The sequence below is a fragment of the Passer domesticus genome, chromosome 5 (assembly GCF_036417665.1).
Source record: "Passer domesticus isolate bPasDom1 chromosome 5, bPasDom1.hap1, whole genome shotgun sequence".
Taxonomy (NCBI): Eukaryota; Metazoa; Chordata; class Aves; order Passeriformes; family Passeridae; genus Passer; species Passer domesticus.
The window spans coordinates 39,415,220-39,487,308 of record NC_087478.1 but is presented as its reverse complement, the minus strand read 5'-3'; the positions used below and the strand labels follow the sequence as shown (position 1 = coordinate 39,487,308).

Here is a 72,089-nt window from a genome sequence, read left to right as displayed (position 1 = left end):
CTTTGAGTTTAGCCATACTTTGACATTCTATATCTGTCGCCCTCAATAAAGACCTTTACAATTAATGAAATTCTGTTAAGTAGCAGCAATAATTGATTGTCCTTCAGTGCTTGAAATAGCTTGAAGTAGATGTCTAAACAACACTTTTCTTGATCACAAAATTCTGTTACTAATGGAAAACTCTAGTTTTCTAGGAGTACTCTGTACCTGTGTGTATGTAGTAACTGTTTAGCCAGTTGGTATCTTTGGTATTTATGTGTGTTTTTAAAAGTGAAATTTAAAAAGTAGAATTTCTATACTGTTAAACCAGTGTCTAAAATTCAGGGTTACATGGTTTGGTTTTATTTCTAGACCTCAGATCTCTCCCTCTCCATAAACCCACTGAACTTGCAAAATTTTATTCTAGCAACATTTTGGGCATCATTTCTCAATACCCAATTAGTATAAAGCAGTTTGCAGAAAGTGTTGTAACTACTCATTTTGATTTTGAACATCAGAGGTTGAACATCAAGATAGGTCTTCGAAAAACAAATTGTGTAATAAGCAGAGAAAAAAGAATGAAAGAGAGGAGGATGAGACAGGAGGAACACACATCCATCTGGTATTGTACTAATAATGGAGATGTAAAAGAAACCAGTTTACTCTTGCTGACAAAATGCACAGCACCAGCCAAACATAAACAAACTTTCAGTTATGGAAAAGAGGAGCCAGGGCAATTTCCCTTAGCTGGGAGGGGAAAAAATGTAGACAAAAAGCTCTTTCAGCCAAGCTAAGACATGCAGAGTAACATGTGATGCTGCCCAGAGCTTTGAACATGATGAAATACTTCTAACAACATGTTAAAGCAGAAAAAACCCCCAACTAACTAAAACACTAAGCACTGGTGAATTTGCCACTCTTAAGTGATCTCTAAGGACGAGTTATGAGCCAGTGGTGGATGAGTAAACAGGTGAGGAAGGTGACTACCTTCTTTAGTACCACAGAGGGAACCTTGTCCTTGCTATCACTGCACAAGGGGTGCACCCTGCCAGAGTCCTTGCTCAGGATCGTGAACCTGGCAGCTGAAATTTAAACTCTGATTATCCCTTTTCTGGTCATCACATGTCTAAAAGATGATGTATCCGTTTTGTTGATGCTTTCCCATTTCCCGAATATTGTCACTCACAGAAGAGAATAAAACTGGGCTCTGAGTAATAACTGTTTTATTGTAGAGTACATGGAAATCATCAGGGAGACAGACTGCTTTGACCAGTCTATGCTTCCAAGGTTACCCAGCCTATTGTGGATTGCTTTTTTCAGCTCATGGAGTTGTAACCCTAAGACAGTCCCACACTGCCCATTTTTTCAGCATGTATTTGCAGTATATTTTTCCATTTCATAGCCCAGTGGTCAACTTAAAAATAAGAGAGAAGAAAAATAAATTGAATGATATAAAAATAAAATATCGTATATTCAAGCTGACTTATAAAATGTTTCCTATTCCCCATGCCCTGAATGCTGAATTAATTTTGAAATTGATTGTTATAATAAAAGAAAGTTCAGAAGTTTCTGTGGTTAGAAACCTGTGCTTGTTTTAAATCATATATGCAACCTTCTTTTAGGTAATTGGACAATTCAGTCATTTAAATAAGGGGTTGAGTAATATTTTCATTTTACTATTATCACTGTTTTATCTGAGGTGTGACAAAAAGTATATTTTGACCTATGGGTTAGTTGGAATATTCCCTACACTATCATCGAAATGAAATATCACCCAAAACAAACAAACAAACAAACAAACAAACAAACAGGATATTCTTTCTCAGAAAGGTAAAAGGATAAAAAGTGGTCTGTGTCCATATATTAGGGAATCTGAGTACATGTCACTAATATGAAAGAAAACAAATTTTAAAGTATATCTATAATTCAGAAGCATACCTCCATTTCAGACTGATAAAAATCATACTTTGAAGTAACTTACTAATGATTTTAGAAATAATAGCCAGAAGCAAATACCTATTGTCAGGAGAACAGGGTTATATCCTAAGGGAAAAGATTATTATCTGTTTACCAAAATATGGCAGAGGAATGTACAGCTTTGCTGGTTGTTCCAGATGATTTTATTTCAGATTTAATTTGACACTGATCTTCACCCCCAATAGCTTTCAGAATTACTTTCTTCTACTCCTCAGGAAAAGAAATAACTGGATAATGAACAATAAATGTTACAGATTATATTTAGTCTAACAAGATGCAAAAAATTAAATAATTTCTGCATATTTTCAAGTTAGGGCAACATTTTAAATTTGAGATTTGTGTAGCCAGAAGACAAATTTTGTGGCTTACAACTGGGAAGCTGGCAGGATATCATTCTTTTGATTATATGCAACAGACATAATGTCATCCAATATATGGTCTAGAATCTGGCATTAGCTGCTGAATTATGTCAATCAAATAAAATAAGCAAATATATCAATTAAGCAGATTTTCCACATGCTGTTTTACCATCACCCTCCTTTGACCCATTTTTAAATAATTCCTACAAGAATTCACTCACACAGATATGGAAAGCAAATAGCATTTCTAGCATGCACTTCTTTATCCTGATGCCCTTTTTTGGAGGCACAGTCTCTCCCTGTAGTCATGGATGGAAATGTGTTCATCTCGGAGACACAAAGTTCCAGATCTGATGCCACCCCTGGACTAACTCTCTCCACTGATCACACTTTCATGCCTGGCTGCTCTCCTGTCTCCACTGAGTGTCAGCACATAATTCCTGAAGCAAATCCATTCTGTGCTTAGAAACAGCAGCTTGTCAGCCCCACTCTTCACAAGCAAACAGTGCTGAGTTGTGGGAGTTGGTGGACCTGACAGATGGATATGCATCTGTCTCTGCCTCCCCCCTACCCCCTTTCTCTCATTCTCTCCCTAATATATGGTTTATCCATAAGTTAGTGTATGTATGTATTCACAGCCAGAGATACCCATGTATATATACCTGAAAATGCATATGTACAGGTGTATATATGTGTGAACAGTTTATGTATGCATTCTTACAGAAATAGAATACATGTCAGCTCCAGTAGAAATATGTATAATTCTGTAAGTACTATCTGATAAGAAAACCCCTTGGTCAAAAAGAGTCAAATTTTGAAGCTGTTTTCATGTTAGTCCATCATTTGTAGGATGATTGATCTTATTTTTGCCAGACTTGCAATAAAAAAGCAAATGGTACAATGATGAGTAATATAAGCACTAGCCCTCTAAGTACCACAAATGTAGAGTTATACTTTTTCTTCCCCTATGGTAAAACAAAATCCTTTTGCTAAATTAAAACACTGCATGTTTACTAGCTCATTTGTTTTCCATGAACTTGAATAGGAGCCACAGGTGTTTTATTTTCTAGGGAAGCATTTAGTAGCAATGCTTTCCTTCTATTTTCCCCATTACCTGCTAATCTGTATAAAAACTATGGCTAACTCTTTCCCACCAAGCATTCTGCACAAAATAGCTATCTTCCTTTGGCTGATGTGAGGTAGTGAGAGCTATATCTTTTTCTTCCTACAACAAAAGCTGTTTCAGTTTGGATTTCACAGTGCATCTGAATTAATTTACACAATTTTTTCAAGAGACTTAGTAGATTCTGTTCGCAGGGATTTTGTGATTTATAATCCTTCTATTTCTCACATCAAAGGAGATGACATAGAAGAGATTTCTGTGTTTCGGTTCAGATATAATAGAGAAAATTTTAAAGAAACCAAACGTAAAATCTGCTAAATCACTGCAAAGGGAAAACAAGAATATCTGTTTGTTTGTCTTTATTTTTTAAAATAAACTTTCTAAATATGCAAAGCTAAAATGTCTGAAACCATCTTTCCCTCCTCTGACCCCATTTCAGTTTCTAATGCCAATCCCTCACGTATGTACTGTACTGTAACCCTAGCCAAATTCAAACCACATGAACAAGAGAGCTGGCTTAATGAAGTTTAACAACAGAAGATAATTTGCTCTTTTCAGTACAAAGTCAAATTGTCAAATATATAAATATTCTACTGGTTCAGAAAATATTTAGGCTAAAATATTAATAGTTTTTAGTTACCTAAGATTTTTAAAACTTTGTCTTTAAATTTTTGTTGTTAACAATTCTCTGTTTTCAAAAAATGAGCATGCAATTTCAATTGAACAAAACCTGAACATTTTCCCACTCCTCTCTGATTATTAAACACATGTTATGAGCCAGTGGTGAGAAAACAGGCGAGGAAGGTGACTATCTTCTTTGGGAACCTTCTACTTGCTATCATGGCACTGCAAAATGGGTGTACCCTGCCAGAGTCCTTGTTCAGGACCCTGTACCTGGCAGCTGAAAATGAAATTCTGGACCTCATTTCTGGTCTAGAGGATGATGTATTCACTTTATTCATGCATTTCTATTCCCCCAATATTGTCACAGAAGAGAACAAAACTGGGTTCTGTGTAGTGACCTTATACTTACACAAAATATGTAAAGATATATTTGAGGAACTTTACTTGCTACACTAAATCACCTTTTTCAACATAGTCCACTCTTGACTCTTTCACGACATGCTCAACTGAACTCTTGGTGCTGCTGCTTCTCCAAACCCATGATTTGTGCTAATCCTCCAGCAAGCACCAGAGTTCTTAACGCATTTGTGAATCTGGCTGCCAAAATTACACAACACTCAAGTTGCCACCATGAAGTATGTACCCAACCTCATCCTTCCAACTTTTGCCATATCAATGAGCTTATTTATTTAGCAAGACACTCTGTCCTCTATTAACCTTTTACCAGACTTTGACAGATTTATGAAAAACTTTTGAAAACATAATCCTCTGTAAAACAGCTGGAAAAATACTCAGTTGAATTCAGTAGCATTTATCAGTTCTATTGGGTAAACATGACTGTAACTCTCCCCCCAGTATGAATAAGCATTTCCCATAATTATGAACTAAAGTTTAATTGTTTGTATTCAGTCTACTTTTACACGTTAAATAATATTACATGCATGCTTTTTCACAGGGATCCCTTAGGAAATCCATTATATATTTCCACTTTTTAAAATAAAATCCATCCTTTTCATTGATTAAACAATGATATCAGCACTACAAACTACACAAGACTTGTTTTACAGGGTTTTGTCCTCATTTGTCATGTTTAAATAGGGCCACTGTATTTTAAAGATAAGACACCAGGAAAATCAGCTTTCTAACTGGTGCTTGCATGTAAGGCATCCAGTATTAATTGTGTCCTTGTACATATTTGCAAGAGATTCATTAATTCAAACGTACTATTTTTGTGAACAAAACATGTAAATATGAGGAACATTTCTGTCTTTTTAATCATATCCTTCACCTGAAGTATATGATTCACCTGTATATGATTATACAGACATGAACCTGGACAAACTTTCATGATGAGTTACCACTTGAAATGCTGGTTACATGTGCTGACTTCCTGAGATCTTCTGGCTTAGAGCAAGTCTGGTGCACAAAGCAGCAGAACTTACAAGTACCGTGTCTGTCTGCCCTGAGGCACTCATTCCTGCCTACTTCTCTTACTCTGGGGAGTTATTTCTTGCTAGTTCATACCTGCAGCAGAGTAACGCTTTTGTTCATGTGTATTTTAACATTGTCAAGGATTGGGAAACTCTAATTGTTACTTACTGTGGAAATGTTGCCATTGACTTTAGCAAAAACAGGATCAATCCCAGCTGTCATAGGCCTGAACACTGTAAACCAAATAGTATCCTAAGAGAAGCACATGTACAGAGAATTAAGCTAACAGTCTACTCATTAGTTTGTGATTTCAATTCCACAGTAGAACACCTCACTCTGCTCTCAGGTGCAGAGTAATGTCCAAGCTAAAGCAACAGCTCTGAAAAAAGAAGTAACTTAACACAGACACCAAACCTTGATCTGGCATCCCAGTCCCTACAAATTTCACTATCACCTCTGAAAATTGTATTTAAGGTTTGCTTTTGAGTCACAAGCCCTGTATAGCTGAATGTCTCTCATTTTGAAAGTTTAAACTGCATTGCTAAAATGACTCTTCAAGGTCTAGGTCAAAAAAAGTTCTCATCATAACAACATAAATTCCTTGATACATCATTTGTCTAGCAGTAAAGGGAAACTAAATTAGAGTATTCTGTAAAGAAAGCATTCTACGATATCATCAGTGTAAATATTGCTTATGTTGATTTCCGTGTAAAGAAAATAGTGCTTATTTTCAGACAAATAAGAGTTAAAAATTTCCAGCATATTCAGAAAAATATAATTTGACAAAGTTTTATGCCCAAATTGAATCATAATAGTCTTTTTCTAATATTTGTATAGCACTTGGGATGCAAAATAATATCTAATATCCAAAGTCAATTTTTCTACAGTCTGTTATTTTTAAACTAGCATTTTTACATAGCCTAGCAGTAAATTGTCATTCAAACACTGTCATTTTCAAACATTTCTTCATCACAGATTCTAATAATATGGATTTAGTCAAAGCGTACAACTAGTTAGCTTGAATCTCAAACTCATGTCAAAATATTTCTGTCATAATGAGACCAATTTAACGACTTGGGATCTCATATCTCTACCTACGTAAAACGCCTGGGCGAGAAATGTAATTTTTTCAGCTGCCACAAAATTAGGAGTCTGGACTAAACTAAACAACCAAACTTATCACATCCCCCCACAAGAATCTAAATAACAATTATGTTGGGCTGGATGACTCTGTGATAGGTAAATCATGTCTTGAAGTAATTGTAACTGTGATACACTAATATGTATTTTTGCATTTAGTATAGCAAAACCAACCAAAAACCAAACCCCCCTAAACCAAACCTAACCAAAAAAAGCTGAATTTCATGTGTGAGCTAGTTTGATATTTGAAGGAATTATTAATTTTTCTCGTCCAAACTAAAGACACCACTGCAAATTTGAACTTGGTCTACATAAACACAGAGATTAAGTAATTCTGTACCTAACATTTTAGTTTCAGAGGAGCCAAGAGTAAGAAGTTAGGAAACTTATTACAGAAGTTTGTGGACTTATGCAATCAGTAAGTACAGAGTGTCCTTAATTAAAATATGCAAAAATTTAGATATCTCGCTAGTCTTCAAGCAGAATTGGTGGTGTAACTCTTGGTGGCAAAGGCAGCTTCACTAATAAGAATGATTAAAATTGAGCACATCTCAATAATAAAACTTCAATTTCTGGAAGTGTAGCTAGAAACAGCCAAAGGAGGAAAAAGCCAAATTATTTCCAACCCAGAATACCAAGAAGTACTATGAATGATAGATTCTAATACAAGTTTCTAAGACTTACCTTAGTAATTTTTGACAATGAATAAATTAAAAATAGTAAATATGTCTGAAAATAAATATATTTAAGATAAACAGCAAGACTACTCATTTGACTTCAACCATATGCTGATTTTTCAATCAAAGTGAAAAAAAAGTAGTCAAAGAGAAATAAAAATTGGTAAGCTCTGTATGGATTTGCTAAAGAATAATTCATTCATACTAGCTTCATATTTTTGTTGAATAAACTAATATTTTACTTTAATTATAGGAAATATCATTGGAAATTTATTAAACATTTGCTATAATATCAGAAGTCCTACTTGCACTGTTCCTCATGCTTTTCTGTAAACATCTAGCATATAGCACTGCTGAAGGCAGATACTGTCCAGGTGGACCTTTGTTCGGGTCCAGTATTCATATGGGCACTGTACTGTGCTACATGGGAGCTACTTGTTTCACACAGATGTAATAGATACTCAGGAATAACACTTCTCTTTCACAATATTGGAGTAAACTATCCCATTCCTGCTCCTTTTAAGACTCAAGCTAATAATTTTTCATGATGTGCATGACTAATATGCTATGAGGTTAGTTTTGTATCTTTCACTGCTCTAAAAACTTAAGTTTTATATCTTACTAATACAAATGGAGGGAACAATGAAGTGACTCTCCAAAAATACATAATGATACATAAAATAGAAAGGCAGAAAGCAATTTAAGAACCTTTTGGCACTAGAAAAAATAATGATGAATAAGCTGTGACTGCTCAAAGAACGTTTCAAACCATCACAGACAGAAGTTCTAGAGAAACTTCAGCAAGACACAGTGGTGAAACCTAAGTAGTTTTAAGAATGAACTTGATAAATATAGGGGCAGTCTATACAGGCAGGTTAACTAGGATATCACAGAACTAGATTTGCTAATGCCAGTTGTCCTCTCCTGTCTCTTAGTCCTGTGAATGAAACACATATCCTGATCCTCACTCCCTAGCCCTAACTGATGGTCAACAATTAAATTCTAATTCTATTAATGAACTATAGGCTTACATATCCTCCTTGCTTTACGACTGAATTGTATTAAAATAAAATTATTTCACATGAATTGCTTGTGTCTTTTGACACAAGGGTCAAGTTGTGGTTGATTCATAAGGGCTTCAGCTTGAAGCATATGGAATACACCAGTCCCTTGTACACAGATTTTAAACAAAATTCCATGCAAGAGAAAAAACAGCAATTTCCACCCTTGCCCCTCATAACTAAAAATGACATAGAGTGTGTAAGACATGGGCAAAATCTTACATGGACTTTATATTATTATAGAATAAATAATTTATTAGGCTGCAAGTAGAGAATGATAATTTCTGCGGGCAGTGATGACTCACAGGATTGCACACATTAGTGGAGCCTTACATTTGCCCTTGGGATTAAAAAATTTGCTTGGGTTTTCTAAGGCCAGAGCCTGTCATCACAGGCCATATATTAAAATATACTGGCAAACTGGATTGCTCTGAAATCTCATGAGACAAGAGACATTTTGCAACTTTTCTTTAAACCACTCTTGTTCATGCAATATACAGATTAACGGAGCACACATTATCCTAGATCTGTGAATTTTAGAATTCATTTTGAGGACACTAGGATTCCATTCTGGCTCACCTCCTTATGCAATGATAAAAAACCCCAATGCATAGCAAAACTTTATATTTTCAAAAAAATTACCTAGCTCAAACATAAGTATGATGTACACTTTTAGGCAGGAATTTAACATGAAGGCCATTCTGAACTGAGTCCTCAATATAATATTTAAAATGTGACATATTGTTCTATAAGCAAAAATAATTTTTAAATTACTACTATCCAAGCTTTAAAAAAGAGATCAAACTTCCTAACTTCATTTTACCTTCTTTCAGGACATAGTACATCCATGAACAGATCACTGTGCTCAGCTGTATGTTGAACTATTATGTGATGCCTATGTGTGTGTATATATAATGGGTTATATTAATTTAAAATGTGCAAAAGCGGAGTATACGACAATTTGAAAATATTAGACTTCCATGTTCACATTTTATTTTTTGAATGCTATGTTGCAATACAGATCTATTTTTGATGCAAAAACAACTCAGTAAACTGCTGGCTTAATTTTCAAAGTAAGTATTTTTTTAGCACAGCTGTAGCAGTGACACCCATGGCTGAGATTTTTTTTCTTCAATTTTCTGGAGCAGAGCACTTGTTATTCTCTCTATGTCCTGGAGGCCACATAGGACAGCCTTCCTTATGTTGGGGACTGCAGATCTGGATGCAGCACTCCAGGTGGGGTATCATGAGAACTGAGGAGTGGGTCAGAGCCACCTCTCTCACCCTGCTGACCACACTGCTTTTGATACATTTGGGGATGCAGTTGGCCTTTGGGCTGCAAACCCACATTGCCAATTTATGTCACTCTCCTCGTCCACAAACACCCCTAAGTCCTTTCTCTGGGGCTCATCTTGATCCATTCTCCACCCAGCCTGTATTTGTGCTTTGGATTGCCCTGACCCTGGTGCAAGACCCTGCACCTGGCCTTGCTGAACTTCACGAGGTTTGCATTGGCCCACTTGTCACACCTGTCCAAGTCCCTCTGGAGGCATCCCTTCCCTCCAGCATGTCCATCACACCACACAGCTTGCTGTCATCTGCAAACTTGCTGAGGGTGCACTTGATCCCACTGTCCACGCCATCAGCAAAGATGTTAAGCAGCACCAGTCCCAATGCCAACCCCTGAGGAACGCCACTCACCACTGGTCTCCACTTGGACATCGAGATGTTGACTGCAGCTCTGGGCAGCCAATTCCTTATCCACTGAGTGTTCCATCACCAAATCTTTCTCTCCGGTTTGGAGAGTAGAATTCGTGCAGGACAGTGTCAAATGCTTTGTACAGTTCTAGAAGGAGTACTAACTCCAGGCAGGTAATATCAGGCACAATTTGCCCTTAGTGAAGTCATGTTGGCTTTTACCAATAATGTCCTTATTTTCCACGTGCCTTAGCACAGTTTCAGAGGTTCCTTTGATGGTCTCAAATGCACTATAGAAACATCCATTTACATGCCTAAATGCATTTAAGCATCTCTCATGGACAGCTTGCAATTGAACATCCTATGCTTTTTATTCCTTACTGCCACAGAAATTATTTTATCATTTATTAAATCTGTAAAAGTGTTTTGGGGGCTTCTGAAAATAAATGCTCTTCTTTTGTCATAGTATTAGTTTCTGTTATTTATATAGTATTCAGATTTGTAGTAATTGAAATAATAGTTCCTACTTGTTTCATTCTATCATAGAAGTATTAATTTATTTAAAAAATACATCCCTAACAATTTTCTGGAAAATGGATCATCTCAGATAGAACACATCTCAGATAGAACACATTAACTCATGCAGAGCTTTGAGTTGCTATAATATTTTCTTCTAGTCTCAGTGAATTTTGGGGGTCAGAAAGAACTTCCCCTGGGTATGATTTTATTGCTGTGACTTTATGGCAAGCACTGGATTTCAGGGGAGAATATAGCTTCTGAGGTTCTTATAATGTGTTATAGAGATAAACATAACACATGGGAGCATTCCTTAGTAAGCAGTAGGTTCTGTATTACTTTCAAAACCAAAACTCATTTGTTTCTGTCTACACTTATACTTTACATGATACTTTCTATCTTTCTAAATATTTTGAATGCTAATTCTTTATTCTCTGAGTAAAATAAGGTAGTTACATAATTTATTCTGCTAAAGAAATGATGGTCACTATACCACTCCATTATATATCTAAACTTTCAATTTAGTGAAAATTAAACTTCAAACACGTATCTCAAACTCCAGCTAGCCATACCCTCAACTGAAGTGTTCCTGGAACTATTTTAATCTCTGTACTGGCCCAATGCTTCCAATATACTCAATTTGCCCCAATCTGGGAAGAATCAAGTTCCTTTCTCTGTATCTCAAAACACAAAAACAGATGCTGCAGTCAGGAAAGCCATGCTTACTATGCTTGCTATGTCCAAAGGGATAATTTGTATCTTAAGCAATAAGGCAAAATCTCCTTCAGAATCTTGACCAGATGCCATCTCCTAGAGAACTAAGAGCAGCCAGAATGATGCAGCAATAAGAAGTCACAGTGACTTGTCAGTGGTTCTGTTCTGTTCAGCTGAAGTTCCTTAACATATTAATTATCATAAAATCAGTAATAATAGGCAACTTATATAAAACATCTTTACTCTCTGTCTTTTTAATTAATCCTACTGCTACTGTTGGAAACAAAGCAAAGCATATTTTTGTTTTCTTGAATAGATTACTACAGTTCTTAACCAAAGAGACTACATTTAATAAAATGAAAAAAAAAATGTTGAAAATGATCATAAGTGATTTAGAATTACTAGATCATGAAACCTTTTGAAAAATATGGAAAAAATAGGAATGGCTGGTTATTACACAAATTAGTATAGCTGTTAATTACTGAAATCACTGAGTTTATAATGTACAATATTCTGGAGTGCAATATTTTAAGGTAAAATTCAGTGCTGAGTTAACATTAAGACAAAGAGAGAATATTAACAAAAATGACAGATTCAAAAGGTGTAAAATGCAATACTAATTCCACATTAATCCAGAATGTGAAAAAGTGTCATTTATACGCACTGAAAATATTAATGATACTTGCATGCAAAAGGCCCAAGTGTCAGATTCTGTACCTGGGATGGGGCAGCCTTGAATGTATGGAGAGACTGGCCCAATGCTTGCAATGTACTCGATTTGCCCCAGTCTGGGAATAATCAGGTGCCTTTCTCAGCGCCTCCAGAATACATAAACAGGTGCTGCAGTCAGGAAATCCATGCTGGAATGAGAATCCATCCAGAATGAGATACTGGAAAGCAGCACCACAGAAAACGACCTGCATGTCCTGGTTGATGGCAAGTTAAACATGAGTCAGCAGTGCCCTGGCAGCCAGGAGGGCCAGGGAACATCAGGCACAGCATCACAGCTGGGCAAGGGAGGGGATTGTCCCACTCTGCTCTGCACTGAGGTGGCCTCACCTTGTGAGCTGGGGCCAGTTTTGGGTGCTACCATATAGGAAAGACATGAAGCTCTAAGAGAGCCTCCAGGGTAAGGACATGAGTCTGGTGAAGGGCTTTGAGGGGAAGCCACACGAGGAGTGGCTGAGGTCACTTGGTCTGTTCAGCCTGGAGGAGACTGAGGGGACACCTCACTGCAGTTACAACTTGCTCCTGAGGGGAAAAGGAGGGGCTGGCAGTGATCTCTTCTCTGTGGTGCCCAGTGACAGGACCTGAGGGAACGGCCTGAAGCTGTGTCAGGGAGGTTTAGTTTGGATATTATGGAAAGGTTCTTCACCCAGTGGGTGACTGGGCCCTGGAACAGGCCCCCCAGGGCAGTGGTCACAACATGAAGCCTGACAGAGCTGGAGAAGTGTTCAAACAATGCTCTCAGACACATGGTGTGTGAAGGGTTGTGCTGTGCAGAGCCAGGACTTTGGACTTTGATAATCCTTGTGAGTCTCTTCCGAATCACAGTATTTAAAGTCTCTATGCGAGTGATAAGAGAGCAGAACCTAGCAGAAAACTAAAACTGGCATAACTGCTTTTCTTCCAGTCATCTTCTCTCCTTCTGCATCTTTTTTTCTCTAAAGGTTTGATGGTGTAGAACTTCTGTACATCAGCATTTGGGCTTTGCTTTATATGATAATGATTTTTGTCTTGCTGCCATTTCTTGCTTTCCACTTAGATTTTTTTCTCTCTGTCCTCAAATCTCCTGAGTCACAAGCAGAGACACTTAGAGAGTCAGACCAGAAAATGAGGCTTTCTTTGTATCTGGGTGCATGTAGCCCTACCTCAGGTCTAAACTCACCATTCAGGGTACACAGAATTTAAAGGGATCAAGAAATGACCTCTTCCTGTTTCAATTAACTATGCAGTCATCTGATTAACATTACTAGTTAATTTACTAAGTTAAATTATCACTCATGATCTGGCAAATGAAAGCATAAATTCTTCCTTTTATTAGTACTTAGTGTAAAAAACTTAATTCACAGTTAGAAACTTACAGCAAGTTCATTTTTCCTGAGTTGCAAACAATATTCAGTGAGTACATATTCTTTTGTCTACAGGGCTGTTTTTATACATAATTGAAATACACTGTGGAAATTATTAGTTAAGTGAACTAGCACCAACAGCAAGAAACGTACAACGCTCTGATGAATTACTTTTAATAATGAAGCAGAAATGAAAATAAGTTTGTATTACAGGTTTCTCAGTAGAATATGAAGGAAATGCAAATCATACAGGCAGACTATCTTCCAAACTCTGGAGGAAAATGTCTCCTTGATTCACGAGGTATAATAAGGTTATGTATGTTAAACTGAAGCTGTTGCAATAATTGTTCACACCGCCAGCATTAAAACCAGTTAATTCTCTATTCAGTCGTGCCTATCCTCAGCAAAGCCAATGGGCCTCTCCCACCTGGCTGCCGCGCCTTTGAACAGCTCACTTCCTCATCTGTACTACATCTTCCTTGCTAGGCAGGATCGATCTGCCTTTTTCTTTTTTTTTTTTTCCTCCCCAAAGAGAAATGCAAGCAGAGAAAAAACTGACCGAAGGGCAGTGAACACTTAATGACAGAATTTTTAGGGAAGACAAACATCACCTTCCGGCGACTGAAGCAACTGTAGGAATCAGGGCTACAAGACCTGTACACCATCACCTCGGGGACGGTCGTTGCCTTCCACTTCTCTCCATCCCTTCAGCCCCCAGCCGCCTGCCGACCTCCAGCATGAAAGTGTAGTACTCGCTGCGGCCGCCCCCCTGCAGACCTCCCTTTCTGGGTCCCACACCCTCATTCCCACTAATCCCCTTCTTTTGGAAAACCTACGTGTTCCCCAAGGAAGCTCCCACCTGTGTGCCTACTTCCCGTCTGCAGGCCACCCCCGCCCGTATGCCGCTACCCCACCAACAGGAAGGCCAGGGCGGGCCGCTCGCAGCCCGCGTGAGCGGCACAGGGACCTGGGGACCGCCACGAGTCTGGGCGCAGAGAGGCGGAGGCGGCAGGGGATAAAGATGAGGGCAGAAATGAGGCACCCGCGGGGATTTTGGCGTGGCGGCCTCCTCATCCTCCCGCTGCTGCGTCTGCCTCCTGCCCGCCCGCCTCCGGCAGAGAGATGCTGCTGCAGGCGGGTGGGTGGGCGCTCCTCCCTGCGTCAGGAGGTGCGGCTCCCCCGGCCCGGCGCTGCCCTCCCCTTTCCTCTCCCCCCGCCGCTTTTATGTCTGTCTTTAAACGCCGCCGCAGTGAGGGTTGGGCACATGTGGCTGCCACTGCCTGCCCGCCGCTGAGCCCCGCGCCCGCACGGCCCCGCTCGCCATCCTCGCCCGCGGGAGCACCCGGCCCCCCCTGTTCGCAGCTGGCGCCCGGCGGGCGGAGGTAAGGCACGGCAGGGCACGGCACGGCACGGCACGGCACGGCAGGGCAGGGCACGGCGCGGCAGGGCACGGCACGGCACGGCGCGGCGCGGCGGTGAGCGTGGGTGCGCGGGGCGGCCCGCGCTCTCCCATCGCTGCCATGCGGCTGGGGCCGCGGGGGAGCGTGGCCGCCTCGCGTGTGTCGCCGGGCGGGAAGGGACAGGATGTGTGGGGGGTTCCTTTCCGCCCGATGTCCGCCTTCCTGCGGGTCGGGGGTCCCCCCAGCCCAGCCCTGGTGCCAGCCTCTTGCTGGCGGGGAGAGAGCCGGCCCCTCGGGAAACAATAGCGAGCGCCGGTTAGAAGCCGCCCATGTGTTTTAGCTCGGCGGTAGGTTAAAGGGATGTACGGGGCTGTTTTAATCAGCGTTATTATTGTTATTGCTATTGGCATGGGCGAGGAACTTATATTTTTTTCCGAGTGAAAGAAATTTCATTCATCTCCCATGTGTTGCGCAAAAAAATCTCAGATGCATGTGTAGCGCGTGTTCCGGGAGGAGCGGGGGCGCGGGCTGTTCCCCCCGGGAGCACCGCGGTGATGTGCCTCGCCGCACGGACGAGCCCGGGCTCGGGAGAGCCGGGCGAGCCGGCCGCGGAGGGAGCCGGGTACCATCGGGAGCGGCCCGCGGGCTCCATCCCCACATGTGCGGCGGGCGGACGCGCCCCGGAGCGAGGGCCGGGCCCGGGCGCTGCATTGTTGCTGCGGAGCGTGGGCGTCGCCCGGCAGGGCCGCACCGTGCCTCACGGCGCCGCGCCGCTCGCGGCTCTCGCCCCGCGAAGGGGGGGCAAACCCGCGGCCGGGGGCTGGTGCGCCCCGGTGTCAGCCATGTTTGGGTGGGTATGGTAATAAGGACCTTCTCCCAACCTTTGTGACTCTTCGATTTATTTTCCGTGCGGGATTTTGATGGTTGTAGCCCGCCGTGTACCGCGACATGTCCACAGGGTAGAGTCATACCTACAGTGTTCTCCGAGTGATTCTTTTTCTCTTTGATTTGCTTATTAATCCTTCTAATTTTCTATTCCCGTAGTGCCTGGTTTTGTTCTCGTTTTGCTAGTGTTAGAGCGAACTGGAATTTCTTCGCAAGGCTTTGCTTTTGTTGTGGAAGTAAATGAGACGATTGTAATATGTCTGCACAGTCACACTGACCTGGCACACATGAGAGTTCTGATGGGATTTCATTTATTTAAATAAATTGCACTGTGTTTTACTTGTTAAAAACCACATTATCATCAGCTACTTTATTTCCAGTGTGCTACTGCTTGCTACTGCAAGCTCACTGCTGTAAGATAAACCTAATAATTTCTAAATAGTATATTATCATCTGTGTGTCACTGTGGCATACCATAGGATATGGACCCAATTTCCCCCCTACGAAGAAAAAGTGTAAATGAGGTAAAGATTTGGTTATCTGATGTCATATAAATGTATGCTGGATGTATTGTGCAGCCAGCTTTCTCCATTTCATTAAAAAGTGATGACAACATAATCAATTTCTCTATTTAGCAGTATATTTCTGATTATCTGCCTCACATTAGAAAGGAAACTATGAAAAATACTTACGAAAGATTGCTTAATTTCATGTTGGCTAATACACAAGTGTTTTGTTTACCCATACCCCATATTAAGATAGTCATAGACTCACAGCCTGCATGCAGTGCATATTGGACACTCCCTTTGGGCTCAGCTTTTTACTTCAGACTCAAGAACAAAAAATCCCATTGGTTTTGATCTATGCATGAAAAACCAAACCATTCATAGCTGTTCAGATGTGTCATCAGTACAGAAAACTGAGTATGTGAAACTGCCAAGGCATCTTGAAACTAGTTTTAGAGCAAAACCTGATTCCTTTTGACCTTTCATGTCTTGTTCTTACAGTTGTCTTTTTTCCATATTGCAAAAACCCATATGCACAAAAATTTTTAAATGCTGAATTAGTCAGAAAAAAACCCCAAATTATTCAGAAACACATTGTACTCATTGCAGCTATTCCATTTGATTTAGATGACATTGTTAAGGAGTAGTCACTGCTCAGGTGGTGTGGAATTACCACTTGATGTATTTGTGGTAGAATCTTTTTGGGAATTTTTTTTTAAATTCTCTAGACTAGTGTACCAGAAGTGTACACAACATTAAATACATTTTTACCTGTTTTCCCAACTGTTTTCCATTGTTCTGACCATTTCACTCATCTCCATTAGTAATGTTCTTCATTAAAAGACAAAATACCTGTTGATTTTGGAAGAAGTTTTCAGTCCCAAATTTTAATAGATCAGCATACAATGGTAGCAGCTTTTACACATGACTTTAGAGATCTTTGAATTCTCAGTTGTGGAATAACTTCAACATATCAGCAGGTGGCTGCTTGGGCAACTCCCATTTGTTCTTGAGAATTGATTCAAAGTAGCCTTGCCATTAGTCAGGAAATGTATTGAAATAATTTAGGAAAAAAAAAGCATCATTGACAAATGACATCCATATGCTGTTCTACTGAAGAGCTGGAAGCACACATCCTGGTGAGATGGTACAAAATGGTGTGAAAATGCAGTGGTAACTGCCAGCACGGTTGCATTGGGCAACGGCAGTAACTGGACTGAGCTTCCCATAATCCTACCCCGAAACAGAGCTTTGCATTCTTATCATTCACTCCTAAGGTTAGGGATTCCTGGTTTTTATGGGAGAAAGCAAAGAAAAAGTTTGTGTAATGCTGTGGACAGCAGTGTCTCTAGTCATGGTGCCAGTAGTCTATTTCCCGCTTTGGGGAAAGAGTTTCTTGCTGCTGGCAAATGATAGTTTTGCATTTCAAGTGTCAGAAATATGTACTGCAATATTAATAATTCAGCTCTCCTTAAGCCAAAATGGAGAAGGATGAAAACTGTAATAGGACATTTACAGTGTTTGATTTTCTGTAGTGGAATTGGTATTAAAATTTTTCTTTCTAAAGATATAGACATTTATTGTAACATAACTTGAAAGCATGACTCATGTAATGAAATCAAATAATCACACGTGATGAGAAGTAAGATTTCCGCTAACCCATATGTTCAGTTTGGCTTTTTGCTTGTATATAAAAAAGAGGAAGAAGTAATAGCATAAATTGTTCCCAAGAACACCTTGATTTACTTATTGATCCATTCTAAAGCACAGAGGCCAGAGAATTAGGGTCTGGGGGCAACTGTGTATCTGGTAATATCTAATTTTCAATAATTGATTTTGCAACTTAAGTAACTTTATTGAAATATTAAATATACTTTTACAACCTCTCACTTCTGAGAATTGTGATAAAATTGTACAATAAATGGTTCTCTTGGTTCTCTTATCTCTTATTATGAGCTTAGAATATGGAGATTTTGTTTCAAGTTGCCAGTAGTTGCACCTTTTGAGTTTGACCAACCGGGGGTAGAGTTTCTTCATAATTGCTGAGATTGCTTCACTTGAAGGAGTGGTAACCACTGAATTTTTTCCTTCAATGAAGTACATATAAGAAAAGACTGCTGAATTACTGATATACTTCCTCCATTTGAATAGGAGGTTGCAGTTAGCTTGTCCTGTAAGTCTCTGAAGTATTTTAGTGAGGTTGATTTGTGAGAAGAAAATACTGAAAATACCTGTGCAGAAGTGAGAAACTACAGTAAGGCAGATTAATTCTTTAGAGATTTATGTGCAGTGAAAAGAAAACCTGATGCTTAAGAGCTCTATCTGGGTTGTAACGTTCTGTCTCTAGATGTTTCTGTTGGGCCAGGGATTTGGCAATAATCATACAAGCTGTTAAGATCAAGTCTACTGATAATGAACAATCCTGAAAAAGAAACTTTGTTGTTTTTGTCAATTTATTGTGTTTGTTCTATAATAGTAGGAAGAATTCTCCTGTAACTGAAATTTAAGGAGACTAATCTGGATCAGAATTTTTTTTGCATTTGAGTCTGTGCAGGGTTTTGTTGAGGATGAAACCATGAACAGAATTTTGTAGGAATGGAGAACAAATTTCCCAGCAGTATGAAACACGCAGAGTCACTGAGGACTGTATAACTACCTGGATCTGCAGCATGTAGGTGAATTCAGTCTGGCATTTTAAAATAGTTTTGCTGTAGTATAAATGATACTATTGTAGATACCAGAATAAAAACTTTTTTCTAATGCATTTAAGTCTCCCATAGCCCACAGAGCTCTTAATTTTTTACAGTGTCATGAATGTGTAACAGCTTTCTTTACATTCTTCAGTGATGTTTTCTGAGACATGCTAATACAAGTATAATTGTATAGAATATAATTATCTTTAATTGCAATTGAGTTAAACACCTGTTGAATCCATATCTTACTGACAGGCTGTATTAAACTAGGTAGGAAAAAATGCTAGATCATGTGTTTCATGCTGAAGAGCAGCATAATGGTTGCTACAGTTTATAAGATAGAGATGGGCTTGACTAGGCAAAAAGGTTATGGTGTGTATTCCCATTTCCGCCAAAGAACACAATGCTGCATTGCAGCAGTAATTCAGTCTGTGCAATGAGTACTGTAACACAGTGTAACTCTTCCTGAAATAATTATCTGTATTCCCCCAGCGATAGCCATTCTTCACAGTCACAGTAGTCCCATGGAACCTGGTTTGCTCCTGCAGTCTTCTTCCTCTCTTTTTCACTCAGATATGATGGTCACTAGGTATTCCCCACATCCTGTCTGCACAGATTTCTTTTTTGCAGAATTACAGCCGTCCATTGCTCCTAAAACTTCAGTTTTCATTTTCTGCCTTGCTTGTCATTGTATTTTCATCATGCTTTTTCTTCCCAGCTTGTCAACTCATATTTGAGATGCATTTTGCACATTTCCTTTTGGTGAAAAAGCCTCCTCTTCTCCACTTTTGCATATGATTCTTCTCCAGTGATTTCATACAGACTAAAACATTTGGCATGCATATCAATAAAAAATCTTTTATGAACATGTGTCATGGTGACAATCCTGACTTTTAGTTCCATGTCCTCTGCTTGACCATGCTCTTCATTGGGAGTCAAAGGGAAGACTTGGTGAACAGGAACATACGACAGAAGCTTGTGGGACTGAACTGGTACACCGCACTGGTATAATCTACTATCAAAACTGAGATTATAGTGATGTGAACTGGCTGCAGCTTTTTATTGCATTTTGCCACCCTCACAGCAGCATGTTGGTATGTAACTGCTTCCTCAGGGAAGAATGCAGTGCTCTGAAGAATAGAATGATGATCACTTTAATCCTTTCAGTGGCAAACATTGAACCAAAAAGGTATTGAGCATTATTTGTAAAACATTAAAAAGGAAATGTAAATAATTTTGTCAAATTGCTGTGTTTCCATCAGAAATAAAAAGATCATAAAATAAAAAATATGCACTGTTTTAGAAAATAATATTTTTGGCTTTCCTTTTCAGAGGGAAGTACTGGTTTTAAGAAGAAACGCGATGCAAGAATTATTGTGTTGTAATTTATGTTGGAAAAACACTGCTAGAAGTTCGTTAATACTTAGTTATATCAGTTGTTGCAATAGTATTGTGGGATGTTTTAAACATGAAATTGCCTTACAAATGGCTTTTTACAGAGGTTTGTGCTGAATTTCCAAGAACATGGGGCAGCTGTACTCATTATACTTTCAAATCCATGACTGAAGTGGGTTTTCTGTGCCTCTTTTTCTGTACATGTTGGGAAAATCTCCAGCCTTGTAACTTTAATTGTTTATTGGTATTACACAGCTGAGAGAACCAGAAGTACAGTGTTATTCTAGTAGGTATCTCTATGTTGATTGGCATGCAGACCTGTCTAATAGAGATGCGTCGGAAGGAGCCTGACATAAGATTCATTGCCAGTGTAGTGGTGAAGAGGAGCAGCAGTGCTGAACAGAACCAGGACAAGTCCCTTACTAGACATTCCTTGCAAAAAAGATTGTGAGAAAAGGATATGCAGCAATGTTTTTCAGTGTGTCTTTTGGTGCTTTGACTAATGAAGTTCCTTTGGGTCTTACTGCAAATGCTTGCACGTTTGGGCAGTGGAGGCATTGCAAATCTTATCTCCCTGTGCCAGCGTTTCTGAATACAGGCCTGAAGCTGAAGTAAAAGTTCTATAGCAAGCGTGGATCTCCCAGGGAGCTAATTTGGGTCTGAATTCCCTATTGCAAGGGATTATTTTTACTTCATCTGCTAGTGATGTGGAGGTCTAATCAGGTTACTTTACTTCTGCATGCTAGTTCATTGAGTTGATTCTTTTTCCATGGAAAAAAAAACAAAATTCCTGCTGTGTTCTGAGAAAGTTGGGGTCTGCAGTTTGCTCGGTATCAAAAAAGTCAGAAAAGACTCAACGTTTTATCTTTCAGTTTGTGAAAGAAATAGATACTAGCATATCAAGGACAATTCTAGTAAGACATAATTAAAATCTAGCCCATATGTTTGTTTTAGTAAGGTTTTTTGCAAAAGTGTGTTTATGCCAACTCAGATTATTGATTGCCTTTATTTCAATGGCAGAATAATTTTCTAAATGTTCCTTTAACTGAACCATGTACTGTGCATCAATTTTCACTCTGTTAAATTCCATCAAACAATACAGATGTTTGTCACGTCAGTTTAAGAGTAATTTTAGATTTCTTTATAAATGGAATTTTACATAAAAAAAGGAAAATTGTTCTTATTTGCTCATTTTAGTAATGGAAAAGTCCAGAAAAATATTATGTTCTCCAATAAATGTGGTAATAAAAATTTCCCTTCAGTGTTTTCGTCTGACAGGTTGTGTAATTTGAATCATGAAAAGGGTGAGACGCTGAGAACTTAATCAGTTGATCAAATTCTACGATTTAAATTCAAGACAGAAAAAAAAAATACAACTTACAAACAAGCAGCTTTCATAAGGCTAAATTATATTTTAGACATTTTACTTTTAATCCAAGGTACTGATAATATCATAGTAATGTTTTAAAATACCTGAAAAGATTTAGGACTTGGAGTCCTAATATAATGATCGTTTCTCCTAAGTATAATTTAAAAATCTACATAACAAATCCCCATTTTACTAAGCATTTATAAAACTACCTGTCTCATCACATAGTTCTGTATTTGTATACAAGTTAGTGTAGAATGTAACAAGTACTGGAACTAACTGAAGATATTTAACAGAATTTGGTGTGATATTTCCTAATTTAATGCTGATGAACTTCAATGCTGGACTATATCCAAATGATGTGGGAACATAGAATAGCATTTTATATGGTGAAGTGCTTAATTTCAATACTCTGATGAGAAAAAAGAAAGCCTGTTCAGTGGTTTGTGTTTAGCTAATCAGTGCTGGTGAGTAACTCTTTCTCCTGTTCAGACTTCACACAGGAGCATTCATATCTATACCTGCCTCAAGCTGAGTAGTTTATCAGTCTTCTGTGCAGGTTTGTTCTGGATCAAAGAGCAGCTTCTGTGCGTGTCACTGGCTGCGTTCTGGGAGTGCTGAGCACGGAGCAGTAGACTCCTTGCACAAACCTGCTGGCTTCACACTTCAAACATTTGTACCTGAGGGTAGTATCTCTTGAGAGAGGGCTTTTTATTTGCTTTAGTAGCAGCTCCTTTAATACAGAGGAAAGTTGTTAAATCTGAAAGTAGGAGAGTGCCTTTGGATTTGCATTGTGTCTGGGAGGACTGTCCCCCATCCTTGGTGCAGTCTGGCCAGCCATAATATATTGAGTTAGGAAAGCAGTCCTGTTAGAACCATGCACAAGCCTGCTGAGCATGCCTCACACATTTTCTCAAGCCCTGCAAATGTTGCAGTCTACACAGTGATATTTCTGTGCATAACATACTGTCTAATGGAAGGTTAATGAAAGGGAAATTATTAGGATACTGTGCTAGAAGTCTCAAGCCCAGTTTGTTCTGAAGTGTAGCAGTGCAATGTTTAGTGCATGACAGGACAGAGTGATGCAATTTTTGTTGGAATTGACTCATCAGTGAGAGCTCCAGAAAAATCATATTGCTGCTCTGCAAGTTACTCTATGTAAAATAATTAAAACAGGTATGACCTTTTAAAACATTTCAGTAAATACTGATGGATGGCTTATGTTTTTGACTGAACATCTCTTTTTATTGTTACAGTTAGAGAAGGATTTCAGACTTAAGAGACAAATACTGATGTTGTTTCACATGTGCAGCTGTTTCATTCTAGTGTAATCCCTGAACTTACTACTAATTACTGGAACTGAGAAGCTGCTTTCTAATTTACATCAGTGGAACAAAGGGGAAAAAAAAGTTTGAAATGTGACAAAAAGTAGTGTTTGAAATACCAGATGCTGTGGCTTATAGTCCCAAAGCTCCATTAGGACTGCTTAAATGCTTCAACTTAATGTGTTAAGTTTGCATTTTGGTCCTACATAGGTATCTCAGTCAGAACTAAGAGCCACTGAATCATGTATGAACTAGAAGAGAGTGTAGTCCTTTGAAGGGTGCAGTGCAAAAGACAGAACAGATTAAAAGAGGCCCACACAGACGTTCATTTAGCCCAGATATACAGGATAGAGTATTAGGATTTCTTATTTGTATAAACAACTTTTTCCCTATTCTGCTGTTCTCTATATAGCTGATACACTTTTTGTGGAAGAACTGGTATCAGTCAAAGCAAAGCCTGGTGCTAGTCCCACTGCATGTCAGAAGGAAGGTTTATAGGACCCTGAACCCTTCAGTGACAGTAGTGAACATGAAGCAGATCATAAGCCAAGTAGGTTCTACTATGCTTAAAAAAAATTGGGCTGACTGCCAGAGCTAGAGTTGCTGAGAGGAGGCAGTAACAGAAGGGAAAGTGAGAAGACAGTGACCGGAATCCAGGGAATCGGTGAAAAGAGGTTACAACTGAGTTCAGTAGGCAACTGGAATGAACTTCAACTCCCAAATCCTTTGAAATTATTGGAAAAAAGTAATTGCCCTGTTGGCTAGGAGGTCAGTGATAGGATTTGTGATGGCAGAGGTTTTATTTCTGGTGCTGTGAAGTCTCTTCTTGATAAGCTGTGGGCTGGGTTCCAGAGGCTTAACATCTTTCCTTTGGGTCTGGCAGAGAAGCAGCCGCGAGGTGCTTGACCTCTCAGTGACTGTGTGAACAGTACCTTGCAGTTCTCCAGTGCATGGGATTTTGTCAGGACACGATGCAGTCTTCATACTATGGACCAGATAGATGTTGCAGGAAGTTCCGTAAGCAAAAGCTGTAAGGTCTCATGTTTTTTGAAGTAATTTCTGATTCTCATCAGTTAGCAGTTCTTGATTAAACTTGTGTATGCCTTACAGAAGCCTTCTTTGGAACTTTCATGAAGCTTAACACATAATCTAAATCCCTTTTAAGACTCTTAATTGTGCAGATGGCTTTGCACACACTAGTTTTATCCCATGTGATTAGTGAAGAATTTCTTGAAATACATTCCTCCCCAAAATCTTAGAGTTAACCTTTGTATGGCAGCTGCAAGTATGTCTGTCTGTCTTTAAATGATTGTGTTTAAGAAAAACACATATTCAAATGCATATTCATTTTTGTTTCTGTACATACACATTTGAAACAGTAGGCTTTTAAAATGGATTTGGCATTTCAAATATTTCAGATAGTTTCTTAGAAATGAGAAATAATTAAAAATATCTAAAGCATCAAACTTATAAGAGATGATCATCTCTCTTTTCAAATTTTGACTGTGATTATATATTCCCGCATGAAGAGTAGTAAGCAAATAAGTCACCATTGGTTTTGTACTATTAGGTGCAGCCTCTCTATCAAAATTTTACTTGCTGTGTGACTTTCTGAGATGGTCTGAAAAACTTAATTTATTTTGGTTAAAATATACTTTTAATAAATTCAAGTAAAGCTATTAAGTCAGCAAGTAAGGGAGTTGGGTTCCTACATTTTATGTAAAGTGTGTATCCTTTTGTGCCTAAGAAGAAGAATCTTGTTATGATATAAAAGTATGAGCAGTTAGCCTGTCAGTGCTTAAGAACTAAACCAAAACAAAACCCTTAACAAGCGAACAAAATGTATTTTGCAAAATATTTTAGACCAAGTAGTGGACTTATTCCCTATAATTTGAAAGTGGCTTAACTTCCCTTTCTTCTTGTTTTCTTCTCTTGTCAAATTATTGAGATATGCAAAAATGGGTAAGACAAAGCACACAATTTCAAAATTAAGTTTCTTCTGCATAATAATATAATATCCTTCTTAATTTCTTTTTCCACAGATACTATCAGTAGAGCAAGTGTTCAGAAACAGAAGTTCTTACTCTTGGTTCCCTGGTATCAAGGACCCATCAGGCACCATCTTCAGTCTTTTTATTCAGTATTTTTTCCCAAGCAGAGGGAGAATCTACTTCAGTGTCCATCTGTTTCAGCTGAACGTCATCTCCTTGCTTTTGTTTCAAATTACAAATGCCTAAGAACAGCAAGGTAGTGAAAAGAGATCTAGATGATGAGGTCATTGAGTCAGTTAAGGACCTGCTCTCTAATGAGGACTCTTCAGATGATGCCTTCAAGAAGAGTGAACTTATGGTTGATGATCCAGAAGAAAAAGATGTAGATGTTGAAGAAGGCTCAGATGTAGAAGATGAGAGACCTGCTTGGAACAGCAAACTCCAATATATTCTGGCACAAGTTGGATTTTCTGTGGGATTGGGGAATGTGTGGCGATTCCCCTATCTGTGTCAGAAGAATGGTGGAGGTAAGTTTTGTGATACAGCTGGTTGTACCTAGATGACGATGCTAACCTTTCAGATTTCAAAGTTAGCAGAGAGCCACAGTCAAGCCTGCTCCAACATGTTGGGTTTTTCTTCTAGTTTTTGCCAGAGCCTATAAGGAAAAACCCACATTCTCTTTATTTAGAAAGATGCATTTGTTAAAGTAAGTAGCAGATTCTTCCAAGATGCCATTTCCTCATTTTAGGGTAGAGAGCTCTTGATACAACCTTTTTTCTGCTCAAACCTATGGCTACCTGTAACATAATTATGGAGGGCTGCATTGTTTAGGACCTGTTGTGCTTAAGTGTTCTTTATAATAATTTGACAATAAATCAAGGCATTAAAACTACATCCACTTCAAAGACCAAAGCAGCATTTGATCTTTCAGTATTTAGTGGTACTAAGTTTCACACCTTTACTTTCTAATTGCTTTTAACTCCTGGCCATTTGATCATGATTTACTTCTGGTAAGAACTTCAGAATACTCTGGGAGGGAAAAAGTAGGGTTTTTGGTGGGTTTTTTTTGTTTTGGTTTTTTTTTTTTTTAATAATGATAAATAATTTAAATCATTCCATTAAGGGACTGCATCTGTTTTTGTGCTGTTAGACAGTTTTCATAAATAACAAGGTACCTTTCACTTAAAACAATGCCATCAAGCTGTTTGTTAGTTGACCATCTGTGGTCTTCAATCCAGTTTCAAGTATGAGGCTGGAAACTTTCCTTCCTCTGTGAATGCAGGATTAGTATTTCATCCAATGCTATACCATACCCAAATATACCACATTAATAGTATACCATTAATAATACCCTATTGCAGCTAATTACTAAGCTGAATTCAAAACAAAGTGGTCACTTTTTATGATACAGAAAATTAATGTGTACAGAAAATGAAGAATAGCATTCTACTCCTGCTGCTTTTTTAAAAGATGAATGATACAACTGATGTAATTGAGGAGTATAGAAATGAGCGTAGAATATGATAAAAGTGTAATTCTTTATTTGTTTTCTCTCAATTCAAGCACTAAAAATTAAGTTTATGCTTTTAAATATTCTATCTTCAGAATGAAGTTAAATTCTTTTATATCTAGTTACTTTTTTTTTTGCTATCATTTAAGTTTCTTTTTTTCTCTTTTATTCTGGAGAGAAAGTCATTAAATGATTGATTTAAAGTATAGTGTCAAGATGTAGTCTCAGGGACAATGGACTACAGCAGTTTATTTTGTGCAGTTGTGTCCCTTTGAAAGTCTGTGTCTAATGTAGTTAGGAATTGTGCAAGCCACTTGCTTTAATTGTGGTCAAATATAAATTAGTTAATAATTTCACATTTCAGAAAAAAACAACCCCAAACCCACTAAAAGAGTAAACCAGCCAGTCTTCAAGGATTATGACGCTTTATTAATGAAATTTGAAAAAGTAACTATGGTGTCATTTGAGATTGTAGTTAAGTGTTTTCTCCTGTGCTGTGATTGCAGGAAATTGGATGCATAGCATAGTCTGTGGAGGTACAATGTGGAGGCACAATGTTTTCTGCACATGCTGAGACAAGTGTGTATTTGGCTTTTAACAATAATTTTGCACCATTTTAGCAAATGGCAGCCTTCTGAGCAACAGAGAAAAGGAATTGATCATTAGAGCTGAAGCTTGCTTGGTTTTTTCAAGTTTATCATAATGCAAGATGGAGAAGGTGACACAAAACTTGGAAATATGTAAAGTACATTGGTGCCTGTATGTGTGTGCAGATGGACAGATAATTGTCACAAGTGCATAGAAGAATAGGGGGAGGGAGTGAAAACTTCAAGCACATGGTAAGAAAACCTACACATATTTTGTATGAGGTTCTGTTTTCTGCTACACATACTATTTCAAATAAGTTTTCTAGGCAAAATTAGAGGGGTTTTATGTAACCCATGTAAATATCAGTATCAGAACTGTTCTGTAATCTTCTGTTGTTGGAGTTTTACTGTAAATGCCTGTTGAAGTCTCTTGGTATAAAGTAAACTTTCCTAGTCTATGACTAGGTCTCTACCTTCAGTTTAGACCTTCATTTTCTTCCCTTTGTTTAAGGAACTTATATCTGGAAGATACCATGTGAGGGGTGGGAATTAAATTTAAAAAATAGTAAACCAATAGATCCAGTTCCAATTTAAACCAAAAATAAGTAAAAACCATAGTTACTCTTAGTTTCCTTCACAGCCTTCTTACAACACTAAAGTCACCAGTAAAAGAAAAAGCAAATCCTAACTGTGAAATAATCTCAATTTTTATCTTTTTCTTAAACTTCTGTGAAAAGAACAGCAAAATAAAGATAGATAAGATAGAGCAAGGTTAGCCCAAATAGATATATGTTATTCAAGAATTTAGTGGAAAAATATTTTGTGTTTCCCATCCTATTTTCAGTAGAGATTTAGTTTGTTTATGGCTGTGGCCTATGGTATAATGACACTCCTAAAGTCAGAGCTCGCTACTGCTTCAATGAAATACCTGTGATACCATCTTTGCAAGTAACTTGAGTAGCACCACACTGCAGTGAGAATTTGGATGTCTGTAGATATGTTTGCAATCTCTGTTTCTGGGTCTGCTCTGTTTTACCAAACCAACTTCCTTCAATTTATTTCTTGTGATTATTTAACAGTTACTTCCATTGCTTTAATTCATAGCAACTCATAAATATTTAGAGTAATACCTGGTATTTTTTATAGTTAACTAAGTTACAACTAGACTAGATATGTCTTTGCTGACTTTCACACTTGTCTTATTCTCAGAAAAATGTTTGTTGGGAGAAGTGAGAGAAAAGGCTGGTATACATCTGGGATGTACTGGGGTCCACACTGGGGATGTGGCTGTAGTGCTGAATGTATGGAGTGGAAAAAAGAGTGGGAGCAGCTAAGGGCACCCCAGAGTGCTGGTTTTCTTGACTTTGAGAGGGAGGGCACAAAGGAATTTTAGGCTGTGTGAAATGGGGGCTGAAGATGTTCAGTGAAGTTTTGAGAACTGACTATAGATCTTTCTGTCCTCACCACCTCACCCTTCTTACCCCTAACAGACAATGCCCAGACTCCATCTGGCACTTAGGGCACCTCTTCCACTCTTTGCAGCCTAACAGATAAAAAAGATGTTTCATCCTTGATTCTTGATAAAGACAATTTGTGCTTGAGTTGAGTATGCTCAATTTCATTTTTACACTGTAGGATTTGTTTATTCCTCATTTACTCCGTGAAGGTGAATGTGTGTTTTTGTTCAGATAAGTACAGTTCCTATATAACAAATTTCATAACCTAGGTTCAGAGCTGCCTCAGCTTCCTGTGTTTGATAGCCTTAAAAATGAACTGCTCAGGTCTGCCCAGTCTTGCCAAGATGCTCATAAATAGTGGCAAACTAGATTTATAATTCCCTGCTGCTCCTGTCATCTGGAGGACAGCTTGCCCACCATTCACAATTTTCAACTAGAGAAAATATTTAAAGTTTATTCTGTTTGTTTGTCATTTCCCTTTAGGATTAGCAGAAGTATAATGATACTGTTACATAATTAGAAGTAACAAAAGCAAAATAAATTAGCTATTCTGCTGAAATGACTAAGTGTTACTTTGAAGAAAACTGAGAAGTCTCCAAGGTACTATATGTCCTAAGATTTTGTGTTGCGTTTCTGTGAGCATTAACTTAATTTTCTGATTTGTTTTTTTTTTCTTTTTTTTTAAGGTAAGTATTTTTTAATATCTCTGTGATGGAAAAAGTCAAAAGAACTAAACAATTATAGATAAAAGCTGTAAGCAAAATAGAAAAAATTGTAGCACATGATGCTGTCATTATGTTGTGAAAAGATTGACCTGGATAGACTCACATTCTGAGTTTTTACAGTTAATTAGTCTGAATTTTTTACTGAAACACCAACAGATTGACATTAAAGTTCTGTGGTCTAATGAAAAAGCATGGCAGTTGTACTTTTTCCTCTGCAGTGCTCTTAGAAGCAAACAACTAATACAAGAGAAATGGGAGCAAAGCAAATATTCCTTTGTATTCCTGCATTCGAGTATGGATTCAGAGTCTTTATTATGTAGCTTTGGATAAGTAATTTATATTCAGTGCCTTGAGTTCACTAATGACTACAGTATAATCTTGTGAGTTCAGTATTATCAGACTCAAAATTTAGTTGTACTTTAGTGTACTGAAAATGTCTTGTATTTTGCAAGTGTAATTCTTCATTAAGGCTGTTTGGCTAAGATGATATTCACCCTTTAAGCACAGTTTTGTAAACAGGCACACCTGAACATACTGAAACTAGTGAAAGGAAGACTACCCTGTCAGGATACAGAGAAAAACCTACAGATAAAACATAAAACCATTTATCAGAATTTTCCCGACAAAAGCAGTTGCCATTTTGTAGTGGTAAATAATTTTACTTACTGAAGCTTAGTATACTGTTAATTTATAGTACTTTTTTGCTCACTTGCCATAACTTCAAAAATTTAAGTATTTGACATAGAAAATCAGCTTATCCTCATCTGAATGTCAGCTTCTTGCTTGCATTCTGTTAGTAAGTGTCTAGTAAGTGATAAGAGCTGGGATCGCTCTTCAAGACAGTAGTAAACTTTACCTTGATTGAATAAGAATTAAATCAGACACCAGACACTTAAAATCTAGCACAGCAGCAGCTGAAACACATGTGGAAATTTAATGCATTTTTTCAGGTTACAGCAAGAATTGCTAGAAGAAAATTCATCTGTATTATCAAGGTGGTAATGTTTATGTTCCTTTGTGTTACTGCTTTTGAAAATATTTTCCAGCTCTTTAATCACTAATGAATAATTATTTTATTTAATTATATAATAATTTTGTTAATTTTTGGAGCATTATTAAGAGCTTAAATCAAAACCAATGTAGTTATTCCACTTCTGTCAATAATATTGCCAAATGCAGTCCTTATGGTGATCTCAAGAAAGACAGTTCACCAGATATCCCATTCTGGTACTTGGCTTAATAAAAAAATAAGGAAATCAAAGCAGTGCACAGTTTTAACAATCCTGAAATCTTCATGAAATCTCTTATATCTTTGTCATTAATTCTAGTAGAGAAGGGTGAGGGTTTTTTTTTTCTTATTGAGTTTTTTTAATATGAAAGCCAATGTTTAAGACCAAAACAGGCAAAAAAAAGTGTCTTCATGGTTGAATAATTTTGTAAGTGTAGAAAGGAGACCTGGGGATCCTGAACTACACAGAATTGTAATATTCAGAAGGCAGCTTAGTTGATAGGTGTAGCAAACAACTGATTGTAGGATGTTGTTCAAGGCAAATTTATTATTCAAATTCAAATTTGAATGGTCCTTATCCAATATTGTAACTGCTAAGTCCCATGTTTTCATGCACAGGCAAGAGACATGCTGAAATGTTTCCATAGTGATTCTTTTTTAGGATGAAGTTATGATGTCTTAAAGGTCTTTGAAATATGTCTGACTTCAAGGGAAGACTTCAGCAAAATACTTGCCCAGAGATGCTGTGGTTTCCTGTTGGCTATGGGGCACAGCAGCCCTTTGCAGCTGTGATACAGTTGTATAATCCAGCTATGTCCAAGCTCTATCATGCTGAAACTGACACATGCACAGTTTTCAGTTATGTCCTTTTTGGCAACAAGAACAAGATTGGAAGGAAGCTCAGGAGGTTTGAATAATCAGAAGAACCAGCACTTCAGGTGCTTTGCACAAACCTAGCAGTGTAGAGGTGAGCTCTGCTGTCTGGTTACCCACTGAATTACAGAGTTGTCGTGTCTAATGTAATGTGGATTTAACACCACATTTAATGAACTCATTTAGTAGAGTCTATTTGTAAGATAAATCTTACAATTTACATTGATACTGCACCATAGAACACCCACATCAGCCCAGTCTTTAAACATGTGCTTAACTTTGCAGCCTTGTGATTAAGGTTGTGGACTGGGACACTGAAGAGCTGGGTTCAGTTCCTGCTCTAGTACAGTCATCCAGTGGGATACAGGGTAAGTCACTAGGCCCCAATTTTTTTTTTGAGCTGTATAGGTTTGTCTCTACTCAGCTATTGCACATCTGTCTAAATGATCTAAGGTATCATTTACAGTAGCATTATATGATGTAACACCTATGTACTGTTGACTTTCAATGATTTGTATGAGCAGATTTTTTAAAGACAGTGATGCCAAAGCTTCTCACTTGCAATGTAAATTCTGTGTTGCAGAAGTTTTGAGAGTCAATCAGGGGTATTGAATGGTTTCTGTGTTATATGTTTTTAAGACAGATAGTCCCCCTCATTTTTCAATGTAGTTGTTGCTCTGTTCCTCAGTTTTCCTCACATTTATTTTTTTTCTCTCTCTTTTCTTAATAGCAAGTAAGTCCTTTGCATTCTTTTCATTACGTGCACATAGGAGATGAACTGCGAGAGACACCAAATTACAGAACAGGAATGTAGCTGCTACCTCAGTAAAAACAATGCTTCAGTAGACGCTGTCAGACAATATCATTGCATAACATATTATCATGGAGCTACTTCATTGATAACATAGCCTATAGACTGTGAGGTACATGAGACTAATATTCTTTGTCTGGTGCGACAGTGGTTTTTCATAGAATTGTAGAATGGTTTGTTTTGGAAGGGGCCTTAAAGATCATCTAGTTCAAACTGCCCTGCCATAGGCAAGGAACCTTCCACTAGACCAGGAAGGTTCAAAACCCCATCCAATTGGGCCTTGAACAGTTCTGGGGATGGGGAGTTCAAAACCTCCCTGGGCAGCCTGTTGCAGTGCCTAATCAACCTTATAGTAAAGAATTTCTTCATAATATCTAATCTTAAACCTCCTTCATCTAAAGGCCATTCCCCCATATCCTGTCACTACAAGCCCTTGTTAAAGGTCTCTAGCTCTCTTGTAGGTCCCCTTTAGTACTGCTATAATATTCTATAAGGTCTCTCCAGAACCTTCTCTTCTCCAGACTGAATAACCAACTTTCCCTGGTCTGTTTTGCAGTCCTGTGTCTAACTTGGTGCCTCTGGACTCATTCCAGGTGGTCAACATCTTGTGTTGAGGCTCCCATTTTTCTCAGATTTTATTTCTTCTTTTTTTTCCCCCTACTCTTGAACTCAAGACTGCAGTTACTGCATGGTTAATATCTTTATAAGATCTTTGTAATGGAAGGGATATCCAATTGATGTGTACTTCATGAGGAGCAAAATAGCAAGTGGACCTAAACAGGAATGAATGCTTCCAGAACAAATGAGACCTGCACAGCCTAGGAAAGTTTAGCTTTTCTAGCATAAACTGCTGCATGAGATAAATTGCCCACTAAGGGTATGAAAATGCCAGTGCATTTTGATAGATTCCTTAAAAAAGCCCAAGAAAGTTGACACTGGATGAGGGAACTTGAAGTAGGACTTAGCTGGAGTTGAGGATAAATGCCAAATAGGTTTCTGAACTTTGCTCAGCTTCTCTTTCATCACAGGATGAAGACATTGATTTTACAAGTTAGCAGCTCTGAATCTAAGCTTCTGAGGTCTTTAGATCTTTGCTTTGTAGCTTGCTTCAACACACTGCAGTCTGCATCTCTCAAAGGTTTTCCCTTGGCATTACAATGATTTCAAACAGAAGTTCTAAGGCCTTTGAGTTAGTTGTCCAGCACAATGGTCTACATTGCAGTGGAAGAGCCACACAAAGTCAGGTGCCACGTTGCTTATGCTGATGCCTGCATGTTTTGTTAGCTCTGGTACTAAATACTCCACAAGACCAAGGAGAAAGTTAGGCTTGGAACTTGTCAGTGTGCTTAATGTATGGTTATATTTGCTTGCAATCAGACTTCCTGAAATAATGGAGATGCATCCTTAAGTTAGAATTGTGTGTGATCAGTTCCTGGGAATAAGACCTTAAAAAAAGAGGCATTGCTTTTAATATATATGTTTACGTAAAGGTGCATTTGCATTTCCAAATATGACTTGAAGAAGAGAGTTGGTGAGTACTGCAAGATACAGATCTACAATACTCCATTTCGCTTCCACCTCATGTTTCTGTTTTCTGTCTGGAGCCTTGTGGCAGCAGGCTGATACAGTTTTCTTGCTTGGTTGGGTAGCATCATTATTATGTACAGTGTGAAATCCCCTTTTTGAGCATCTGAGAAATGGAGAAATCAAGAGATATCTTCTGAAATGACTTATGATTGAAGCTCACTCAGAATATTGTGTACAGAATGTTTTCTATATTTCCTTTATATTCAGTCTTGCTGCTCTGTTACAAGTCAAGCTGTAAGGCTCCCAATGATTCTGTATGTCTAAAAAATTTGATTGAATGTCCAAAATTTCAAACAAATAACTAATTTCAGTAATACCTCACTTGCAGTAAGGCTTTCCTCAACCATTGTTACAGTGCTTTATAAATTAAGTGTCTTTGGGTTTTTGATATCTTACAAGACTTATGACTGAGGTTCAGCTAAAATTATTCTTGCATGTGATCAAAAAAGCTTTGCAAGAAGGACACTAATTCAAATTTGAAGCTGTTAGAAATGTTCACATTTGTTCTGTCAAGTTCTGACTCTTTTTCCATTTACTCTGATTTATTATTTGTTCCCCTCATAGGTGCCTATCTAGTGCCATACTTAGTCTTGCTACTGATAATAGGGATTCCACTCTTTTTCTTGGAGCTTGCTGTTGGGCAGAAGATCCGTCGAGGGAGTATTGGTGTGTGGAATTATATCAGCCCCAAACTTGGAGGAATTGGATTTGCAAGCTGTGTAGTAAGTTTTTTAACACTGTGTCGTTTGCTTTCAGATGTTGTGATTTAGACTTCTTGTTTTGCTGCAGGGAAAGGCCATTGATTTATAGCTGGGCATCAAGGTCAGTTTACAGTGTTTTTGAAGATCTTAGAACTTGAATTGATCCATTTAAACTGTTGGCATATATGTGTCTGTTAAGTCAGTCAACTTGTATTTTGTGATTCTTTTGAAATTGTGGAACAGAGTAGCTTTCTGGAGGAAAAATGCCTGTAACAGTAGAGGTGTGAAATAAATAAATAAATATGGAGAAAAGTGAAAATTTATAAAATGTCAGGTACTTCAAGGGGACACGTCCTTCCCTTCTTCTTCTGATTTAGTTGAATAAAACAAAATTTATTTAATCAAGTTCATTGAATGATGTACAGAAATATGTAGAAGTTCAGCGAGCATTTTTTTATTTGCTTCATAAATGTAACTTTTTGGTTGTTTTTTTTTTCCCCTTGTTACTAGGTATGCTTCTTTGTGGCCCTGTACTACAATGTCATTATTGGGTGGAGCCTGTTTTACTTTTCCCAGTCTTTTCAACATCCATTACCGTGGGACCAATGTCCTTTAGTTAAAAATGCATCTCACACCTGTAAGTCTGTGTTAACATAAGGTTCTTAAAAATCATATAAAGTATATAAAATTTGAGGTTTTCAAACAAAAAGGAGAAAAACTAAAATACAAGAAGATATCTGTGTGCAAAAGTTCTGTTTGTGTGTTCTTAAGTGTCCTATAAGAGCACTATTTTCTATGTAAATTAATAGAAATGAGATAATCAGTCCTTTGAGTTTTGCTGTAATGAGATAATTTCTTACAGACATATTCTATAGCAGCATGAAACGTTCCTTATCCCCTTGGGTTTGGTTATCTTATAACAGTACATATTTTGTATTATTAATTGCTATTGAAATATGGATTCTTTCTTATTTTCCTTTTTTTTTAGATCCTAAATTTTCTTTAATTATCTTTTGTTGGGTTGAATAAAGAATAACCAGGGATGTTTGAAAAGTTGCACCTTTTTGTAGTGTCTTTTCCAGAGTTGCTTGCTTCAGTTATTATTCAGAAATAGTACTTGTGAATGTTAACACACAGTCAAACTGAATGTATTCCGCAAGCTACTGTTCATTATTTGAGCAGCAGTGGTTGTTTATGTACTCTTGTGTCAGCCTAACTTGAGCAGAGGCCATCTGAACTAAGCTTAAAAAAAGAAAACTATTATATTTGATAACATCTTACCATTATTAGGTTATTTCAGTGAAGATCTGTCGTCCATGTTAGGTTAGGTTAAAGAAAGTGTATTTTTCCCTTTTTTTTATTAATTATCTTGCCTCAGGACATGCTTACATGTATGGTTGATTGTCAGGTATAAATAATTTATAAAGAACTTAAGTAAATATTTTCTCTGATGAAATCTTTCTATTCATGTGTTACATGTCTAGATACACACAGTTTCTTAAACTCTTTGGTAACATGACTATAACAGAATTACAGTATGATCCAAAGAATCACTTCTGGAATATACATAGCAACTTCCATTAAATATATCTGTCTAGGAACCACTTATTTCCTTTTCTCATCACTTTGGTATCATTATGTTATTATTTTATTGTTTATAATAGTAGTTAAGTCCCTGTTTACTTGAGCATATCAAAGCAAACACAATGATTCATTTTCCATATATCTTCAAATTTGTGTTCAATGCAGAGAGATTGTTTTCATAGTATCATATGCAGATAATGTAATTTTATTTGTGATAAATGGAATATATGTCTTCGTCTAAGCCTGCCTACTGTTTAGTTCTGAAGTGAGAAATAAATTCTGCCTTGGAGTAGGTTTAACTGTAATGCAGAGGAATACATTGTCCCAAAGGGGTGTTTTAAAAGATATACCCAGAAGCTTTCACTGATAGCACTCACTTTTTCTTTTAGACAATGTCTTAAGACTGTTCTGTGAGTTTAGTTTTTTAATAAATGATGATGGCACAATTAGAAATATTGAGGAGTGATAGAATCCTGTTATGAAATATCTCTCCTGAACCCTTTCTTTACTTGCTAACATCTCTTTGACAGTTGTGGAGCCAGAGTGTGAAAAAAGTTCTGCAACCACTTATTACTGGTACAGAGAAGCACTGAATATTTCCAGCTCTCTGTCAGAGAGTGGGGGTTTAAATTGGAAGATGACTATCTGCTTGCTGGCTGCTTGGGTCATGGTATGCTTAGCCATGATCAAAGGCATTCAGTCTTCAGGCAAAGTGAGTATATTGTTTACCTGCATGACCTTGTTTTATTTTGAGGCATCTCAGGACATTTCTGTTTACCAAACTGTCTGTTTGTTCTCACGAAATCTGTAGGAGCAGGTTAAGTGCTTTGACTCACTCCTGCACTTGTATAATCTCAAGTAGAAGAATATTAGTAGTTAAGTATTAAAATTCTATCAATTTTATTGGAAATGGGAGTTTTTTAGTGGGAATTGAGATCTGAAGAAGAATAATTTTGCTTCTCATCAGCATAGTTGTTGCATGTAACTGTACCTCAGCTTTATTGTGCAGTATAAGTCTCTGTGTTTTGAGTGTCTAAGGAAATAAGTTTCCATGTGTAGTCACCGTATGACTGCAGTGCATTCACATGTGCCTGCTTCTGGCATTAACACAGCAGCTTTCCAGGATTCTAGATTGTTTCTTTTGTCTAATGATTTACCATCACTCTGCATCTGAGTACTGTTACCTTCTTTCCTTTGCATGCAGCCAGCTGGATTTGCTGGTGAAAGGTTTGCTAGATCTCTTGATCTTGGTGGGATTTTCAGAGAAAAAATAATTTGTCCCAGTAGCAAAATTCTTTGCTATTAAAAAGTTTGGCACTGACATGGTGATTTGTGACCTAGAACTAGCAAATCATTTTACTAAGCTTTACAGAATAAATTTTCTTTTCAGTGATGGGTAATGAAAGACCAGATTTGATTATTATTTTTTGTTGTTTTGACAGTAAGCATGTGATTGAATTAATTGGTTATGTACTTTCTATTGATTATTGTCCCCTTTCCTTCTGAAGACAAAATTAGTTTCTATTCATGCTGCCTGCCTTTGCCATACCCAGTCAACGTGTAAAGAGAAGCATTTCTGTAACAGTTTATGTCTTTGTTTCATCTCATTGAATTAATACTGAATTTTCCCGGAAGTCCAGACACTTTTTATCAGTTAGTGATAAATACATCAGGCAGTTGTATTGCTTTTGTACAGTACAGAATTTAATTTCTTTTACAATCATGTGATTTTGCTTTCTTCTGCAGAGACAAGGGGAAGGGGAAGTGTTCTGCATATTTCATAGAGCATATGATTATCAATTCAGTCCTATATCCAAAGGATACTGTGTAGTGAATGAACATATTTAAATGAAAGTCCGTGTTAAATGTCATGTTACATTTTTTCTTGCGTTCTTGTATTTCAGATCATGTATTTTAGTTCCCTTTTTCCATATGTGGTACTTTTATGCTTTCTGATCAGAGGATTGCTCCTTAATGGGTCAGTGGATGGAATTCGTCACATGTTCACCCCTAAGGTATGTACTTAATTTCTGTTTGCAGGGTATTAAAGTTTCAGTGGCAATTTGACCATTTATGAATGCTCTCATTTAAGCTTATTGTTTTCATAGAACATTTGGCTGTATTTCTGTTTGCTTAAATTGCAAAATTTTTGTTTATCTTAGTGGCACAATACCAAGCCCTAAAGTCCAAAGGCTCTAGGTGTTCCAAGGGTCTGTAGAGTTACCTCTCTTATGTGAGGGCTCTCAGAGTTATTCGCCTCTACAAAGCTAAACAACTGAGAGTGCAATTTAGAGGGTTCAGGAGGTTTAGAGAGCTCTAAATACTGAAAAGAGAAGTTTGCCATTTTCTAATATTGAAATGAATAGTTCTGGGTTGTCAGTGCCTTATTTTGCACTTTTATCATGTCATGCATAATTAACTTTTCCCTTTTGGAACAGAGCTTTTTTTTTCCTCCTTTTTAGAAAAAAACTTAAAGCTGTTTACATAGTAGCCCAAAATACAGGTGATCTGTATTTAATAGTGAAGTAGTGTAAGTACTCACCACTCAGCTTACCTTATCAATTTTCTTATGACATGCCAAGATAGCAGCAGTTCTAAGCATATTTTTTTACTGCCAGTATTTTTGCCAGGAACGTGCCTTACACAGCTTTAGGTTTTTTAACTATGGAGGTGATAAGGAGTATTACGAATCACTGTTTAGCTCGAAGATCTAAATTCTACCCACATCTAACTCAAATGTTTGCAACTACATCTATACTATAGGAACAGCATGTTTGGATAGTCAGAGCCATGAATAAGTCTGGGCTTCGTTTTGTGTTGTGAAATGGGCTTTCCAACAAGTCCACACAATACAGTTGAGAAGAACAGGACTATTATTTCAAAAATGAAAGCTAAATAATGAGATAATCAAAATCAATGCACATAGTGGCTAATGCCAGATGACAAGGTGTTGTCAGTTGTTTTGATTACAGCTGTTTTGAGTCTGGAGAATGTCATCCTATAAAAATGACCTTTGTCATCTCTCACATTGATGCAGTGATGTTCCATTTCACTCACTGTCACCACTTTAGAGAGACATGCTTGTGCAGAAACTTGCAGGCTGCTCAGGCAATTTGAGAAACCTGAGGAGGGGAGAAATGTAATGCCTACTAACAAGAGAAAGTCTAAAGTGAAGGTGAAATACAGACCTCTATAAAGTATAATTTGGTTTCTCAACTACAGTGTTAATGCTTTCTTTGACTGGAGAAGTACCACTAGATACTGAGGGAAAAAAAATATAAAAGCTGCCCTTGGATACCAACACCTCTTCAGTATTCACTACTTCATGCATTATACTTAAAAAAAGTTGCAGCTGGTGTTTACTTTACAGTTACATTATTCTTAATTATGCAAATGTTTCAACTATTCATTTAAATGATACCAGGGAAAATGGGTTCTTAATTTCTTCTGACAGTTTCCAATTTTGTATCAAAATTTAAGGTGTGGTTTAAATTTGAAGATAGGAGGCCTGTATATCACATGTATTATATGTGAATATAAACCTTAAAAAATATTTCCATTATAATTTTTTTGTACTTGAGCACTAATTTGGACTGTAGGTTCATATGAGACTATCTGAAGAAACTCAGATTCTTGCACCTGTTTCACTCACTCCACTGTGCTGACAACTTGGGCATCCAAGCTCTAAAAAGGAATGCTAAACCAATCTAGCATGAAAATTATCCAGGTAGATAGATGGAAGAGGGAGAAGCACCTTTTTGGCCCAATTAGCTCGACAAATGACCACATTTTGAGCACAGACGATTGCAGGAAATTTCCATCAGTTATGGCAGCGCAGGAGAGGACTGGCACACATTGGTGCAGGTGTGAAAGTGCAAGACTAATGCAGAAGAGGAGAATTTCTCTGTTTGGCATGTCTGTTAAACAAAGCAGAAATTCTAATTCAGAAAATTCATTGAAAACCTTGAGAAAGGTATATGAAAAGCCCACTTAACTGCTGCAGTTAAACTGTGGGATTATATGAAGCTGAAGTACAGAGACTGCTGTACTAGTAGCAAATACAATACCTAGTAGCAAAACAATCTAGAGTTAATTTTGAAAGTCTGGGCTACGTATATCCAAAAACACACTACTTCTGATGGTACCAAAGGATATATGATAGGAAGCGAGAAGTGTTTTGGTATTTGAACCAGTTACGGATTTGTTAGAGTTAAGAGTTCCTTGCGCTCCCTCTGGTGGGAAAGCTCTGGCATGACAGTGACACAGTTAGAACTACCTGCAGTCACCGCTTGTGCATTGTAATTACAGTCTGAATTGTAAGTCAGGAATATGTTTATTCTCATAAACACCTTTTCCCAATTTTATTGTATTTCTACTATATATAAGTGAATAAAGAAGCTTTCTGCTCCCTGTCTGTAATAAATATTATATCTCCATGGGAAACAGACATTTTATTCAACATGTTGTAACAATAGCAGATTTATTTCTCCTCAGAGTAAGACAGTCAGTCTAATAATTCTGGCATCTCTGCTGATGCTTTTTTGTTTTACTTTTATGAATAAACCTAGGGCTTAAAGAAAATAAGTCACTTGCATTAATGGAGGCCCTGAATCAGCTTGAGCAAATCTGATGTTTAAATTTAACATGTACTTAATTCTTTTTTGTGATTCAGTGTCTAGAAGAATTTGAGATAGATGATGACTCATAACTTTGTTACAAAGCTGTTTTTTTTTTTTTTTGAGCAGTGCAGTTGATCTGAGTGAGCAATACTTTAAAATTTTTTGATAAAAGACTTAGTTGACCCTGAAATACATGACCTATTTAACATAGGGTTAAGTTCAAGGCATCTGACTTAGGAGATTTGACTCATGCACTATACAGGTTATGGTGGCAAGTGTTCATCTCATATATTTGGTTTTGCTTTACATATTTTTGCATGTAATATAATTCCATATAAGCATGTTCACCTTCTTTTTGTTCATTTGAAAAGTAACAGCAAACCAACTTTAATCATACTCATTGCATTTATTAAAGTGGTTGATCAATCTAAAATATGTCTCAAGTCTAACAGAAATCAGTACATATACTGTAAATAAAAGAATACTGTAAAAAAAGTTCTCTGTTATTTCTCAGTATAACTAGCTGCTATTTCAGTTACATAGTTCCAGTAGTGTCTCGTTGTTGGGAACATAAGTATAGCATGTTTCTCCTTGATGTTTAGATAATATAAAAGAAATAGAAATTCTGGCCCATAAGTTTGCCAACTTCAGGGGTTGCATTCAGGTTTCATTTTATCATTAGGAAAATACAGTTGTAGTGGAGTATTCGCATTTTTATGATGTAGTGTTTATTCTGTTGTTTTATTTTTCATATAAGAGAAATGCATTTTATAGCTGACATATATTATATCTAATTTCAAACAGCTTGAAAAAATGCTGGAGCCCAAAGTGTGGAGAGAAGCTGCTACTCAGGTGTTCTTTGCCTTAGGGCTTGGATTTGGTGGAGTCATTGCCTTTTCAAGCTACAACAAGAGAGACAACAACTGCCATTTTGATGCTGTACTGGTGTCCTTCATCAATTTTTTCACTTCTGTCCTGGCAACTTTGGTGGTGTTTGCAGTTCTGGGCTTCAAAGCCAATATCATAAATGAAAAATGTGTTACCCAGTATGAATATCCATTTATTTTTTTAATTATTTTATGGTTTATTTAATTTATAAACTAACACAGACCACTGAGTTTGCTCTCTCTGTTTTGTTGTGTTTTACAGAAATTCAGAGAAGATTTTAAAACTTTTGAAAATGGGCAATCTCAGCCAAGATATCATTCCACATCATATCAATTTCTCAAGCATTACAGCAGAAGATTACAATTTAGTTTATGACATTATACAGAAAGTGAAGGAAGAACAGTTTGGTTCTCTTGGTCTGAAATCTTGTCAAATTGAAGATGAACTTGACAAGGTGAGATTAATCTTGAATACAGAGATTAGGAAGAGATGAATATTTGAAAGCCTGAAGTAAGCTGTGATGTGTACCTACACAGAGTATCAGTACAGTGTACCTGTGAGCTGTGCACTTGTAAAGACCTGGATGGAAACATGGTTGCATTCCAGCTCACTTGAGGACTTTTGGGTCTGGTGTCTTAATATAGTCTTCACTGATTTATAATATATTTTGATCATTATACCATTCTTCTCAGGAGGTGATAAGTTTTTTAAGCTCTGTTTTTCAGAGGAACTGAGCCATGAGGGTTTTTTCAAAGGCTAAACAGAAGTGTTACCTACTCAATGTCACAGGCTGAAAGATACTCTAGTGTTAAGATACAATTATTAGATATAAATACTACTACACTAAAACAGAAAAATTATTATCTACTTATTAGGTAGTTGTTTAATGAGTATCATCCTGTTTTGAAATCTTACAGTGAGCCAAATCTGTAACAGAAATTATAGCTTTCTAGCTTTAGAGAGGCAATTGCAGATTGAAACACTGACTTCTATATAGTTGCACCAGTATCTGAAGATAAAATATAAAATTGGTGACTTAGACTTCTGAAGTTCCTATACAATGGCCACTGTTAAAATTTGAAACAAAAGTATAGAAATTAAATCCTTTATATGCTTACTGGAGAAAACAGAGTGTATTTTATAGTAGTCCTATATAGTAGCTGTCATGCAGAATTATTAATGAAGGAGAGAAAGTAGTTCTTATTGGACAAGATAGGAAAATTCTTCATAATGAGTGCAGTCAGCTGTTGGACTAATCTCTCAGTGGACGTGGTGGTTTCCACGTCATCGACACTTTTAAGCTGGACAGGGTGCTGGGCCATCTTGTTTAGACTGCTTCTGCCAAGAAACTTTGGACCAGATGATCCATGAGACACCTTCAAACCTCATAGTCTATCATTCTATTAAAGAAATGTGTTAATGCTAATCAAGTTACAGATTCTCATGTTTCAGTAAATAGTATGAATTGGAAAACTTATGCATTAGGTAGCAATTTCCTATTCTGCCTTCAAGAGGCAATCAATGACACCATATGAACACAAAGGGAGACTTGTCAGGCTGTCACACTACCAAAAAAACAACAAAAAAAAAATCATGAATAATGATAACATTTTGTTTTCCTCACTGACAGGCAGTTCAAGGAACTGGTTTAGCTTTTATTGCATTTACAGAAGCAATGACCCACTTCCCTGCTTCTCCCTTCTGGTCAGTCATGTTCTTTCTCATGTTAGTAAATTTGGGACTTGGAAGTATGTTTGGAACCATTGAAGGCATTATCACGCCCATTGTTGATACCTTCAAGGTCAGGAAAGAAATTCTTACTGGTGAGTTACACAAACTTTCTTTTTTCCTTAGAGCAGTAAGCAAAATTTTTTTTGGCATTATGATTTTTTTTTTTTCACGTGAAGGTTTACAGAGCAGTAAACACTCTATTCCATACTGTACTTCCACGCACAGGCACATTAATATCTGCCAGTAAAACCTTTTCCTGAATGTTGTAGTAGCATAAACACCCTAAAACTTAAATTTTAATTCAATTTCTGTTACAAGTTGCTGTATGGTCAGTCCTTTTGGGCTCTTTCAGACTGCTTTCCATTCCAGCCTGTGTCACACATTGGAGAGACAAAGGAAAAGGAAAGAGTAAAAATACATTGCAAATTACTACAAATTATTCCTGAGTAGGCCAGATGAAATCTTAATTTATAATGAAATTTTTATTATGCTAAAATCAGTAGAGTAACTCTCTAGGGAAACATATTTTTTCCCTGTTAAATGTTTATAAAGTCTTAAACAAGATGTCCAGTTGTTTTGTTTGGGTTTTTTTATTACTTAAATGCCCTAAGTTATTTGTTTGGGGTTTTTTTATTATTTAAATGCCCTAAGTTATTTGAGGTGTAGCATGTTCATGTATCTTTGATTTGTAGGGATTTCTCTTTTTTGTATAAAACACCAGCAAAGGTGTGAAAGTTAGGTTTCTGAAAACCTTCAGGACAGCTGCAAGAGACTTGCTGTGTTATGCACAAATTCATCTTTCATATCAATGCCTGTAAAAGGTGGGATAGAAAATAAAAATAAAAAAAATTGCTTTAACATTGTCTATCTTTATGAAGAAAATAATAAACTCTATGAGAGAAATAATAATACATTTATAAGAGTTAACCCCTGATGCAGCCGAGCAACTGCTTTTTTCCCAATTGCTTTCTATACTTTACTGAGATAATAAGTAATATTTGATAGGTAAAAAAATCAAATTCTTAAAAAAGATAAATCAATTGATTTTTCAGAAGTCCTAAGTTATTGAGCACTTTTTGATCTGTTTGGTTTCTTTTAATTGTCTTAACTTCTTGCTGAATAACCAGTGCAACAATTAGAAAATAGCTGTTCTTCCTAAGTATGTGTGCAAGTGCCATGATTTATAGTCATTACACTGGAGTAATGGAGCATTTTGCAGTAATTCCTTGTTACTCTCTTAGACAAAAAAAATAATTAAGATAAAGAAACATTCAAGAACTGCCTTTTGTCTTGTAAATTTTTAAAGTGGTGTGCATGCATGGTTTTAGCAAAACTCAGTTGTACTCAGAAGATTACAACTTGATGTGGTGTTTTATTAATTAACAGAAAAAAATGAAATATCTGGATTATTTTTCATGCAGTGCTGGTGGTATTTAAGAAGGGTTATGGCTGCAGTAGCTGCAGATTTTATGCTTACAAGACAGAAATTTTCAACTTTTACAGAATTGTTGGTACATTTGGCAACTCTTTGAGTTCAGAGAAACTAACTCAAATGCCTAAATTTATTTTGCATTCAACAATGCCTCATGCTGAGTGGTGGAAAGTCCATGAAAACATTATAGAAACAGTTCCTACAAGGTTCAAGAAAGTGACTTCTACCACAGTATTTGAAACAGTATCACTGTCTTACTTTCAATACTTTAATCAATAATAATTGATTATCTTGGATTCATGCAATGGGTGTATTCTGTAAAGATATTTTATGTTTTGACCCAGATTAATTTCACCTAATTTTGGACTACTTAGATGTATCCTTAGCCTAAGTTCCTTGGGTGGAACAAAAAAAAAAAAAGAGCACTTATAACTGTAAGAATCAGTCTTACTGATTCTCAACTTACAACTGATCCCCTGATTTATTGAAATTTGACTTATAAGCATTAAGTCCTGCTGCTGACAAATTTAGTTGGAGAAAATGATATTGAGATCCATTATACAGGATCAGCCTTTCAAGAAATATATTTTGTTTTTTCCCTAAAGAAGGGACAAAAATGCTGCTTAATGTACAAATAAATTTAAACAGATCCTAATAGAACTTCATGCTGTGAATGGTCTTTTAGGAGCAGTCTATTCAACCTTTGTATTTTTTAGAATCATAGTCTTTTTAGAACCATAGAAATGTCTTCATATTATTTTTTTCTCCATATTTTCACTTCTAAGTTCATTTCACTTCTGAATTCCAAAAAGTAAACTGGTGACCAATTAACATTATATGTGGTGTTTTGCCTACTGGTTGATTTTACCTTTGCATTTACATTATGTTTAGTGAGAAATAGTCACTTGATTAATTCCTGCTAATTAATCTCTTAATCAGGACTGCTGTGATATGGTGATTCTAATAATTCTAATTTCATAACTTCTAGGTTTTGTAGGAAAGAGGTGGGATTACTAGTATTCTTATAATTGAGAGCCTCTAAACAGTAAAATGTTATTGTCTTTACTTCTGAAATAGTATGTTAGTTGCTTCTTGTCTGTGGAACTTTGTTGTAGTTATAATTCACATTCCTGTCCTATATTCCAGTTATCTGCTGCTTGGTAGCATTTTTTATTGGCCTGATCTTTGTGCAGCGCTCTGGAAATTATTTTGTGACAATGTTTGATGACTACTCAGCTACTCTGCCCCTGCTTATTGTGGTAATTTTGGAGAATATTGCAGTCATCCGAATTTATGGAATAGACAAGTAAGTGAAGGAAGTGTATCTCCCTGTCAATATCAACACCATTCTTTACAGTAATTATTACTATTTTTATTATATTGTATGAAGCATTTGCATTATATGCAGAAATACAAGTAATTAGAAAGCATGTCAGTCTGGTCCAGAATCTAGGCTGTTAATAAGAACAGGTTTGGAGCAAGATACACTACATCAGAACAGTGTACTAACACCCAAATAATGATTGCAAGGAGTCCAAAAACAGGAGAATGTAGTAAAAGAGACAAAATTAGCGATTTCAAAAGGAGGCTAGATAGAAAAGTTATAGGGAGTTTGTATCAAGAAAGACATCAAGAAAAGGATTTCAGAAATAACCATGGTCTAAGCAACAGATAAGGATGAGTATTTCAATGCAGTATTACAGGCAGCCTGAGAAAGAAACAAAGCAAGCTCTAATGGCAGTAAAAATAAAAAAGTTTCAATTTATGAACTAACTTTAGTTTGGGGTGTTAGGGCAATTCATTTTTCTTTGCATTAGTTGTGAGAGAGGGGATGATAGCAAAAACAGGGTCAAAGCTTACTTGGAAGCAGCACAGCTGACAATGAAGTAAAGTGATCAGTTAGGGAAGAGGAATGACCATAAATCCCTCTTTTTTTTTTTTTCTTTTTCTTGAATTCATTTTATATCTAAAATCACCAGAATGTGTTCAGTAAGTGAGATCAGTATATGCCATACTTAAGGAATAGAAGAGTTCGTATCAAAAATAACTTGTGCCATGCACAGGTTGAACAGAACATGCTATACTAACATATAGTAGTAATTAATTATAGTAGTAATTATTGTAGTAATTAAAATGTCCGTAATTCCTTTGCATGAAGAAAAAGTGCAACATAGAATGGGTGGCGTTTCATTTGACTTTTCACTTGTTTGATCTGAGTAATCAGCCAATCATTTGTCACAATGAAACAAAACTGAAAGAAGAAAATTTAATTTTATGGTTTCCAGACATTGTTTCTGGTCTATGCAAGTAGTACTTGGTCTACTTGCTTGATAAGCAAGTCCCAACTTGGTTCCAACTTGGACCACATGTATAATCCTATAATTGATCATTTAGATATAAAAACACTGCGTGGATTATTTTACACATGCAACCAAAAGATAAAACAGATGACCTGGTTAGAAGGTTGGTAATGTCCAAGCTCCAGTGTGAATGGAAGTAGACATGCCAGAAGGCAGCAGCTTACCTGTGAGGAAGTTGATGTTTAGGTATAGCTAAGATATGGTAATCCTTTGCTTATGACTCACAGTGCAGGCAATTCATATTTTCAGAAGGAGTTCTGACAGGATACAGTGAAAAGTTAACAGCCAAGTTTCTGATTTATAATGACCACCTGAGTATTCCCTCTGGAGTATCCCTAGTATTTCTTTTGATGTGTGTTTCTGCGGAATATCCTTCAGGGACTTAGCAATTCAGTTTCCAAAAGCTGTCAATATCAACAGCCTCAGGTTGTCATTGGCTGTGATAGTACCAAGGGTTCCCTGTAGATGAAGTTTTGTGTAAATGTCTTACTAGACATTAAGTCTTTGATCAGATAGTAGAAAACCAAAACATGGAATCCAAAGGGTGCTATAGAAAGAGACAGTGTGTGATTTTCTGTAGCTAAGAAGGAAAATCACACTGAAATCAGTGCTATAAGGAGTTTGAGCTAAAGTAGACTTTTAGAAGAGGATGAGTAGGATGGAGACAATGGAAGACTGCTTTAAAGTAAGGATAACAGATTCACGTTCAACTGGTAGAACTGGAAATCTCAGAAAGAGAAGGCTACCTATGGAGGACACAATCCATTTGTAAATTCAGCTCCTTTTAATGATGTGTTTTATTTCAGTGTAAACAAATAATAGAATGCCTCAAGCTGTGCAGTTATAGTATTTTTCTGAGAGTAAATACTATTTTTCTGAGTATTTTACATGACAGAAGCTTCACATGTGTAACTGCTTGGAAAACATCCTTCTATAAGAGCTTTTTTGAGATGCACATTTCAAAAGGGAGTTGGGCCACAAGGGAGTTAAAACAATCATTGCTTGTGCACACTCCAGAAGAATTATTTCTCTGTTTCTCATTCTCTGTTTCTACTGGCTCTGGAACCATGTACTCCATCATGAGTACAAAAATAGGAGTTTTGTTCATGTCTTAACTTAAAATTTTGAGGAGAAAGGAGGCAGTTTTATAGCTTGGCAGAGTTTTATTTCAGCAGCTTATATGATGCAAACCATAGCTTATGCATAAAGTTGTTTTTTAGACTGCAGAACTTGTGTAGGTTCAAAATTAATATTGCACAGTCTGTAAGGTGTGCTGGTAAACAACCCAGTAGACAGTACAACAAAATGTAAAAAAGAATCTTCTAAAAGAAATGTGATTTTAAATATCTTCCAGCATAGTCCAACAAGCAGCTTACTAAATCACTGCATTGTACAGGGATTCCTTTTGTTTGTCTGGTCTGAATTACTAGTATAAGCTCTATTTTTCAGACTGTCAAGTAGTTTGAACTACAGCTGCTCCTGTATATCCATTTTTCCAGTGTGTTGATTCCCTCAGGTTGGGTGCTATGTATTGATTATAGTGCTCAAAATCAGTGTGTACACTAACAATAACATTTTAATCCCTTCACAGATTTATGGAGGACCTGAAGGATATGCTGGGGTTTTCTCCAAGCCAGTATTATTACTACATGTGGAAGTATGTTTCACCCTTTGTATTGTTATGTTTGCTGGTAGCTAGCATTGTCCAAATGGGATTGAGTCCTCCTGGTTACAATGCTTGGATTGAAGATACGGTATGTATGTAGTGTGTATGTGTAAATGTAGGGTTTGTGTGTATATATGATACCATCATCATCATCATCATTGTGATCGTATCTGAAACATTTGAGAACATGAGTGGACAAGAAAATTACAACTCGAAATTCTAAATCAGTATAAATTTGATGTATAAAAAATTTGATGTATAAAATACCAATTTTATGACATGGTTGCTTTTATCTCAAGTAGCTTTGATGTAAAACCAATAGTTTTTTAATTTTAACAAGTTCTGCTTTAAAATATAACTGATTGACACAAACCTGTATGCTCTGGGTGACATACTTTATAATGTATGATAAAGAAACTCTTAATCATGGGAGAGGTTTTTCACATTCATTAAGTCTTATTTTACTGCAGAAAACAGTTGATAACTGCATAAATCATTTCAGATATCACATCAGGTTTTTTATGTGTCATAATTCTTTCCCTTTGGGAACACATATCACAGTGTAGGTAAGTGGCTGTATTAAAACCTGTCTCTAAGGTTGTCTGGCGAGTGGCAAGACAGTTCTGAGCTTTGACTTCAAAAAGAGATTCAGTCAAGGGAACTCTGAAGACTTCATGTAGGCCCATGAGCCCTCAGCTATTTCTACAGGCTTTTTATGCAAAATAGAGAGAAAATGTCAGAGACATTCATCCAATGAAACTTTCCCAAATTAGCTGGGGGGGAAGTCACAGCATAGGCAGGTAAAGGAGGTTAGCTTAAGTATTGGTAGATAGTATGCCTGCCTCTATCCAGACAACTGCATGATGCTCAGAAAAATGCTCTTGTTACATTTGATTCTTGCCCTTAGAAATTAGAAAGAGAGATACCTTAGAATGTCAAAGATGCCATTCCTTTCCATGTACAAAGTTAGGCAAGCAGAGCCTGTTGGCCATTGATGTGTGGAAGCAGTAGAGGTGTGGGGTATAGTAGTGCCTCAACATTACAGTTTACCTGATGTTTATGCAAAGTGCAGTAACTGAGATGGTTCCTGTCTAGACCAGCTAGCCTACAGAACAAGGGCTAATTTTCCAGGCATAGTTACAGATAACCATTGCACATTTGTCTGTTCTGGGCACCCTTTAAAGGATCAGAAAATTACAGAGAAATGTAGCAGAAAGCCTAAAGTGAAAATCTTCATTTGTGTGCTGCTGAAGTGCTCTCAGAAACTGTTCAGCAGTGTTTTAGTCCTGCTCACTGGCTGAAAGATAGCAGTCCTACATCTCCATGAGAGATCTGTAGTGGTACCTAGACTGTGAGTGCCGTGGAGTATGTGCTTGAAAACTGCAGACCTCAATGAGGACAGCAGGATTTTGTTATTTTTCTGGTAAAGATGTATTAATCGTTTTTCTGTTGTGTTTCTCAGGCTCAGGAAGAGTTCCACAGCTATCCAACATGGGGAATGATTGTCTGTATATCTTTGATGGTGTTGGCCATACTGCCGGTCCCAATTGTCTTCATGGTACGCCGTTGCAACCTTATCGATGACAGTTCTGGTAGTTTGGCATCTGTATCCTACAAAAGAGGTCGGATAATAAAGGAACCTGTTAATCTGGAGGGAGATAATACAAGTCTGATTCATGGGAAGAGTCCAAGTGAAGTGCCATCTCCAAATTTTGGCAAAAACATCTATCGAAAACAGACTGGCTCGCCGACTCTGGACACGGCTCCAAACGGACGCTATGGTATTGGCTACCTGATGGCAGATATGCCTGACATGCCAGAGTCTGATTTGTAACCACAGAACAAAAAAAAAGTGCTGTTTCTTTCTTCTCTCACTGATCACGGCCCTGCTGTGAGAAGTGGCCAGCGTCACTTACTAGGGTGCGATCTCAGGTGCTCCATAGTGACAGTCTTTAAAATGTCATGACTGTACGTACTGGTTGAGGAAATTCACGTTGGATTAATTCTCTGAGGTTTTATTTGCACTGAAGGAAACAATCAAATGCAATGGCAGAGCCTACATCTGCCAGCATAGCCAAGAATTTGATTTTTTAATTAACGTCTAAATTTAAAGCTTTCTATTTCTGAAGCCCAGGTCTTGCTCAAATGATAAAATATTTCTGAGGTTATATCATTGAAAATAAATTTTTTTCTGCTGAATTTCAGGTTCACTACCAAGTATTAATGGTGAGCTCAGTAGTAGTTCACCAAACCTGTGTTTGTGTAAACACCTGTATATACCTTATGTAGATATGCTGTACTTATTTTATTAGCACTGATAATTACTTAGGCTATTAGCTGAGTAAAAAACAAACCTGCAAACTATTTTCTTATGTAATAGCTGTATAGAGCAATAGTATTAGAAAATCAAGGAGTAGACTTATGGGAAGGCGATCAAAGATTCCCTGTTCACTGGGGACTGCGTAAACTGTGGCTGTATATTTTGTGTAAAATACTTGCTTTTTCAGTGTGAAAATAATGTTAGAGTGAGTCACTCCAAGAATCTTAAGGATTGTGCAGATTCTGCATTTTTTTCTATGCTGTGTGCCTAAAAAAGACCTTGATATTTATTGTGGTTACAAGATTACATATATATTATATTTATATAATATACTTGTAATGTAAATATGTATATTATTCTGTATGTAATCGTTTCAAAAGTTGAAGCAAGATGGCTTTTTTAATTAGTATCCTTCAGTTTTGCTTCTGTTTTATGCAGATGATTTCTTTTCAGTCCGTAAATGTTAAGAATTGTATGGCATTACATTTTAACCAACGAATAAAGAGATTGATAAGGTATTTCACTGTGATATCCTGATACACTTATTATAACACAGCCTGCTTTTTCCTCATCTGGACTACCTGAAAGAATGACATTTACTCAATGAATAGAGATGCTAAAAGAACTTTAAAATAAAAAATCAGTCATACTAAACTTTTGGACAGGGCCATTTACTGTGAGTACAGGAGGTGATGTGGTGTTGTAAACTGGTAGGATACGCTGGAAGCTGGTACATGATCTACTTCTTACCTTATAGTGTTTTAAAATAGGAATAAATTCTGACTTTTCTACTTCTAATAAGCAAAGGGGAGAACTTGCTTACATTGCCCCAGCATCAAAGAACTAGATTAATTTATTTGAGGTAAATGCAAGTCTCTGAGGCTGTCAAGACTACAGTTTTGAGCATGTCAGTATGGAAAAGCTATGACAAATGAATGGAAAGATGCAGAATTTTAAACCAAAATACTTCAGCAACTTGATAAAATTCCTTATGGATTCCTCCTGTCACAGGAGAATAATCTCAGATAATTTTCCACTTTTAACCTGAGAGCTTTCAAAATAATTTCCAATCATTGGAAAGTTGAACTAGAAGCATTAGTTGCCAAAAAGCTATATTTAATTATCAGGCTTATTTTACATGTGATAGAAATTGTACACCTTAAAAAGCATTTAAAGAAGTCCTCTAAAATGGAGGAACATAGGGGGTAGAGTTGACATAATTTAAGCAGCTTGTTCTTTTATAACTGATGTATTGGCAATGTTATCCTTTGTGTAGGGGCTCACCATTAGAGACAGAGCACGCAGCAGCAAATTTCCACCATCATACCACATCAAGCTTCTAATGTGACTCTTCGAGGTAGTTGCCATGCATCCCTCTGTGCCCAGTCCACAGAGTGCACAATTCTGTTCTTACAGATAAGTTACCTGTACTGACATATGCTTTTACTTTTATAAACCCTAGTTTTCAATGTGGAGTCATGGTCAAATGTTTGCTGCTACAGAAGAGCTCTTAAAATGAATGTGAGCAAGATCTTACAATTAAGGTGCAATAACTACTTCTGTTAATGCATCACAAAGGGGACTAATGCTGCTTTAGCTGACTGCTGGAGATTATTCTGCTGGGAATATATGTCTGCCCTTTTGCTCTTTATTTCAACACTTTTAATGAGTATTAAGATTTTTGACTCATTTAAACCACTAGTTCTCAATTGGTTACTTCCTATTAACTCCAGTTAGCACATCACCTCAGCTTCATGAAATGTTTCAGGCTTGAGAAAGCCCAGAATGTGTGTCCTGTCTGCTGTCATATTCAATTTGTAATTTGATAATAACTATGATTGAAAATGCTCAAGTGCTGAAGTTCTTTAGCTTTGGTTTAGTATGATGGTCTCTTAAAAAGTCACAATCTGTCCAGCCTAAAGAAGCAGTACTGGTCAAAAAAAGCAGATGTGAAGATTTAAAAAATCTAAAAGTAATTACTATAAAGTGTGACATCCAGGTTCTTACATATTAATAAAAGAACTACTGAAGCAAAGAAAGAAATTGTATGTATACTTGCTGTTAAAGCCAAGGGAATCTACATTGCTTTGATTCTTCAGCTTTGGGAGCAAAGTAGTAAAAGAGGGTAGAAGAGAGAGGTTTCATATTTATCTGCTTAAAAGTCTGTGTGTCATGTCAGTTATAGCTACAATTAATCTGGGGCTGTGAGGGGTGTTGTTTAAGGAAGAGATCATTGCAAAAGTCAGTCATGCTTAAAATTAAAGAAAATCCTAATTGAGTGTTACACAATTTTGTTCTTAGGAAATGGCCTAAGAACAAGATCATCCATGTGAAAAGTGAAAACCGATTACCAATATAATTATCGCGGAAGGCATAAGATTCCTCTAACCAATATTATTTTTGGGATCTGATTTTGCTACAGAAAAGAGAGTTTAAAAGAATCAGTCACCATTAATAGGGCACAAATGAAGGCCACATAATTACCTCCATACTCATCAGAGGAGGTTCCCAAATTCACTGAAGTGCAGGATAGACATACAGTCTTGATGCCTGATTTTATTTTTTTTTTGATGAATCAAAATTTTATTGATACCTTATGGAGTATCATGCACTGAAGAATGAAAATAGGGAGAAAAAAAAGGAAAAATATATAAGCATTAAAAAGGTGGGGGGGAAAAGGGTTGAACGCTTTTAAACATATTCTCAGGAAGCAGCAGATACAGTTTAGTTGATGAATCCTTATTCTGCCATAAGGGGAACAATGGTCCTGTCAGGAGGAATCAGTTGTGATTGTGATAGCAGTATAGACAAAAAAAAAAAAAAAAAAAAGGATGTGCTTGCAAAAGAATTTTAGATACTCTGAAAATACTTGCCTCTATTAACCAGCATGGAACACTCAAGTGCCCTGTTCAGGTGAAATGCAGAATATTTTAAAAAAGCTTTCTACTTCTACCATGTCTTTGAGAAGTTAGCAGAAAGACTGTTTTGCGAATTTTTGAAAAATGCAGGAAATTTAATAATCAACATCTAAATGCCTAGCTAGATTCTGTGGTTTGAGGAAAAAGGAGGAAGTCAAAATACTAGCTGTAATTTATGTGCCTTGCCACTTGATGGTGCTCATAAATCGTGTCTCTTGGTGAAAAGGAATGCTTGGGAGTTTTGAAAAGGGCAGAATAATGTATTTTTATTCTCTATCAAGACAAAACTTTTGAATGATCATGGTGTTGCTACAGCTCAGAACTTTAATAATGTGTTCCTTCAGCAGCTTTCATACATATTTGGGTTTTTATTTTCAAACCCCCTGAATTTTTAATGCTATCAAAAGCAAAACCAAGCTGTCAGTATCCTGTTGCCAAGTCACTTTTGGGTCTTGAGAGCAGGCAGTAGATTCTTGAGTGAATATTTTGAAACAGTACTGTCTAACATGCTTTTTTATTATTATTTTTAAATATCTTATTGCTATTCTTATTTCTTAAATTAGCAAAGTAATTAATTGACAAATTGGTGGAATAGGAGAATCTCTGACTCTAATATTACTGCTAACACTAATACTTGTATTGAAAACTTCAGGGCTTCTCACTGCCATCATCAGTAAATGATTAAAGTTGCCAGGAGATAGATGAAAGGTGTTGGGGAGGTAGCAAGGAACACCTGAGAAGAGGCAGCAGCTGAAGGAGTGACTCTGGCCTGCAGCAATGCTTCTGAGGAAAGCAGCTACTGAGATGTCTGGTACCAGTTTTAGTATAGTACAGCTGGTAAATGTGCCTTGGGCATCTGTTTAACTCTTTTGGTAAGTAAGGTGTGAAGTATTTCTCACTAGCTCTGACAAAACCACCGTGTCTTCCATTTATACTGTATTCATCATTACTGACAACTGAGTGAAAAAGGCTGACTGCTGGTCTGAAATCAGCAGCGGTACATGTCTTCAGTGATTTTTATCCAGCAAAATACCCAGAATGACAATGAGAGGTCCCATGGCATGTCTTTAAATTAGGGTGTTAATACATTCAGTGAAAAACGAGATGTAGGAATTCTCCCTTTTTATTCAGTCTGATGTAATTTTCTGGTTTCGTGATGCCCTCTAAATCTTTCATATCCAATCCAAACTCAACAGGTGAATAAAAAAGAATGTGTTTTCCAACATTCGAGGCTTGAAGATGTGAGATATTCTCTTAACTGAAAGAAGTTGAGAGAATGGTGTAAAAAGGCAAATGAAATTTCCTTCAAAGCATGTCTAGTAGACTTTCAGATTTTTGATTCAAGCAAAAAGGAAACACATACAAAGAAAGAGTCAGGTTTGCACTCCCGCAAATAAAGAATTAAGAAACATCAAAAGATTGATGAAAGGGGGTGGAATTGAAATGGAACACATTAAAAGAGGAAGGAAACAGATACTGAGGAAATAAGACTGATTCAATAAATGACAAAGTGTAAATTGAGCAGGTAGTAATTGATCAAAAGGATAAAGGGGTATGGGGGAGAAAAAAAGTACTTCAGAAGGAAAACAGATTTTGATGGCTGGTGAAGTATGGTGTAATCAAGCCTTTAGATGAAATAGTCTGCAGTAAAATATAGCTGTTAAACAGAGGTATGAATCAAAGGTAGTTGATGTTTTGTTAGCATAGGAGGAGCAGAAAAGAGGAGGAATGAATCAGGACAGGAGAATACTGGACTGGGAAGAAAGACTAGAGCTGTGACAGAATTAATTTCCCTTCAAGTATTCAAGTGTCTCTGACATACTGAAGAGCTTGATTATTTTTCATAACACATTTTGAGACGTTCTGGGGAAAAATGTTAAGGAAATGCAGCCTTCCAAAATTACTTCATTTTAGCTGTCTGATCTGAAGACAAAATTATCAGGGTAAAATAGCAGTGAAATCTTGCCATGTATTTAAGGTTTAAGGAGAAAAATAATTACTTCAAAGCACAGAAAACTCAGTGTATGAGAATATGAGGTGAAGAAAAATGAGTTTGTGACTAAAAGCTCTGAGTTGGAGACCAGTGTGTTTTACTGTGATTAAACATTTTAGTAAATCTTTTGGGCATTTGCCTAGCATCAAGGAAGTGAATAGTTCCAACCATTATTCACACACTTGAAATTAGCCAAAATCTCAAAGCACCTAAATGATATGCATTATACTGCCTGGTCCCTGGAATGGAAACCAGATACCCAGCTTCCCATATGCAGAGCATCTGGACAGTGAAGTGCTCCAAAATTGTATTCCTGTAAATGGGCAACATTTGATGTGAGACTTCAGTGTGACAGAAGCCCTTGTTTTCAAAAAAAGAAGGAACTGAGGCACTCTGGAGAAACTGCCCAACAGATGGGTGAGATATCAATGTCTGTGGGTCACTTCAGAAATTAAATGTTCAGCTTTGTTCAAGTATAAAATATTTTGAATAAAACCATCTTTAATTATATGGATATTGTATTTAAGAAAGCTGTCACGGCTGTTCTGCTCACCCATTGGCAGCAAAACCAGACAAACTGCTTACCCAACACAAAAAAAATACAGTGGCTTTCAAAAATGTTGTAAAGATTATATGTACACATTCCCTATACCTATATGTATACACAAACATATATATGTATCTACAATTCATCTTACTATCTGAGAGAAGAGCAAAAAAGGAGATGGAACAGTTGGCCCTTAAGGGTCTGTCTTAACTCCTTTTTATTTTTGAGTAAGTTTAATATTGCTCCATAAAGAATCTTCAAAGCAGCAAACAGATAAAAAGTAAGGTCACTAGAAAGAGGTTTTGACTTAAGTAAATAAGAGGGTTCTTTAGACATATTTTGAAATTTCATGAGAGACTCTAAAGGTTCCCCTAGACCTCAGATTCTTTAGGGTCAACTTAACAAGGCCTCATAGATATCACAATGCAAGATAAGCCTCTTACACATCTTAATTCACACATTGTTATAAGCTTCCTTTTGATTTTGATTTCTTTCTGCTGCCCTAGGATTTATCAGATGGTTCCCATTTTCACCACAAGCTGCACAAGCAGCTGTGCTGGCACAATGGATGTGGTGGTATGGAGACAGGAAGGAAGGGCTGAGAGCAGAAATTGCTTAAACCTGCACTGCCACCAAAGAAAGAGACATGGAATTTTGCTTTCAGCTTTAGAAATAGTCAGTATTTTCTATGAAAACTATGTTACAAACAAATAAACAGTTGCAAAAATATCCAGCCTCTTAAGGGTTTACTTCATTTATAGTTGTCAGGTAGCTGAAAATTAGACAACACATGGAGTACAGATATATGGCCATACAGCCATATAAGAAAAAGTGGTGGCACTAAATCATGACTTTATAGCAACCATTAAAAACAAAACTGAATCAGAATTCTTTAAAAACAAAACTGAATCAGAATTCTTAAGCTTCATTACACAGCCTTTTTCTTCTGTTTTCAGGGATTACATTTTGTATCCTTTCATACCTGTCTTTTACTCCTTACAGAATCAGCAATCTTCAGGACTCAACAGTTTCTTGAAGTATCTGATATTTGCAGAAGCAGCCTCACACACAAACACAAAAATCACTGTTGAATTATCTGAATTTGTTTTCTTAATTGCAGTTTGAATGCAGAGAAGCTGAGCCTGTACTGCTGTGCTGGACAGAAAACACTTGTGCCAGTACTGCACGGGTCAGCAGCACATCTGACTGTGTCAGCCAGTACTGCAGATGGTCCGCAGCACATCTGACTGTGTACACCTCCTGCATCTCTTTGTATTGGCTGTGTGAAGGACACAGGGATCTAATTCTCATCCTCTGCAACACTTCAAACCACTCTTAGCTGAAGCACCTGTTGTGGGATGTGCTGAACAAGCAACTGAACAAATCTAGCAATTTGTTGAAGGGGAGGAGGAGGTGATTCTTTCTATCTTCCTACTCTCACTCCTGCCGACTTTCATATTCATCAGACCTTCATGGACAGATCCATTTCATTAGCCCAGAAAACTGTTCCACCTGTTATTCCAATTATTTTTTTTAAAGTTGTGAATCAAACTGATTGCACAAATGAGTGCAAGCATAGATGAAGGAGGGAGGGGGTGCTGTACAGTCAGGAAAGGCATGGACTGCTGGACATCTCTCATTTATTAGTAATGAAATTATTATATCTGCTCAGTCATGTAGCATTAACTGAAGAGAGAGATGTGTGACTGGATAATCTAAATTTTGGCCTAGAAGGTGCAGTTCTTAAATCCCCCGTATAAATTAAAAGCCTATCTTATGTGTACATGAGCTTTCACAATATGAATTAAATTCATAAAGCCCATTCTTATTAAAGCACGTTAATGATTTCTGGAAAAAATTGTGAGGGAAATACTAGAGCCTTATCCTGTCTTCAAGGTGAAGATAATAATTTGCCACTCTTTTAGTTTTTAAATCTGCTTGTCTAAATCTGCTGCTGCTGAACTCGGGAAGTTTCCCTGTCTGGAGCTGGGATTGAGCGTGCTGTTGACCTTTCATCATCATAGTCATAGGACTGAATAGCTAATTTTATTTAACAGGATAACCTAGTTATGGCAAACCATTTCTTTAAAGACTGCAAATGTGTCCAAAGTCAGATCTGAGATTTGACTCCTAGCACATTTACAGACATATATGAAGTCTTGAGTGCTGCCCAGGCAAAATATTTCAGAAATTCAGCATGTGGTGTAATAGATTTTAAGACTGTGCCTAGAAATGAAGAAAATTGAGGTTTGCTTCAGGCAAAGTACTGACAGACAGTGGTACAGATAAACATACTCAGTGGGAGATACGTACTGTTCCCTCAAGACAGTGTTTTACTGGCAAAAGACAAATGAATACTGATCTTCAGCGAGACATGGATATAATTCTTTAATGCAAATAGAACAAAAGCCAAGCTCAGAGATCATGAACACTCTTACAGTTGGCCTTTTGGACAGAAGTCATCTGTGGGGTAGCAACACTCTTGCCCCAGTCTGCATCACTCTAAACTCAGATTTGTTTCAATTGTTAAAATGGGGAGAAAAATGCAACAGCAACAAAATGAGATGCTAGCTGTGATGCTCACTTATATTCCTCTTCACTTGCCTTTTTTGAAAGATAAAATAAATAAACTACTCTAAAAGTGAGAAATAAATGCTTCTCTTAATCTTTTTTTTGTGTATATCATGCTAAGGAAATGAGGTGCTGCATCATGAACTAAAGAGATTAACCCCTCATTTTGTTGACTTCAAGTCTCAAGGGGAAAACATGATATTTCATTCTCTGTATGCAGAAAGTCGTGCTACAATATGGAAAGTGTTGAATGTGGGACAGATCAAATGTGGGATTTGAGCTTTAAACCTCTATTTACTTTAATGGGTGTCACACAATAACTATTTGAAGACATGACCCCTATTTTGCACAGAAGATTTGAAGATTTTGATTTTTGAATCTTTCATGTACTACACATCCTGACTCACATATCACATAGTTGTGCCAAACTGTGCTGTTTGTGCCAGTATATTTTTGACTTACAGTGCTCTGGCTCCTAATTTATGTTGGCAGTCTAGCCTTGAACTAATATAACTGTGTCATCACCAGCATTTGAAAGAATTCATCTCTGCTGGCAAGCACTTTCTTTCTACATGGAGGAGACAGTTCCACTCATTGATAGGTGCCATTAAAAATAATTATTTGAGTTGTAAAAAAATCCTTTCCCAAGACAGTATCTCATGGGAGGGAAGAGTATGCTTGTAGGTGGTTGTGTAACTTGGTATTTCCTTACCTTTAACTTTTCATCTATTTTCATTAAAAGAAATTAAATTAAAAATAAGCAGAAGAAGAAGAAGAAGAAGAAGAAGAAGAAGAAGAAGAAGAAGAAGAAGAAGAAGAAGAAGAAGAAGAAGAAGAAGAAAAGAAGAAAAACAGATTACAGATTTGGGAATTGATTCCAACGAGGTAGGTTTGTTACAAAACCTGAGAGATTGTCATCTTTGTCATGAATAATGCTTGGTAAGCTTGTAAAAACCTCCAAATCAGGAAGTGAGAGGATTCTTCTTGTGCAGGTAGAACTGTGCAATTTCCATGGGATATACCTCCTTCCCAGCCACTACACTACTGGAAAGGGGCAGGTACCAATCTACAGGAGGCAAGATGGTGTCAGCAGTTGGGAATGGATTGGGTTATTACTGCTGCTCAAACCAACTGGCAGTGCCCAAGATGTGCACAATATACACAGGACTTCCCTCTTTGCTGATGTTATGGTAACACTGATTATCCAATATATGTAAGACTATGAGAATGCAAGAATACTTTGGATCATTTTAGCCCCTTCCCAGTACTGTGAGACCCATGATGCATGCTTTCTATTTTTAATTTATTTTTTTTTTAGTTTAAATCTGTACTTACACAAAGATCACATGAAATAGAATGTTTGATCTCTATTGTGCAGGGAATAAAAAAACTAGAAAGAAACACAAAGGAAGTTTGTGGCAGATTTAGAAACAAAGATCAGATCATGGTCGCTGGAAAGAAGAGAAAGAAGCTGAAACTTTCCTTATAAAGACAAAGAAAGAAATGTGTCCTTACTTTAAAATGTATTTTGTGGGATTAAGAGATGATGGATACTGATACAATTTCACATACCTAGTGCAGAGCTGACTAGCCCTATAACCCTTGGGAAATGTGTTTAAAATAGGTTTTCTTTTTTATAGCGTTTTTTGAACTAACAGAAGGAGCAGGCAGTTCCCTAGTTTAATTGAGGGTTTAGCTATCTTTTTCTCCTATTACTTTTTTTTTTAAGGTGGAAAATAAAAGGAGATTTTTGCTTTAAAAGTAGAAAATTCAAATGCATCTTGACATTTTCTGATGGTGTGCAGTTATATATAGCACATAAGTGTGCTTTGGGACAATGAGATTGTCTGGCAGCAGGTGCTGTACAGAGGAGACACATGTGGAGCTGTGACATAGAGTGCAAAAATGTCCAAACAGCTAAGTACCAAGAATGTCAGGACAGGTACACAATGTAAGCTTGAAACCTGTTCTGCATATGCAACAAGTAGCTGACAGGAGAGAATTTCGTAAGGTCCAAGTACAGAGTTATGCATCAGATAATACTAGATCTAAACCTAACTTTGACTGAGATTTCTTGTGTGATTTCATTTAATTTACCTCTCTTTTACCTGTCATTTTCTGCATAAAGTCTGAATACATTGCCACCCTTATCCTAATATTTCCATAATACATTTTTCACTGTTACATTGAAGACAGAATAGCAGAGTGAATATTCTTTTTCTAGTTAATACTTAGTATTCTATTTTTTTGTTGAGTTTCTTGTAAGGAATGCATAAGGAGTTCTAGGTGCACTCAAGTGAAGGAAAGTTATATCAGATTAGCCGTGATAAAGCCCTAGGTCTCCTGCAGTCAGTGTTAGACTCAGCCAGCTCCACCAGCAGTAGAGAAACCCTTGACTTTTTCTTTTCACCAAAACCAGTCACTGCCATCTGATTTAGCTAAAGCATGGATTTTTCATGGCCTGGGATCTCAGGTACTGCTGAGGTTGCTTGTGTCTTAAGTCACGTAAACTGGGGCCACTTTGAGACATAAACATCTGCTCGAACTTTCTCTGAAGGAAGCTGGAACTTTCATACTTAGGTTCATAAGTAATTTCACTTTCCTCTTTAGTTAGGCTGTGGCTGGTCAGGACAGAAATTGTCTTTGTGAAGGCAAGAGTCATTGATCTACTGATTTAATTGTCTACTGGTATATGACTACACTGGGAGTGAAATAGTGCTACTGTGAATCTGATCATTGTAATAACAATAGCAATTGCCTGATCTGCAGAAAATAAAATTATTCCACTCCCAAGGCATAATGATATTCAGGTTAATTTTTAGCCTTTCAGTCAAAAGTTTGCTCACAAATTCAAAACAAAGTAGTAAAATACCCTCTGAGATTTTAATAGATTTATAAGCAAATGTAGATTTAATTTATTGTGAGTCCTTCGTTGTACACTGTTAAAGTGCTTTGGGTCAAAAGATTTGCTGAAAAGAGCACAGATTCTAATCTATGCAACACATCTGGAGAAACACTGCATATCTCTTGTGAAATAGATTTATGAAGACAGAAATATGGATTGGTACAGAGATAGATTGGTGAATCCTCATGAAAACCATTCTTCTCAATAACAGAAAAGCCTGAGAGTTTTCTGTGACACTCTTATGTTTCCTCCATTATGGTAGTATAGAGCACTATATTCTGGGCAGAGCATCTACCCATTTCATTTTCAAGTGTAATCATAAGTGTGCATCCAGCCCATTCAATACAGTCTTGTGCATACTATTTCAGCTTTATGGACAGAGGCTTGAGGTAATCAATTATGAATGGGTTAGACTGCATGATACATGATGCTGCCCCTCACAGAATGGAACATGAAAAGGCATCCAGCAGGGACATCAGCTGGAGCTCTTCTCAAGAAATTCAACATAGTAATTCGGCACTCTTAATTCAGGCTTAATTCACATACAGGGGAATGTGGGCAAGGCTGCTTTCACTCAGAGAACTGCAGGACAAAAAGAATGGTTTACGTGCAGGTTTCAAGGAGGGTTTGGGATTTTGTAATAATTTTGTGAAATTGACAAACTGAAGTTGATAGTTGCTTAGAAATTCTGTGTGGTAGAAAGATGCTTATTTGCTACTGAAATTTTCTTGAAAATACTATGTTTTCCTCAGTTATTTCCAGTAAAAAGAAAAAATAGAAATCAAAGAAACAGGGTGAGAACAGCAGATATTGAAACCTTTTATTAATGACTGATTTTATTTTTAATGGAAGGATATGTTTAGCTTTTTCAGAAAAACTCTACCATGTGTAGACCGGAACAAGAAGTTTTGGTGGCTTTTGCATGAAGTAAAACACCTCTAATAGCCAGTGTACATGCAGCTCTTCCTAGCAATCCAGGCCATATGAGACCTGGATTTCTTATTAGGACTGTTGTGTAATGGGGATCTGTGAGTACTCAGCTCACAAAATCAAAGCATTTTTTCTCCACAGTGTTGTGGCTAATAGTCATATTTAGATGCTGGCAGGTTATGCAGTCATAAAAATGAGACTATTTTTGGCAGCAGGGATGTTCTAATGCACATGGGAACGAGGTGTTTTGTTGATAGTTTTCCTCAACCAACTACAGAAACTGCCGGTGATGAATAGGTCATCCACTTGGAGGCACTTGCCAGAGCTGTGGATTTCATGAGGATAAGTTTCATTTCAAAGAAAGTTTTCACTGTCCTCGTAAAATGTGCTTTTTCTTCAGCATGATTTCATTCTAACTGATAGGCTTGGACTTCAAATAAAAGTATCAGTGTATTAGTAATATCCCTACAGATAACTTGTCAAGTGACCACCCACACAAAATAAGGGGAGTCAGAAGTCATGGCTCCCATCCATCGTGAACCACAGAAGATATTGTAGGTTGTCGTTTCTGCTGCCTGTGCATTTTCATAGTTTCTTTGAATCAGACTTCTAAGCTTTGGAAACGTACAACTCATGGACACAGAAGACACAGTGAAGCATAGCCATGTAGCTGCTGAAAGTGTACAGTACTGCCAGCCAAATAAGAAGAAAAAATTACAGGAGATGCTGTAGTGTCTCATTCTGTTTAGTAACAAGGGACTATAGAAACCCCCCAAATGCAGAAAAAGCCAGTTTATCACTGGATCTTCAATTTCTTTTCACTATATATAGAAAATAAATTTAATTTTAAAATATTAAGGGAGACATATTTCTAAAGGTGAAAAACACCCTGCCTTGAGAACTTTGTACCTATTTGTTTCAATACACAAGTATGAGCCAGGAAGAAATTACATTATCTATGCTACTGAAAAGAAATGCCCACTTACCAGCTAGTCATATTTTACTACGAGCAAAGCTCAGTTTTTCTAAATCAACTGCACGATCTGTTTTACAACATTTCTAGGGAAATAGCTTTTTGTTTTTGTGGATAGAGATGAATTACTTGCTATAATAAATGGTCTGGGTTTGTACTTGGAAAGCACTCTTTATCTTCATATAAAACAGGAACTAGATAATAGATAACTTGAAGCAAACCAATTGAATGCATCATAATTTCAAAAAACCACACAGTGAGAACCCTGGTGTATCTTCTAAAATTTCACAAGTAGTGATATACTTTCCTCCAGTGACTCACACATAGTCAACACCCAGCTATCTGGGTAACCACATGTGGAAGAGATTTCTAACTCTTTTTGAAGAGTAAAATATAGTAGAAATCAGCTGATACAAATTATGAATACTAAAAGATTTAACAATGTAGGATTATTCTTGGTAAATGTGCTTTACAGGGTAAATGTATTTTAGAAGCAGGATATAATCCTGGAATGTGTCAGTGGTTGCCACTCCACCTATTGCACAAGGAAAACATCAGCTCCACTTGTTAAAATTCCTAGATTCTAAGAGATGCAGGGATGGAGGTTTAGTGCCAGTTTAGTTAAGAGTGGGTTAGCTAGTTAGTTAGTCAGTCAGTCAGTCAGTCAGTTTGTTAATGAACTGGTGGGCCTCAAAAGAATAGAAAGAATCAAAGGATACTTATCATAAAATTATTCCAAACTTTCCAGAGTATTCCATACTCTGCCTGTATTTGAATCCACACTGCTGTGGTTTAATACAATGCTTTTTCCTGCAGTCAAGGAGAAAATGAAAAAAAGGTTAAGGTTGCTGCACCCATGCATCTTACTTTAGTGCAGCAAGACATCCTGATCAGTATCCAGCTCTGCTTCTTCTTAAGAGACCATCCAAAATCCATTTAGCAAAGGGTCTAAGAACATTTGAGCTGTCATCCTCAATTCTGAGAAAGAAGAACTACTCCAGGAAAACTCTGTTCCAGTGTGGAGCTGAAAAATGAGCTGCCTGTGAATACCATCCAGAAAAGGAGAGAGTTGGCTAGACCAGGTAAGCTTCTGAAGCCAGGAGGAAGAATCAAACCAGAATGGAAAATGGACTTCATACCAAATGACTTTTGCTGTACATGACTCCCAAATCTAAACGGCCTTTATATGAACTAGGAAAAACTCTAATTTCTGTTTTTCAGATGAGGAAGTGCATAGCAGGATGTTGAATTTCAGACTTTTTTCCACAAGACACACTGTCCTTAAAAGAAAAGGGAACTATGCTGATCAACTTGGTCTGCCCTCTGACAGAATAGGGATGTGGAGCTCTTGTGTGTACAGGTGCTATGTGAAAAGTTTGGCCTTCCTTTGGCAGTTTTCCTTGCTATTCCTACTGTGTAAAAGCAATCTTGAAGGAATGTAAAACAAAGCTATTGGCAATAAAGCCTGCATTTAAATTGAAGCATAGCAAGAACCACATGGTAAAGTACAAAACAATGGCAAATCAATCATAATCACTCTTATTTTCTGGAGCAAAGCATTATTGTTAATATAATAAAAGCATATGGCTACTCTGATAGAATACACAGACTGGAAAGCAAAAAAACCCAACCCATTTGCATGGTGTCAGCCATAACAGTTCTTACACTTATTTGCTTAATTGTAAGTTTGCTCCATGTTTAATGGTAGACAACTTATTTTTGCTGGTTTCTCCTTCTGCTGTCAACAGCTGCATAAAAGCTTCCTATTGTTGAAAAGCTCAGGGAGCAATGCTATACTAGTTGTTCCAAGCTGGATAAATTTATGAGCAATTTCTTCGTCTTCAAGCATTCTCTAAACACCTCCAAAAATCAGTGAAATTTCCAGCCGGAATGGAGGTACATGGCTATAGTCATAACAAATGATCTGTGACTACATATGCAACATGGTTTGTGATAAACACCTGGCTTCACCCTGTTCTAGAGCTGTTTCTCCAGAAAATACAGCTTGAATCATGAAAATCGAAAACATCAAAAATCTGGATGTGATGAAATGCTAATGATCCTACTTTTAAACCAGCTTTTTGGGGGTTAAGTATACAGAAAGGTGTGTCTTGCACCATGTTTTCTTTCCTTTCTTTACCATTTGTACCCATTGATTAAAATGTTACAATTCAAACATTAAATGTACACAATTGAATACAAACACCACAATAAAAAATAAACTCTGTCCTATAGAATTGTTGATTTTCTCCAAAATTTTTCCAGTTTGTCTTACAAGATAAAGATGCATTAAAGTGAAATCACTAGCCATACACTGAATCCATACATTTTTTCAGATGCTGACCTTTATATTTATAAAATAAGCCTTTGTTGGTCTTTTTCACTTCCACAAGCACTTCACTAAATTTGTGTCTGTTTCTTTATTGTTTTTGACGATTACTTTTCCAACCTATGACTCACATTTAATATTCCTCTTAAGAATTAACACAGATTTCAAGTCTATAAGGAATCATTGCAGCTTCACCTGCTTGTAGAAGCTGTAGACTTTAAACTGTCAAGTGATCTATCTACTCTGCAACTTCTGAGCTAGAGACATTTTAGAAAAATGATCTTGCCTTTCTTTAAAGACTGCAGATGATATAAAATTCAATGCTTCATTAGGAAAGCTATTTCAATGGGTAGCTACTCTGTGTTAAAAAGGAATCCCTCAATATTAGTCTGAATTTGTCTTATATAAGCCTACAGTGACTGTATACTGCCTGTTATAGATGTCTGTACTTTAAGAAATTTTTTCCACACTTACTTACAGAAAGTAATGCAATTGCCTTATTTTTCTCTTGAATAAACATTGGAAGTGGACATAATCATCAAAAAATTATTTCTCAAGTGCCACACAGAGGAACAGTATAGAAAACACAGTAGGAAATCACAGTATCTACACTTGCACCTTCCAATCCTTATGCTCAGCTTGCACATAAGATATTCACCATGATATTCCCAAAAATTGCACTTACCAGAAAGCAATTTCAACCAATTATCCTTCATCTGGTTGTCTCAGTACCTTTTTCTTACTCACTGCTTTTTAAAAGTTGCCCTCCAGTTTGTGTAGCTTATTGACTTTATTTTTAACTGCACAGACTTTGCAGAGAACAGGGATATTGATAAGAAATTACCCTTTCATTGTTCAGTACTGCAGTGGGTTGACCTTGGCTGGCTGTCAGGTGCCTACCCAGCCACTTTGTCGCTTCTGCTCCTCAGCAGGACAAGGGAGCAATATAAGATTAAAAGCTGATGGGTAGAGTAAGGGAGATCTCTCACCAATTACTGTCACAGTCAAAAGAGATTAAAACGGAGGAAGAATAATTTAGTTTATTTCCAGTTGAAACCAGAGTAGGTTAGTGAGAAACAAAACCAAAACTAAATACATTTCACCACTCCCACTTCTTTCCAGGCTCAGATTCTCCTGACGTCTGTACCTCTGCCCCCCGCACCCTTGAGTGGGGCAGGGGGAGGGGAATGGGGCTGTGGACAGTTCATGATGCTTCAGGTCTGCTGCTCCTTCCTCCTCACGCCCTTCCACTGCTCCTTTGTGGGTTCCCTCCCATGGGATACAATCCTTCATGAACTTCCTCAACAAGGGGCTTTCCCACGGGTTACAACTCTTCCAGACCTGCGCCACTGTGGGTCCCCCACAGGCTGCAGCTTCCTTCAGGTTACTTCTATTCTGCACCCTCCAGACATCCCCCACTCACCTCTGTGAAGAACATATTTAAAAATTGTCATTAAAATATGCATTCACCACACAGTCTACACAAACCTCACATACATTGATAAAGAGCATTGTCCACCAAATTTGAACTGATAGCATGACTGCACAGATGCTGGTGGACAACACATGCATGCCACACCCTTTGTCTCCACACCACATTATAACTACAAAACAGTTCTCACAAATATTCTGCTTTCTGGTAATACTCAGATCAAGATTTGCTGATTACCTCTCTTGGTTACTGCCATTTTCTCAAATTCCTCCAGAGCCCACATGTGGCACCAGAAAAGACTGTGGTGGGTTAAGCTGATCTGATCTCATAGCAGCTACCCCAGCAGCTCCCCTGCTGCCAAACCCTGCCAAATAAATGGAATATAAATACCCTTTCTCTTTGTGTCATCTACAAATTTAATGAAGAAAAATTTCATGTTTTCTCTCAGTAAACATACTAAAAATCATTAACCACATGCATATTAATTAGATTCCTTTGTATTCTTTATTCTCATACTTTAACTGCCCTGTCATCTTAGTGACAAATGCATATTGCATTCATAACTGTTCATTCTCCCTAGGTAACTAATAACTGTATTTAAAGCTTCCAAATCATGCATCAATTTTGTGACAAGGAGCAGCTAATCATCTTTCTGGAAACTCAAACCTTTTGTCATAAAACTTTGAAAATGTTTCTTCAGACAGCTTTTGTACAACATAATAACATTAGATAGAGGTGATTTAACTGACTATGAATAACAAAACATAATATTGAAAATTATGCTAAAGTACAGGGACATATTCTAACTGGGAGACTCACTAATTTTTTGAAACGGCAAAGCTCCTCTCTGGCACAGTAAGAATGGGCAAAAGAGTAAATATTGTTTTTTTTACTTTTTTTCCCCTCCCCTCCTCTCCTTACAAAAAGTTAATTTTCACAAGTGTTTTTCAGAATCTGTGCTTCAGGCAGAGGAGGCTGCATAATGTCCATAGTAAAACATTCCCTTCCTTTTTCAGTGAAGGGTCTTAGCAATGCAGAATCCTTGTCTGAATGCATCAAACACAGAAGAACTTCCACTGTTGAAATAATAAGAGTATGGCAAAAAAAACCAAGAAAAAGTGAAATGATCCTGACACCTAAGCTCATATCTTGTGGAATATGGTTTGTAGAATTTTGTCCAGGATTCTGCAGCAGTGTAGCCTTTGGCTACACTTACAGATGTCCATCCTTCCCTTTCCTCATTGCAAGCATCATCTTCTCTTAGCCTGTTACTGTGTCAGTGCTCTTATTGGTGTGACAGGCCTATGACCCTGTATGTTAGCCTACGAATCATGAAGGGTTTGCAGTCCCAATCTAGGGTGTCCTTGACATTTATCTTTTTTGACAAAATGAGACAGTACCATTTTTCTCATTATGAGTGCTTGTGCCAGCTGACCTGCAGAGAATAGGAAAGAAGTTGTCTCTTGGTATGAAATTATGATTAGTCAAATCATCAACCAGCATTCATTTCTCTAATTCTGTTGCTCAATGACAGCCTTGAATATGCTACTATACATTTAAGGATACACTCATAAAGAACAGTTTCATTTCCATTTTGTTTTTACAAAATTAAAAAATATTTCTATAGTATGGAGAGCAGCTATCCTCTGTTCCATGTTGGATTAGGGAATGTTTCCTATATAATGATTTCTTTTCAAATACATTGTTCCATACATTTCAGAGTTTTCAAAAGAAACACAAGTTCACTGTTATTGGCATAAATTTGAGTTTCAAAAGCAACTTTAAAACCATTGGGGATGTTTCTACAATAGTAATCACAGGTAATACTTTGAAGTAAAATACTCTGTTTGAAAACAGAATGTGCATTATTATTCCTATAGTGGTAAATACAACACTCATTAGTAAGATTTTATGTCTTGAAAGCCTCTTTTTTTCACATACATACTTACTGTAAATGTGAATCAGAATAGCTTCATGACTATATTCTTAAAGGTTTTCTTTTTTCTTTTTAAAGCAACTGAAGGTGACATGGTATTTTAATTTCAGAAGTGTTGATTTTCCTTAGTTCGGATCCATGTACTGAAAATTATACTGGAACAAGAAATAGAATTGTTTATTGTAGAGATGCTTAATATAGGCAGTAAATTCAAGGCAATGCTATGAATAAAAACTTAGCAAATCTAGATCGCTAAAACAGAATAAGTATAAATATCTGAAATATACTCTGGCAGCCTCATTTCACCAGACTCACACTGCAGTTTGTTTTTTTCTGATTTCAAACTGAGGTTGGAAAAGTGCTTAAGTTAAAAGAAAGTATTGAAGCCTAGATACCAGATTAAGTCTTTGATGAGTTAAACATCTATTATTTCTCAACAGGAATCAGATATGCAATCTTCAGAGCTCACTGTGAGCACAGAAAAAGAACAAGTTCCTACCTCAAGTAGCCTGTAACAGTACATAAAGATGTACTTGATCCTGACTAGGTGGTCAGTTAAGAAAATTTAATACCAGCTTTCATGGAACTTAGGAAAGTTGATAGCAACTTGATTTTTCTCTAATCCTTCCTCTCACTGAACAAATTATTAATTTTGTCCTTTGGTATAAAATGTATGCAAAAAAAAGGTCAGCTTTTGCATAAAAAAGTGTCCAGTTGTAGCCACTTGTCAGTCGAGACAGTTGGAGACATTGAGCCTGCTATTAGGAGGTATCAGGGAAGGACTATGGTCTTAGCTTGTTTCAGGGTATGTATTTGCCAATGTAATGGCAGTTTAAAAAAAACTGTGCTTTTAGTGTGTTTCCAACTTCTGTGTTAAGAAATTGTAAGAGACAACCCAAACATAACAGTGCTTCAAATAAAAAGTGACAGCTTTTGGTTTTGCCTGTGGAAAAGAATGGTTTCCCATTTTGATTTGTATATTTAAAATGAAGGTCAAGTCTCTTCCATTGGGGTAGGTTTTAGAAATGAACAAATTTACCTCTTGTAGCTTTTCGTGCCATATTATTTTTGCCCTCTGAATTAAATTCTATTTTATTTACTTTGAGTTTTATGTTTCAGACAGCAGTATTAATTTTTATTCTTTGGTTCTTTTCAAGTATTCAGGTTTTTGTTCATAATAATATTTCCAACCACTTTACTTTTAATTATGTTTCCAGTTTTAACTGCACATCACTTCACTTAGGTCAACTTTCCTATACATTTTGGATTTCTTTGAAGGGCCTTTAGCTCTGAAATAAATCTGCTTCTTTTTATTTCTTTCTTCCCTTGTAAATTCTGCTCAATTTATTTTAGACAGTCTGGTTCTGATTTGTGTTTCATTTATTTACATTTCATTATTTTCACCTTTTAAACTTTTTTCACTCTGTGATTTCTCATTTTCTGATTATTTTCAACTGCTTACAAGTACCTCCCCCACACCTATTAAAAAGTCCTGGGTTTTTATTGTTTCAGCTTTTTTACCCCATACTGAAAGAAGTCTTCCTTCAAATATTTTTCTTTTTTTTTTTACATACTTGGTTTATTTTTTTTAACATACTTAGTTTTATTTTCACCTTTTTTGCCTAGTCCTTGTAAAACCAGTTGAAACTGATGCTCCTTAAAACATGGCTTGTGATTTTCCTATTATGTTCAGTATCTAAGATAGTTAGATTTTCTGTAACTAACACTTTAAAATGATCTAGTGTTTTATTGATATCTCATTTTACAAAAGAGAAAAGAGAGGGTGGGATCACATCAGACTGGTATGTGTCTTCTCACCATTTGACTATGTTAAAAATGAAAAAGGAAATGAGGATCTGTTTTGCTCTGTAGTAAGGTTGACCCCAACATGGAAAGAGAAGAAAGGCCTTGTTATAAAGGAAGATGACTGATAAAAATCATGATGGAATATTGAAAATAACATTAAAGGCAACATTTTGGCTCTAGTATTCTTTTTTCCCAAGCTGTTAAAAATGGAACAAAAATGTAACCTTGTCCTCTGTTATATTTCACACTTTTTGGAAAAGTCGTCTTGATTGAGACAAAGGTCTTATCTCATATTTCTGTTTTGCAAATACATTTTACATTTCAAGACTGGATTTTATTAACTATTTCTGAAGTCTAATAAGCTTTTCTTCTTCACATAATACAGTTCTATATTTCCTTTTACATTTCAGTTTCACACCACATGAAAAGCGTACAGCTTTTAAAACTGAACCTGACAAAGCAATGGTAAATACACATTGCGTTGCAGCATGGGACTGAGTAAAATGTTCAAAGGAAAGATTCCAATTTATTTTACAGGATGCTAAAGTGATCCCTGTTTTTTTCAGATTATAATTACACAATGACATCTGGAGTGTTCAATGATTTTTGCAGAATATTCCTGTTCTCCTCTATATTCTGTTTATTTTAGTTTGTTTTGTGTTGTCAGAATCTGTCTTTCTTTGATGTAAAAGCAGTGAATTATTTAAGCATTTTGATCTGTAATCTTTATTGGCATGACTGGTGCACAGGTGTTGCCAAGACTACAGTAGACATTAAGATTATATTGCTTGGGTATGGAAACCTGATTTATTCAGCCTTCATGCCATGAGGCAGAAAGGTAACTGTATGTTAATAACAAATCATCGCATGAACTGCTATCTTTTGCAGCCTTCTCTATTGAAGTACATTGCTTTATATAGTTTTATGCATTGCTTTGCCTTCCCTATTCCCAAC

The 72,089-nt window shown here is 36.9% G+C and overlaps 1 protein-coding gene across 2 annotated transcripts; it reads left to right on the top strand.

Annotated features, from left to right (window-relative positions):
* Window positions 1–14,245: 14,245 nt before the first annotated feature.
* SLC6A15 (solute carrier family 6 member 15) lies at window positions 14,246–51,313 on the top strand. 2 transcript variants are annotated; one of them, XM_064419638.1, is made up of 12 exons: window positions 14,246–14,753; window positions 24,987–25,462; window positions 34,059–34,216; window positions 34,706–34,832; window positions 36,310–36,491; window positions 37,684–37,794; window positions 41,203–41,444; window positions 41,548–41,740; window positions 42,917–43,109; window positions 45,596–45,755; window positions 48,401–48,563; window positions 49,938–51,313. In XM_064419638.1, exons 2-12 carry the CDS (start codon window positions 25,174–25,176, stop codon window positions 50,307–50,309), a joined length of 2,190 nt encoding a protein of 729 aa, XP_064275708.1. In that variant the 5' UTR covers window positions 14,246–14,753; window positions 24,987–25,173; the 3' UTR covers window positions 50,310–51,313. The 2 variants fall into 2 exon arrangements, with proteins under 2 accessions (XP_064275708.1, XP_064275709.1); XM_064419639.1 differs by lacking the exon at window positions 14,246–14,753 and adding an exon at window positions 14,845–15,118.
* Window positions 51,314–72,089: the final 20,776 nt, after the last annotated feature.

Coding starts and splice junctions, on each gene's coding strand:
- SLC6A15 (XM_064419638.1), top strand. CDS start 25,174: ATGCCTAAGAACAGCAAGGTAGTGAAAAGAGATCTAGATGATGAGGTC. Junction 25,463..34,058: donor GTGTCAGAAGAATGGTGGAG/GTAAGTTTTGTG, acceptor TTCCCCTCATAG/GTGCCTATCTAGTGCCATAC. Junction 41,741..42,916: donor TTGAAGATGAACTTGACAAG/GTGAGATTAATC, acceptor CCTCACTGACAG/GCAGTTCAAGGAACTGGTTT.